This window comes from Cibotium barometz, chromosome 17 (assembly GCF_041138505.1).
Source record: "Cibotium barometz isolate CiBa-2024 chromosome 17, ASM4113850v1, whole genome shotgun sequence".
NCBI lineage: Eukaryota > Viridiplantae > Streptophyta > Polypodiopsida > Cyatheales > Cibotiaceae > Cibotium > Cibotium barometz.
The window spans coordinates 5,898,552-5,970,640 of NC_141062.1; the positions used below are offsets into that span (position 1 = coordinate 5,898,552).

At 42.6% G+C, this 72,089-nt stretch overlaps 1 protein-coding gene across 3 annotated transcripts; it reads right to left on the bottom strand.

Annotated features, from left to right (window-relative positions):
- Window positions 1–14,585: 14,585 nt before the first annotated feature.
- LOC147629616 (protein HEADING DATE 3B-like) lies at window positions 14,586–48,657 on the bottom strand. Of its 3 annotated transcripts, none has more exons than XM_086811105.1 (5): window positions 47,994–48,657; window positions 47,404–47,716; window positions 45,887–47,094; window positions 16,115–16,166; window positions 14,586–16,038 (listed from the first exon to the last, which is right to left on the bottom strand). In XM_086811105.1, exons 2-5 carry the CDS (start codon window positions 47,632–47,634, stop codon window positions 14,701–14,703), a joined length of 2,829 nt encoding a protein of 942 aa, XP_086667231.1. In that variant the 5' UTR covers window positions 47,635–47,716; window positions 47,994–48,657; the 3' UTR covers window positions 14,586–14,700. The 3 variants fall into 3 exon arrangements, with proteins under 3 accessions (XP_086667231.1, XP_086667233.1, XP_086667232.1); XM_086811107.1 differs by having other exon boundaries at window positions 47,404–47,679; window positions 47,994–48,606; XM_086811106.1 differs by having other exon boundaries at window positions 47,404–47,711; window positions 47,994–48,606.
- Window positions 48,658–72,089: the final 23,432 nt, after the last annotated feature.

Sequence of the window (72,089 nt, forward strand, 5' to 3'; positions counted from 1 at the left end):
AGATACTGGACTTCTTGAGAGGTTGGGGAGAAATCTTACATTTACTCCTACTTGAAAAACGCGAGATATCCTCATCTCGCAAACTGGGGGTAATCAAATTAAAGTTCGGCTTCTTTCTCCCAAGTGGCATCTTCATGGATAGAACTTCCATGTAACCAATAATTCTCTCATAATTCTATTCCTAAGAACCTTCTCTCGAATATCAAGGATTTCCTCAGATTGGAGTTCCATCTGCCCTTGTTGAAGAAGTTAAGATTTCATATATACTTTTTAAGAAGGTTGACATGAAATACATTATGTACTTTGAGATGAGGAGGCAGAAGAAGCTCGTAGGCTAAGTCACCTACTTTCTTTGTAATCAGATATAGCCCAGAATATCTGGGAAATTTCTTGTACTTCCCAAGAGATAGAGAACTTCTTTTGGGGCGTACTCGAATGAAGACCATATCTACTTCTTCGAATTTTCTGTCTGACCTCTTCTTATCTGCATACTGCTTCTGTCTATCCTAGGTAGCTTTTATATCTTTGCAAATTGACTGCATCTGCTGCTCCATGTCGTCAAGCATCTGTCTAGACATCTCGACCCTAATCAATGGGTCGGACCAAGTTAATGGAGTTAAACAATCTTGTCCATACAGAGCTTTGAAAGGGCTCATCCCAATACTTCGGGCGGGTGATAAGAAGCATTGTAGGCGAACTCGACTAGGTGCAGATAACTTAGCCACTTCTTGGGTTCCCTGCCCCACAGCATGACCGAAGTGTATCTTCAATTACTTGGTTTATCCTTTTTCATCAACCATCGGTCTCGGGGTGGTAAGCTGTGCTGAGATCCAAGAAAGTTCCTACTGCTTCAAAAAATGCAATCCAGAATCTTGACGTGAACTTGGGATCTTGATCACTTACTATTCTCCTGGGTAGGCCATGCAATCTGAAGATTTCCTTGAAGAACACTCTGGCCACATCCACTGGAGTGTAGGTTTCTTTTACTGGAATCAAATGGGCAACTTTGGTTAGACTATCAACTACCATGAAGATAGAGTTGTAACCTGATTGCACTGAAGGTAATCGAGTAATAAAATTCATATACTGATACATTCCCACTTCATCTGGGGGATGTCTAATGGATGTAACTTCCCAGGCATTTTTACTCTCTCGGCCTTGACTTTTTGACAGGTCAGACATTGACGTACATGATTAAGTACATCCTTTTTTAGTCCAGGCCAAAAGAAGCTTTTCTTCACAGACATGTAGGTTTTGATGAAACCTGGATGTCCTGCAAATAAGGCTGTCATGGGCTTCATTCAGAATTTACCCTTAGTTCCCTCATCATTGGGAATGCATAGCCTACGATTAATATACATATTCCATCAACTCCTGTGGAGTTTTGCTTTCCTGCATAAGTAGGATAGCAATAGGGCCAAAGAATCTATCCTGCATGATCTTCTCTCTTGCTTCAATAACCAAAGGATTTGACACTACAGTGATTGCAAGCAAGGAGGCTTTTCTCCTGAGGGCATCTGCTACCACATTTTCTTTACCTGGGCGGTACTTAATTTCAAAATCAAATTCCTACAGGGTCTGCATCCACCTTCTTTGGCGCATCCTTCTGAGTGAAGATCCACTTGAAGCTCTGATGATCTATCATCAAAGTGAATCTATACTATTGAAAGTAGTTCCAGATCGTGGGACAGCATAATTCCTCTCATGTGTTCTGAGTTTTTGGGATTCATAGACCACTGCATGAGTGCACCTCCCAGGGTTGTGTTTCTTAACCCGTCTAGCACCAAAAATTGTGTATTTTTTTCGAGTCAATGAAGCGCTACAGCACTGGCTCTCCCATAGTTAGGGAAGCTCCTTAACTATGTAAAATTGTAAATTTTTCAGATGTCACACAAGTTGCGTTAATATAATCGCAACATCCTAAAATATATAATAGATAAGCTTGTGCGAGCACTTTCTGAAGAATTTCTATACTTCATTTTTTCGGCCTTTTTCTTTTTCACTTTTCAATTTTTCTTTTTTCTTTTTTACTTTTTTATTTTTTACGTGTTCTATTTACTGTTTATGGTTTCAATTTTTGGCTTTACTGAAAAAGGATTTTCCTAGAATCTTTAACTTGGGACCTACACGCATTAAATGCGTCCAACCACTCAAAATAACTTGAAACTCTACACGCATTAAATGCGTCCAACCAATCAAGATGTCCCCGATTTAGAGAGAGGATTAAGTGTAATTAATAGTATTAATTACACTAATGCAAAAATATTAAAAACATAAAAATTTATGTATTTGTCAAAATCATTCCCTAATTTTTGTTATTATCTCGATTTTGATACGTAAAGAGCCGAAATTGGAATAAACACTATGCTAGAAAATCGATTTTGTGGTCTATTTCACCCAATTCTTTCAATTTAATGCTCAATTGACTATTTTATGATTTCGAATTTGAAAAAATATAAAAAATACAAAAATGCAAAAATCACAAATAGGACTTGCAATTGATATGTGGAGAAGAATTAACCTAAATGCACTAATTATAGCACTCATAGAAAATGAAAAACAAGCAGAAATTGAGACATATAGAAATTACAGATTTCAACAACAATGCCAACAATGCCACAAAGTGGAAACATTTTCAGCAATTCATTTCTACCCTTCTTGAAAAAATAGAATTATAACAGAATTATTTTTAACACACGCATCTAAAATGCTTTGTGGCTATGTGGTAAGATTATTCCCCGACAATGGTGCCATTTATGGGGAGCCCTTGCACCATAGAAAGAGTATAGAAACTAGCCAAGATCGTGGTACTCTACCTAACTGCGCTCGGAAGCATAAAACAACTCAAACCAAGAAGTTTTTTTTGAATTCGAAATCATAAAATAATCAATTGAGCATTAAATTGAAATAATTGGGTGAAATAGACCACAAAATCAAAAAATGCAAAAATCACAAATCGGACTTGCAATTGATATGTGGAGAAAAATTAACCTAAATGCACTAATTATAGCACTCATAGAAAATGAAAAACAACCAAAAATTGAGAGACATATAGAAATTACAGAAATTGAACAATATTTAGAAATTGCAGATTTCAACAACAATGCCAACAATGCCACAAAATGGAAACATTTTCAGCAATTCATTTCTACCCTTCTTGAAAAAATAAAAAACAGACTTATAACATAATTATTTTTAACACGCATCTAAAATGCATTGTGGCTATGTGGTAGGGTTATTCCCCGACAACGGAGCCATTTATGGAGAGCTCTTGCACCATACAGGAACTAGCCAAGATCGTGGTACTCTACCTAACTACACTCAGAAGCATAAAAAAACTCAAACCAAGAAGCTAATCTACCATAACCTATCCCACAATTACATAAGTAAGATGTGTCACTCACCTCGCTTGTGCTCGGATTCTTTTAGGAGACGATGTTGTCGTACAACCACACTCCAAGCTCCACTCCAACGTCGCCACTGCACTCCAAAGGAAGATTCATCCTCCTCTCACTCAATCTCCCTCTCTCACATGCACTAACACAAACACAATGAGAATATAGTAGCTCTAATTGAATTAGGCAAGCAAGCAAAACACACAAGAGAGCAAGAGAGTAGAGAAGTAGGCAACCAAGTAAAACACACAAGAGAGCAAGAGAGTAGAGAAAAAGAGCACTCTATTAGTTGCATAAGAGAATGAATGCTGAGAATATAAAATGGTCCCCATCCTTCACACCTTGGACGGCCATACTTAAAAAATAGATCCATGGCTATCCAAGGCCGCCTAGGCTTGTGCAAACACTTTAGTCTAAGAATGCAATCTCCATAATTAATCCCGTGGTACGCCTTTCATAGACAAGCGGCGATCGCACACATAAAATATACAATGTTAGTATTTTTAACGGCCAAATGAAGTGACGGTTACCAATGGATAGCGTCGACACTGGAGAGTGTCCAATGAGAGTTAACAGAGCAAGATTTTCACCAAGATTGATTTAAGATCAAAATACTATCAAATAAGGATGAAGGAGGGTGATGAAGAGAAGACAGCATTTAGAACCGAAAGAGGGTTATTTCACTTTATGGTCATACCCTTTGGTCTTACAAATACATCGGCCACTTTCCAAGCATTGATGAATAGGGTATTGGGTCCTTTTCTATTCAAGTTTTTGTTAGTGTTCTTCGATGATATATTGATATATAGCAAGAGCAAAGAAGAACACCTATCTCATGTGAAGCAACAAGTGTTTAAAGTAATGAGGGAGCACAAGCTATTTGCAAAAGAGAGCAAATGCTCATTCATGATCAATGAAGTGGAATACCTTGGGCATTTGGTAGGAGAGAATGGCATAAGAGTGGATCCAAAGAAGGTGGTATATGTGCCAAAGATTGGCAACACCAAGCAATTCAACTCAATCGAGAGGATTTTTGGGATTATCCTCTTTCTACAGAAGATTCATGTAGCATTATGCATCAATAGTGGCACCTCTTACCGATCTTCTCAAGAGGGAAGCTTTCTTTTGGGATTCTATTGCCGATAAAAGTTTCATTGAGCTCAAAGCTTTGCTTATATCGGCCCCCATTCTTATTTGTCCCGACTTCTCGAAGACTTTCTATGTGAGAGCGGATGCAAGTGGAAGAGGACTTGGAACTATTTTGTATCAAGAGCATGGAGTCATTGCCTTTGAGAGAGTAGAAAACTTACCGCAAAGGAGATGGCATTACATTTTATGAGCAAGAGATGCTTGCTATCCTTCATTGTATCAAGATGTGGAATCATTACTTGTATGGTCCCACTTCAAGGTGAGAAGTGATCATAGGATACTGAAATTTTTCTTATCCCAACCAACTCTCTCTCCCAAGCAAAAGAGGTGGCTAGCCACTCTTCAAAGTTATGATTTCAAGATATCATACACACCAGGAAAGGACAATATAGTGTTGAGATATGTGGTCCAAAGAGCACAAGGAAGAGGTAGGGAGTAAGTCATATGAACAAGAGAAGAAGCATGCACATTAGAAAAAGGAATAGACTAAGGGTCTAATATCAAAGGTTGATTTGTATGGTCACTTGTAAAAGGTAAAGTCAATGGTCAAAAGGTGACACAAGGAAAGCACAAGGTTGCACATGTAGTGTGAGCATTAATGAACACATGGTAAGCACTAGGTTGCACAAAAAGCATGGATTGGAGTCATTCCCAAGACTGTAAATATGGGTGTATAAAACTTGATTTTTGCAATGAGATTATGGAGTGGTTTTTCTTTGAGTCTTGATTAGTGAGCCATTCCTTAAGCTCTCATAAACCCAAATTTGATTAGTATATTCTCTCTATCATAATATTAATCATGTGCTTTGATCCTCCATAACTTGGCTTAGAACCATGTTTTGTAACAACATGGTATCAAAGCCATGGATGGCTTAGTTATGGTCGGATTAGCTTTTCCCTTAAATCTCTATTTATGTGTCTCGTTTAGTATGAGATTAGGGTTTCTTTTTATTTCAATCTAGAGGAACACTTGCATCTTAATGCTCTTCTCTGATCAAACACTCAAAGTAGTCCAAAGATTCGGCACCAAGGGGGGTGTTGAGATATGTGGTGCCAAAAAGCATATTAGGAAGAGGTGGGGAGTAAGTCACATGAACAAGAGAAGAAGCATGCACATTAGAAAAAGAAATAGACTAAGGGTCTAATATCAAAGGTTGATTTGTAATGGTCACTTGTTGAAAGGTGAAGTCAATGGTCAAAAGGTGACACATGGAAAGCACAAGGTTGCACATATAGTGTGAGCATTAATGAACACATGGTTGACACTAGGATGCACAAAAAGCATGGATTGGAGTCCTTCCCAAGACTATAAATATGGGTGTATGAAACTGATTATTGCAATGAGATTATGGAGTGGTTTTTCTTTGAGTCTTGATTAGTGTGCCAGTTTTTAAGCTCTCACAAACTCAAATTTGATTAGTATATTCTCTCTATCATGATATTAATCATGTGCTTTGATCCTTCTCCATAACTTGGCCTAGATCCATGTTTTGTAACATATAGTAGTGGATGCATTGTCAAGAATGTGGGCTTGCACTATGGCATCAATTATGGAGGTTTATAGTAATTGGATTAAGGGAATTCCAGAGGAAATGAGGTTTTTGTCCACACTTATAGGAAATTACAGCAAGGTAATCATGAAGATATTCCCCATTACAAGCTTCACAACAACCTCTTATGATACAAGGATCGAGTGTATCATGTTTCTACCTCATCCTACATACCAAAGGTGCTTCATAAGATGCATTCTTCTCCACTTGCGGATCATCTTGGTGTATTGAAGACATATGACAAAGTGAGCAAAAGTTTATTTTGGAAACGCACATAGAGGGATGTCAAGAATTTTGTGATGGAATGTCCTTCATGTCAAAGAAACAAGAATATCCATCAACTACTCAATGGTTTACTTCATCCTTTACCCATTCCAAATGAGAAGTGGACTCACATATCAATGGATTTCATTGCGGGTCTTCCCAAGACTAAGCATGGGTGGGATCAAATATTTGTGCTGGTTTATCGCCTTACCAAATCAGCCCATTTCATTGCTTCCAAGGTCACATATGGAGCATCTCAAATTGCTAAACAATTCATGGAGCATGTATTCAAGTTACATGGATTGCCACTTAACATAATGTGTGATAGAGACACCAAGTTCATGGAAAATTTTTGGAGATTTTTGTATGAGAACATGGGCACACAAATCACTCCATCTACAACCTATCATCCTTAAACAAATGGGCAAACGGAGTGTACCAACAAGTGTACTTAAGGCATTATTATCATGTTGAAATTCCCAAAATTCTTAAGGGTGTGCATGATAATATATGTGGTTGTCATTTTTCTCATGATCTCAATGAAGAAAATTCCATAGATTGGGTAGATTTGGCCTAGTATGCATATTGATGTGTAGCATTAGTGTAGATCATGCCATGCTTGTCAAGTCTGCAAGAGATAAAAGACTTACTTATGGGCGGCCAAGACAGCCTATTACTGCTATGGGGCCTTTTGAAAAATGGGGCATAGTTGCTATTAGACCATTGCCTAGGACCCAGAACAAGAAAGTGTATATTTTACTTAGCGTGGATTACATGACTAGGTGGGTTGAAGCTATGTCCACTACTAAGATCACATGCAAGGTTGTCCACAAGTTTATCTACACTCATATTTGCTGCAGGTTTGGTGCTCCTTTGGAAATTATATCTGATAATGGTCCAGATTTGTTGGGTAAGGACTAGATGAGGCATTTAAAAGCCTTAATATCAGGCATAGGCATGTGACTCCTTATTACCCTCAGAGCAATGGGCTTGTAGAGAAAGTCAATAGTATCATTTGTAAACTTATCACTAAGCTTGTTGAGGGTAATCCCAAGCATTGGGATAAAGCTTTAGATGGAGCACTTTGGACCTATAGGTGTACTTGCAAGCAGATTACAAGGTTTACTCCATTTCGATTAGTATATGGGCAAGAGGCTTTACACCCTGTGGAATTGATGGTATCTCAAGAAGATTAGTGTTGTACCTGAAGAAGAGATAGTAGACAGGACAGGTTGCTTAGCTTGGTTGACTTGCAGATGAAAACACAAGATGCCATGAGTCAGACAGAGGCTTTGCAGCACCAGAGGAAAGAGAAATTTGATGAACAATTCTCAAGAGATAAGGGTATTAAAGAAGGGACATTGGTGCTCAAGTACAATAACAAGTTGGATAATAGACATGATGTGAAGTTTCAACAGAAGTGGGAAGGTCCATTCACGGTTCACACTATGTTCCCTTCAGGTTATTATCACTTGGAAGACTTAGATGGTACTTTGCACCAAAGGAAAGTCAATGACTGGAGGCTTAAATCCTACTTCTGGGAGATAGTGGCCAATCAACTGGAATGTTGTGGTTCAGAAAGCACTGATCCAATCAACATTGTTTCCTATCACTTTCCCTCTTAGTCAACCTTGATTGACTGAAGAAAGCACAGGAACCAAGCCGACTAGACGAGAGCTGATTAAAAGAGGAAGCGTGTGAAACAATGCTGACTGGATCAATGCTGACTAAGAGAGAAAGTGATAGGAAACAGTGCTAACTGGATCAGTGTGACTAAAGGAAGCAAAGGAACCAAGCTGACAAGATGAGAGCTAATTGAAAGAGGAAGCATCTGAAACAATGTTAACTGGATCACTGTTGAGTGAACCATAGCTAACTGAAGAAAGCAAAGGAACCAAGCTGACAAGATAAGAGCCAATTGAAAGAGGAAGCATTTGAAACAATGCTGATTGGATTAGTGTTGACAAAAACACGGTGCTGACGGAAGGAGGAAGTGATAGGTCCATAACTGGCTGAATCAATACTGTCAAAATCAAAGTAGACTGAAGGAAGAAGTATCAAGAAGAAAGCTAAAACTGAATACAACCTGACAAAAACATAGCTGACTGAAGAAGGAAGAGAGAGTTCCAAAGCTGATTGAAGCAAATTTGTTTAAAGCAAAGGGTGTTAAGATTTGAAAACATCAAAAGCAGGATCAATCTAAATCAAGGAAGGGTTCTGAAAGGCTTTAGGAATAGTCTGAATTAGGAAGATGTTCGGATCAAGAGCTCTTAAAAACAGGAAAAGAGTATGAAGTGGTTTAGGAGCTTACTGAATCAGAAAGGTGTCCGAATCAAGAGGTGCTAGGAGGTGTCCAGAGTTGCATTTAAGCAAAGTCCACTGAGCTAAAGAGAGGCAAGCCAAGACCTTCAGTTTGTGTGTTTGTTTTGTTTGGTGTTTGGGGGCGGTGCCTTGTATACCCCGATCTCATATGGCCTTCCTACAATACTAGCTAGTTATAGCTAGTGTGGGAGTTAAAAAAGCTCTCAACGCGATCCATGAGGTGGGATTGTGAGGTGGGATCGTCTAGTGGAGCGTTCTATAAGGTGGGATCGTCTGGTGGAGCGTTATGTAAGGTGGGACCGTTTGGTGGAGCGTTCTGTGAGGTGGAATCGTCATGAGAGGCACAACCTATGAAGCAAAATCGTGAGACAATCTACTTGGTGGAGATAAGGCTCCACGTGTCAACAGTAGGCCTAGTGGAGATAAGACTCCACATGTCAACAGTAGTGGAGATAAGACTCCACATGTCAATAGCAGAGCTAGTGATCTGTAGCACAGCTAGCCATGTCAAAGAAGAACCACTTCGCATTAAAGGTATCTCACAATCATTCGTAGGTGGTGGTAGAGAAGCATGACTAGCTACACAAGTGGTGTACATACAAGCACACAAGTCACATTTGATCACATTGCTTATAGCAAGAATCAATTAGCACACTAATTAGGCCACGTTAAACTAAATTTTTCTCTAACTCAACATCCGCATCCATTTGAGAGAGAGAGTGCGCCAACGAGAGAACTGCAAAGAGTTACTTTAACAACGCACAAATATGTGATCCTTGCAACCACAACCATTCTCGCAACTAAAACAGGCACAAGATACACCACAACAGTAGATGGAAAGGAAATTGCCATGACGAAGCCTAATCTCTAAGCATCAGATGTGAGACCTAGCATAATACCCTATATGCCAAGACATCCCGGACCTCCATCTACCCATGCCAATCATCCCCCCAAGGTGCTAGCCCTCATTCTGTCAATCCAAGGGTGCGGACCGCTTCAACCCACCTCATAATGAAAAGTCCACACCACTTCCACAACCAACGAGGGCTTCTCATATAGAATCTCTACATTCCCTATCGCTTCCCCCCCCCCCCCCCCCCACTTGCTCTATATCTTGCTCAAGGTCGGTCTCGAACTATACCACAAAACCTCGACCACCTACTTCATGGCATATCTTGAACCATCCACGCCTTCAACTTGGGTTAGGAAGAGGGGTATGTTAACCACTCCACCTGTTAACATGGTTTCCGCCATCTGAACTATCGTAAAGTGCTTTGCCATCTAACCCACACGAACAGGCACTTAACTTTTATAAGACGGTGTTGAAACATATAAGCGACCTACTTGATTTCAAACAGGGAAGTCTACAAACTCAGTGTACATAGTTGGCTAAGACTAGTAAAATAGAGGCTAATAATATTTTTAAGTTTGACCGACCTAGTGTGAAAACTAACTGGATCACTGTTGTGTGAACCTTAGCTAACTGAAGAAAGAAAAGGAACCAAGCTGACAAGATGAGAGCCAACTGAAAGAGGAAGCATTTGAAACAATGCTAATTGGATTAGTGTTGACAAAAACATGGTGCTGACGGAAGGAGGAAGTGATAGGTCCATAACTGGCTGAATCAATACTGTCAAAATCAAAGTAGACTGAAGGAAGAAGTATCAAGAAGAAAGCTAACTGAATACAACCTGACAGAAACATTGCTGACTGAAGAAGGAAGAGAGAGTTCCAAAGCTGACTGAAGCAAAATTGTTTAAAGCAAAGGGTGTTAAGATTTGAAAACATCAAAAGCAAGATCAATCTAAATCAAGGAAGGGTTCTGAAAGGCTTTAGGAATAGTCTGAATCAGGAAGATGTTCAGATCAAGAGCTCTCGAAATCAGGAAAAGAGTATTTAGGAGCTTACTGAATCAGAAAGGTGTCCAAATCAAGAGGTGCTAGGAGGTGTCCAGAGTTGCATTTAAGCAAAGTCCACTAAGCTAAAGAGAGGCAAGCCAAGACCTTCAGTTTGTGTGTTTGTTTTGTTTGGTGTTTGGGGGTGATGCCTTGTATACCCGATCTCATCTTGCCTTCCTGCAATACTAGCTAGTTATAGCTAGTGTGGGAGTTAAAAAAGCTCTCAATGCGATCCATGAGGTGGGATTGTGAGGTGGGATCGTCTGGTGGAGCGTTCTGTAAGGTGGGACTGTCTGGTGGAGTGTTATGTAAGGTAGGATCGTTTGGTGGAGCGTTCTGTGAGGTGGAATCGTCGTGAGTGGCACAACCTATGAGGCAAAATCGTGAGACAATCTACTTGGTGGAGATAAGGCTCCACATGTCAACAGTAGGCCTAGTGGAGATAAGACTCCACATGTCAATAGCAGAGCTAGTGATCTGTAGCAAGGCTAGCCATGTCAAAGAAGAATCACTTCGCATTAAAGGTATCTCACAATCGTTCGTAGGTGGTGATAGAGAAGCATGACTAGCTACGCAAGTGGTATACATACAAGCACACAAGTCGCATCTGATCACATCGCTTATAGCAAGAATCAATTAGCACACTAATTAGGCCACGTTAAACTAAATTTTTCTCTAACTCAACATCTGCATCCATTTGAGAGAGAGTGCGCTAACGAGAGAACTGCAAAGAGTTAATTTAACAACGCACAAATATGTAATCCTTGCAACCACAACCATTCTTGCAACTAAAACAGGCACAAGATACACCACAACAGTAGATGGAAAGGAAATTGCCATGACGAAGCCTAATCTCTAAGCATTAGATGTGAGACCTAGCATAATACCCTATATGCCAAGACATCCCGGACCTCCATCTACCCATGCCAATCATCCCCCCAAGGTGCTAGCCCTCATTCTGTCAATCCAAGGGTGCGGACCGCTTCAACCCACCTCATAATGAAAAGTCCACACCACTTCCACAACCAACGAGGGCTTCTCATATAGAATCTCTACATTCCCTATCGCTCCCCCACCCCCCCCCCCACTTGCTCTATATCTTGCTCAAGATCAGTCTCGAACTATACCACAAAACCTCGACCACCTACTTCATGGCATATCTTGAACCATCCACGCCTTCAACTTGGGTTAGGAAGAGGGGTATGTTAACCACTCCACCTGTTAACATGGTTTCCGCCATCTGAACTATCATAAAGTGCTTTGCCATCTAACCCACACGAACAAGCAGTTAACTTTTATAAGACAGTGTTGAAACATATAAGCGACCTACTTAATTTCAAACAGGAAAGTCTACAAACTCAGTGTACATAGTTGGCTAAGACTAGTAAAATAGAGGCTTATAGCATTTGTAAGTTTGACCGGCCTAGTTTGAAAACTAACTGGATCACTGTTGTGTGAACCATAGCTAACTAAAGAAAGCAAAGGAACCAAGCTGACAAGATGAGAGCCAATTGAAAGAGGAAGCATTTGAAACAATGCTGATTGGATTAGTGTTGACAAAAACACGGTGCTGACGGAAGGAGGAAGTGATAGGTCCATAACTGGCTGAATCAATACTGTCAAAATCAAAGTAGATTGAAGGAAGAAGTATCAAGAAGAAAGCTAACTGAATACAACCTGACAAAAACATAGCTGACTGAAGAAGGAAGAGAGAGTTCCAAAGCTGACTGAAGCAAATTTGTTTAAAGCAAAGGGTGTTAAGATTTGAAAACATCAAAAGCAGGATCAATCTAAATCAAGGAAGGGTTCTGAAAGGCTTTAGGAATAGTCTGAATAAGGAAGATGTTCAGATCAAGAGCGCTCGAAATCAGGAAAAGAGTATGAAGTGGTTTAGGAGCTTACTGAATCAGAAAGGTATCCGAATCAAGAGGTGCTAGAAGGTGTCCAGAGTTGCATTTAAGCAAAGTCCACTAAGCTAAAGAGAGGCAAGCCAAGACCTTCAGTTTGTGTGTTTGTTTTGTTTGGTGTTTGGGGGTGGTGCCTTGTATACCCGATCTCATCTTGCCTTCCTGCAATACTAGCTAGTTTTAGCTAGTGTGGGAGTTGAAAAAGCTCTCAATGCGATCCATGAGGTGGGATTGCGTCTGGTGGAGCGTTCTGTAAGGTGGGATCGTCTGGTGGAGCATTATGTAACATGGGATCGTTTGGTGGAGCGTTCTGTAAGGTGGGTTCGTCGTGAGAGGCACAACCTATGTGGCAAAATCGTGAGACAATCTACTTGGTGGAGATAAGGCTCCACATGTCAACAGTAGGCCTAGTGGAGATAAGACTCCACATGTCAATAGCAGAGCTAGTGATCTGTAGCACAGCTAGCCATGTCAAAGAAGAACCACTTCGCATTAAAGGTATCTCACAATCATTCGTAGGTGGTGGTGGAGAAGCATGACTAGCTACACAAGTGGTGTCTCAAAGAAGAACCACTTCGCATTAAAGGTATCTCACAATCATTCGTAGGTGGTGATAGAGAAGCATGACTAGCTACACAAGTGGTGTACATACAAGCACACAAGTCGCATCTGATCACATCGCTTATAGCAAGAATCAATTAGCACACTAATTAGGCCACGTTAAACTAAATTTTTCTCTAACTCAACATCCGCATCCATTTGAGAGAGAGTGCGCCAACCAAAGAACTACAAAGAGTTAATTTAACAACGCACAAATATGTGATCCTTGCAACCACAACCATTCTCGCAACTAAAACATGCACAAGATACACCACAACAGTAGATGGAAAGTAAATTGCCACAACGAAGCCTAATCTCTAAGCATCAGATGTGAGACCTAGCATAATACCCTATATGCCAAGACATCTCGGACCTCCATCTACCCATGCCAATCATCCCCCCAAGGTGCTAGCCCTCGTTCTGTCAATCCAAGGGTGCGGACCGCTGCAACCCACCTCATAATGAAAAGTCCACACCACTTCCACAACCAACGAGGGCTTCTCATATAGAATCTCTACATTCCCTATCGCTCCCCCCCCCCCCCCCCCCCACTTGCTCTATATCTTGCTCAAAATCAGTCTCGAACTATACCACAAAACCTCGACCACCTACTTCATGGCATATCTTTAACCATCCACGCCTTCAACTTCCCTCCAACAAGCTACCTGTCATCATGACTACCCAAAACTTTCCCCCACTTTGCCTTGCATCTATCTGCAAATCGATCTCTAGCTATACCACTTAAACCTCGGCCACTAACTTCATGGCATATCCTCGACCATCCACACCTTCCGCCCTTGCAGTAGCTTCATCATCGACTTGGGTGACGCGAGGACAAGATCACCATTAGGAAGGGAGTTTGTTAACCACTCTGTTGGTTAACATGGTTTTGACCGTCCAACCTACCGTAAGGCACTTTGCCATCTTACCCATGCAAAAATGGGCACTTTTTTATAAGACGGCATTGAAGATATAAAGCAACTTACTTAATGTCAAATAGGAAAAGTCTATGAACTTAGTGTACATAGTTGCTTAAGACTCTAGGCCCACCAAGGTTCTACGCCCATGACGCCACTTTTAAGGCACTCCTTGAGATTGAGCTTCACAATTGCCATAGCAAAAGGGAAGAGTGTTGAGTCTTTCAAACCTTAGTACAACATTATTGGCCATCTGCTGCCAAAAGCAGAAATAAGCATGATAGCGTGCTCCTCTATCAGCAGGGAACTGCAACTATTTGAAAGAGGACTAACATGTACAAAAGAAAAAACATTGATTTGAACATGCCTATCATGAACAATGCCAAAAAAAAGGCTTGAGAAGAGCAAGTAAAGGTCCTTTCCGAACCTCAAAATCAATCACCAGACCAGCATTCAACAAACAGTTTAGTCACTTTATGGTGAGACTAGTGAGATAATTAGGGGATATTGTAGCCAATCTAGGGAGCTCACACGTTTTCCTCTTGGTTCTCTATATAAACAAAGTCACTAAACAAGAGGAGAAAGAATAAACTGGACAAGGTCCTGTGAGCATGTATAACTACAAGATGAGCTCTTTACAATGGTTAGGCAAATAGGATACACAAGCACCAAACGCACCTTCACAGACACAAACAAGCCTACTGCTGTCTCTCTCGTTGAAGTGATAGCAAAATTCCAGCTGCCGACTGAGACGCAGCTACTGCTGGACGAGGGACAGCCTTGATGACCCGTCCTTGCCATTTCTCAGTTTTTCGTGCTGGTCTTGCCCCACTCCAACCACCTGGACTCAAAGATGGCACTAGCGGGAAAAGATCCAAGGCATTCCCAGTATAATCTGCTGAATGCTCAATATGCATTTCTTCTTCCAATAATCCACTGGTAACAGACTCTTGACAATCTTCCTTCTGACCTTTGGACCACCTCAATGCTCTCACATCTGCCTTCTCTCCACCAACTGACCTTCTACCATTTTCACCGTGATTAACGTTCCGAGATCGATAAGCACCCACCAAGTCTAGATGCTGGGCTAAACCTTCTTCGTACTGATGACTATAGCTAGATTTTTTTGAAGCAGAAGTAGATAGCGTAGAAGCAGATGCATTACAGTTTAGTCTGGTAGCAATAGATGGTGATGAATTTTCACTTTGATGCACAGAACTATCAAGACCATTGGTACTCGACAGGCCTGTATGACTGTTCAAGCCCCATTGATATTGTATCCCAGGAACACACCATGTTTTCATGTTGTGTATTGTAGCTGCACACTTGTTGACTGATGTTCCTGAGCCTGTTGGAACATCTTTGCCAGGTGCAGCAGCATGCACTCTTTGGTTGTAGTTCAGATGATCATACTGCATAAAATACCATGATCCTGATAGATCATTGGGCATGTGACTAGGATTGTGACCCACAGTAGGTTCCCCTTGGTGATTGGAAACAGCTGCAGGCCCGCAGTTTGAGCGCATTTCTGCTAGGAGTTCATGCCTCTGATCGCAATATGGAATCCCAAAAGGAACCATTGGTGATATTGACCCTAGCATTGCTGATCCATACAGTCCACCAAATGTTGATCCTAATTGAAAATTTCCAGTAAAAGGTTGATAGACGAAAGGCCTGCCTTGTGCAGCCATTGGGCCCATCCATTGGCCCACACCTAAACTTGGGTAACCCCATGCACTCACCCCACCAGGACTAGAAGCTGGTGTGGATGGGTTTGATCCTACACCATTGTTGCCAAAAGCATGGGGCCATCCAGGATTACAAGAAGTAATCCCTGCCTGCACCCCTGCCACAAGTGGCTGACCTGTACTTACCTCTTTGAAACTTGAACCTGTGTCGTGTGCTTTCTCACCAGGATAGTTCGCTTGCTCTGTAAGATTGCAATGAGGAGCGACAGCATCACACTCCTCTGTTGCCCCAAAATGCATGTCTTCATCAATCAGTGTACCTGGAGTTTCTGCCAGTAGCTGCTGAGCCTGTTGGAGCATAAAGCAGTATTACAAGAAAGCTTACACGACTCTTAAGTGTACAAAAGGAAAGGAATTTCCTAACCTTGATAAGTTTGTGCAGCTGAAATACTTGATCTGAGAAGATCCGTTGTTGCCTGCAATACATACAGAAGCAGCCATGAAATGTGTCAAACAGCATATTCTGAACCTTGAGATCTTATTGTGCTACAGTTCTTCCTAGATAGAATAGGTGTCCTCCTTTAAAATATGCAACATAAAGACCTTGTCCACACTCTCATTGCACTCTAACTGCCCACCACTCCTTGGTCAATCCTTTCTCCCCCCCAAGAGACACCTGGTGGCACTAGAGACCTTTTGTGGGCAGCAGAATCTTACGGTGAACCTTGGCAAGACCAAGTTGATGATCTTCAATACCTCAGATCAGGTGGGATCTACGAAGCACTTCACATATGCAGAGGATAGCAAGAGATTGTCCTCTAGTCTGACTAGAGAGGCAATGTTTCCAGGCACACTTCCAGCAGCCCAGCACCAAGAGCTGGCTGTTTTGATACACGAGTGACACCTGCAGTGATGTATGTGGCCTCCTTTTGGGGACCAGACCCGTGGAAAAATGACTGGAGGAGGATAAAGAGAACACCGGTGACGATGTTTTCCCGCACGATTCGGAGTAAGCCAACAAATCCTCACCCATCATCCTTGCAGAGTTTGCAACAGCACCCCTAGTTGTTGATGCCCTCTTCCAAACGGTTACATACATAAACCGCATCTACACTATGGTAAGACACCAACTCGCCAATGCTTGCATTAGAGTCATCAAAGCGACTAGCAGAGCAAGACAAGGATAGAGCGCGGTATGCCAGATTGCACAATGGTTCAGCTCACATGGGCTCCACACAGCCCATCTACCTCCATTCCATTATAATAGCCTGGATGCACCACTACTACCACAAGGCAGGACATTAACCGACTCATTTGCTCAAACCTCCTCCGACTATATATCAGTAGCACGTGGTGTCACATGCATAGCATGTGGGCATGCTTAATGCCCAGTTTTAGGCTGTGATTAGGAAGCTTTTGGAGCAGTAAACAGCCCAGTTTCAAGCTAGGTATTTTACTCAAGGCAATCAGAAGGAGCTGGAGGACATCCTATATGGTTCCAATATCCTCTTGTAGAGATTGATGTTGGTGGACCATGTTTTCTCCCAAGAAACCAAAGAGCTCTCTTGACATCTGCTAAAACTCCATGCTCTACACACATGTACCTGCCACAGATGTAGGTGAAGAAAAACAAGCACACCTTTGTGGTCAAGGACTAGGCGAAGGTTTTATCCTTGCGTGGAGGAAGGGTGGGCCCACACGTGTGAAAGATAGCATTTAATGCTACAGATAAAGCAGGCCAACAGCCATATAATACCACCGACCAGCAGCAAAATCTCATATATAAGCAGCCCATAGGTCATTGCATAAATCACATTCATTCAACGAGTATTCAACAAGCAAATAAAGAGAACATGTGTGCTTAAGTTCCCTCAGGTTCTTGGAGCATATATTCAGCCTCAAGCACTATGTGCTTCAATCCAAGGCAGCATAGAAGATCCTCTCATGTGACATGTGAGAGCTTATGACCGTAGTAATCACAACCTTAGTCTAACTGAACTGCACTTAATGATGTTCAAGAGATAGACAGATATGTGTCAATGCAATGCAGCTATATTATATGAAGAATGCGGTTACAATGAGATCCAAATGGATCTATACTGCTGAATATGCTGCCTATATGCTGAATATGCGGGATGAACTGCTGTCCACTCTTTCCCTTGTCTCCTGGGAAGGAAACGCTGAAGGGAGGCTTTGGAACAGATGCGGAATGCTGACCTGATATGAAACGCAGATGCGTTTGCAGATCTGAGGGCTGATGATGATGCGTTTGCTGTAGATGGTGCTGATGATGATGTGTTAGCTGTAACTGCTGCTGATGGTGATGCGTTGGCTGTAAATGCTGCTCCCAATGCTTCCTCGAGGAGATGCGTTGGAGCACACTGGGCTGAATGCTGCTATGATGAGGTGCTGAATGCTGAATGGAGAGGCGCCTATAAATATATGGGTGAGAGGGCTGGTCGGCCAGATGGGCTGCAGTCGGCCAGTACATATCTCCCATAAAATCCAATAATGCTAGTCGGCTGCCCCAAAAATGCCTGAAAAATGCCTTAAATGCTTGTAAAAATACCTGATAAACCTGATGATGCTAATGATGCCATAGAATGATGCCATGTCACTGTACACCTGACTGATATGGGTGAGAGGGCTGGTCGGCCAGATGGGCTGCAGTCGGCCAGTACATATCTCCCATAAAATCCAATAATGCTAGTCGGCTGGCCCAAAAATGCCTGAAAAATGCCTTAAATGCTTGTAAAAATACCTGATAAACCTGATGATGCTAATGATGCCATAGAATGATGCCATGTCACTGTACACCTGACTGGTGTGCACGTGACATTCCCCGCTGCTAAACTGTTGCTGGGTGGATACCTGGCAACCTTCGGCTCCTCTGTGATCCTTCTCCTCCGAACCACTGCCCCCTTCTGTCTTCTGCTTCCTGGAGGAGATGCTGCTGATGGTGATGCGTTGGCTGTAAATGCTGCTCCCAATGCTTCCTGGAGGAGATGCGTTGGAGCACACTGGGCTGAATGCTGCTATGATGAGGTGCTGAATGCTGAATGGAGAGGCGCCTATAAATATATGGGTGAGAGGGCTGGTCGGCCAGATGGGCTGCAGTCGGCCAATACATATCTCCCATAAAATCCAATAATGCTAGTCGGCTGCCCCAAAAATGCCTGAAAAATGCCTTAAATGCTTGTAAAAATACCTGATAAACCTGATGATGCTAATGATGCCATAGAATGATGCCATGTCACTGTACACCTGACTGGTGTGCACGTGACATCTCAGCTTCAGCCAACATATGTGCATATCCTCAACAGTTCTGGATTTGCATAAGTGACTTAATAGAGTGTGCTTTCATCGAGTCTTCTACAGTGCTATTGGTTTAGCATATGGTTCAGCCTGCATTCGACCTTCCTCGTCCTTGCGGTTGGTAGTCCACAGTCATCATTCTCATCATTGTACAAAGTTCTCCAAAGTAATACAAGCGAATAGTCCTTGCAGGACGGGGGAGGGGGGGGTGTGCCTTTAGTGGGTGATTGGGACCCAATCTGGTCTCAACTATCATCTTCTCTCTCTCTACTCTTCTCTCTTAAAGTAAAGTGGATTGCATAAACTCACAAGTTTAAAGCAAGCTTTGTTGCACGTTACGACGGTCAACCTATTGCATGCTACATCGGTATCAAAGCTACAGTTTGTGACCCTACTTAGCTACCAAAAAGTGAGAGCATCTCGTGGATGGTAATCTTTCCCTACTTCAGCAAATGTGTTTTCCTCATTGCCACACGTCCCTATTCTTGGGATTCAAATTTTCCTACTCACGGATTACAAAGGGGTTATCTTTCGTCACTTTATAGGGCTCACAAAGGATCTCTGACTAGTATAGCCCGCCAGGCAGCTTGGACAGTTATGGGGCTGTCCTAGCAATTCTTTCCGGTAGCATGCCCACAAAGTCTTGTCTAAAACACAGAGAAAAGACAGATAGTGTCAATGCAATGCAATGCAACTATATTAGATGAATGGGTTACAATGAGATATGAATAGATCTATGATGCTATCCTAGATGGATATCCTTCTCGGGATGAGAGGGATAGGCTGAATGCTGATGCTGAGGACTGTCCCTTGCTCCAATGCTGAGGTCCACCCTTCGATGCCGGCTTCCCTCTATGTAGGAGATAGGAATGATGAACTATATGCTGCCTATATGCTGAATATGCTGAATAGACTGCTGTCCCAGTGTCTTGCCCTTGTCTCCTGGGAAGGAAACGCTGAAGGGATGGCTGGGAACTGATGCTGAACTGCTGAACTGAAACGCAGATGCTCTCCGGACAGAGATGATGCTCTCTGCGTTTACTGATCTGATGGACCGATGCACTGAGATGCGATGATGGACTCAATGCTGAAAACGCTGATGATATGAGATGCGATGATGCGCTTCTATTTATATGCGGGTACTGGTGCAGGTCGGCCAGTGTTGCTGCAGTTGGCCAGTGTTGCTGAATGCTCACGACTGGCCATGAATGCCATAAATACCAGTCGGCTGACTTTAAAAGGCTGTCGGCTGAGTAACATTGCTGTCGGCTGCCCATAATGAATACCTTACATGGTTATGAAGACTAACGTGCTGATGTTGGTGATGAAACACCCCCATGCTTATGCTGATAAATGCCTGACTAATACTTAGATGTCTGATTAATGCTTGATGATGCCATGCCACTTGTACACCTGATGGGTGTGCACGTGACTTCACCTCTCCGGCAAAGCAGTTACCTGGTGGCAACATTGGTCCAATCTAAGGTAAACCCAACCACACGGGCTCCTCAATATGCATGGGACACCTTCGTGTCCGACCTCAAAAAATTGTTTCTTCCGCCCCAACACAAGACCAACCTTGAGGATGAGTTCTACAGACTCTCCCAAAATGGGTCTCCAATACTAAAATACTATAACAGAGTTATTGTTGGGTAGGAGGGAAGTAGCATGCACACACACACACACACACACACACAACCTCAAGCACGAGAAACGTGAGTGCTGGAAAAGATGTACTCAAAAATGATATGAAATGAAAGTACAAGTGCATACTAAAAGGCCTAGCGCAAAGTGCCCAACACACATAAGTGTGTTCACACGGGAAAAAAAACTTGTATCCAGTCATAGGAAAAAAGTGCCCGTGAGTAAGCTGTGTTCACACATGAACTAGCCGAGAGTGGACATGACCAACCAACCCCCCTCAAGTGAATGGTGTGAACGGGTAGCAACAGGGTGATAAAGCTGTGAATGCTGCCCTGCACTATGCTCCACAGTAAGAGTGAACAGCAGTGCCAATGGAAAAAGCAAGCACTATATGACGGGGAAAAGGAGAATCCCTAATGTCATAGTGCTAATGCTAGAGCACAGTAGTACATAAAGGCATCACCAGAAATGCATGGCAAAGATCATGTGGACATCAACTGCATCAAATCAAGAGGCATCGCATAATACCCCCCTGAAGGCAAGTACCAAATGCCAAGCTCAACTGCATGTAATCCACATCAATGCTCTGTAACTGCACCAGTGATAAGCATAAGAAGAGGTAGCAAATATACGCATGTGTAAAGGCAACAGGATCCAGAAGTCATGCCTGTGAGACATGCAGTGTAAGCTGCAGAAGTGATACTCCTCAATGGAGGATCTGATGAGGAAAAAACCAGCAATGGTAGGGCTAATAAAAGTAAAAATTCAGCAATGGGAAAAGCTGAAAATGGGGAGAAAAAGTGGGGGCTCGAGGCGGGCATCAGCCAATGCTATGAGAGGATAGGTACACTCTCCGCAATGCCATGATCAATGGCATGTATAGCAAGTGTAATGATGCATAATCCCACAATGAATAATATACATGTGACATGTCAAAACCATGAGAGCAAGCCAACACTCGCCAAGTTGTAAAAGGTACTCCTAGTAAACATCACATGTGAGAAAGTGACAATGTCAACACTGTAGAAATAATCCCGCTGCAAGGGAAAACAGCATAAAAGGCATCTCCAGTAGAGATCACATGAGAGAAAGCGTTTAGCATAGACCAGCATAAGGGTCAACAAGCATAAGTGACCATGAGGCATCACCAACAGCATGTGGGCAAGTAGAATCCCCCCTGAAATGCATCTGCCAAACAAAAGCAATGGCATCAGAAGACATCTCTGCAGGCAATGAAGATGTAAGTGTCAAGGCTAACACATGTTTAGCCAAATTGGCCTGATCTGCACCTGTGGAAGAAGATGCCAGCTTCTTCTTTTTTTCACTCTCAATACGCTTCCTACATTCCTCTATGGTGTGCCCTGTTATCCTGCAATAGTTACAGCGGCTTTTCTTTTCAGGCTTGTGCTCTGTCTTGGGAGGATTCGATGGGCTAGGTTTAGGCCCAGATCTATTTCCACGAAAAGGAGCAGCCATTGCTGACTCAGCAAACATCATGTTGTTCCTATTGGAACGAGATTGCTCTTCACTGAGCAAGAGAGTCACAAGGTTGTCAAAAGTGATCACATTAGGTGCATTGCCAGCCAGCAACCGCAAAGTGGTGCCAGATGTCTGATAAGAGTCAAGCAAGTTGCCCAAAACTGTCTGAACAAGATAGCTATCTCTTAAGACCTCATCAATGTTAATGAGCTGCTCTCGTAGGTCCTTCACATGCGTAAGGTACTGATCGATAGGAGTCGCCTTCAAGCATGCGGTCAGTCTCAAGCTTGCCCTGAAGGTAAGCTACACGAGCCTCATTGCAACCTGAATACAACACCGCCAAGGTATCCCAAGCACCCTTTGCAATGGTGCAAGAACGAATGTGCGGAATGATATGCCTGCGGCACAAGAGAGCAATCAATGCATGGGCCTGAGCATCCCTAGCATCCCAAGTACGCTGCTGCTGAGTAGGAGGTGGACCTGCAGGAGGATGAGTGGGAATCACTTCACCTTCCGCTGGAGCAGGTGCAAGAGGACGCTCCTCAATGCCATCCACATACAACCATACATTTTGGCAACCAAAACATGACGCATCATATAAGCCCACATAGGGTAGTTGTCCCCATTGAGCTTGTCCTCTTGAGATAGCATTCCAAAGAGGTCATTATTACTGTTGGCCATGATAGGACAGCAAATCTGTCCCAAGTCACCACAAGTATGCAATGTCCAACAAAACCGTAAGAATGCAGGAGATAAATAGCAGGATAACCAATGGACTGAAAGGGAACTCCTTCACCAGGAGACATACATATGCATGTCCCAAATCTGCAAGTGTACTGCACGATGATGCAAATCTGTCAAAGTGTCCACAATGGCATACATATACTGCAGCAAACCACAAATGTATACATGTGCCATGAAAAACACAATCAGCTGACACCTGTAAGAGCTGCAAGTGCTCAAAACCTAGCAGATCAAATGTAAATTGGTCGAATGCTCCAAAAATGGGCTCAATGTTGAAAAGCCCTAATTTTTAGGCAACCAATTAGACCAAATCTGAACCGGATCTGCACCCATAAATCTGCTAATGCGATTGTCATCTATACCAAGTGCTGCAATGCCCAAAAATTGGAGGAAATGTCCCAATGCCAACCAAATGTGCCTATAATACCCAAAATTTGGGGGAAATGCCCCAATGCCAACCAAATGTGCCTGTAATACCCAAAATTTTGGGGGAAATGCCCCAATGCCAACCAAATGTACCTGCAATACCCAAAATTGCTTGCAAATAGTGCCAATTTCTGCAAAACCCCCAAACTTCTAGTGCAATTATGCACCAAATCTACTGAAATCAATGCCAATGTGTGCCAATGTTGCAATTGCAGGCTCAATGGTGAAAAGCCCCAATTTTTAACAGGCAAAATGTGCAATTTCAGGTCAGAAAATTGAAAATCCCTCAAACCTTGCCAATTTTGGGTAGATTTGAAGGTGAATCTAAAGTTGCTTTGGGCAGTGCAAAGCAGGTACACAGGTGTAGTCGTACGGTACAGGTGCAGGTACGATCGTACGAGGATACAAGAAGGCTACACGGGGCACGGTACAGGGCGGCGACGGCGGCACAAGCGGCAACTACCCGTGAGGGCAACGGCAGAGGCGGCGGCACTCAAGGCGGTAGACGCACGCGGCGGCATGGTGTAGCTGAGAGTGGCGATGGCAGAGATCTGGTGAGTGGAGGCGGCGGCGCACAGATCTGGCAGGTTACAATCAACGGCGGCGCCCGCAGGGGTGACGGGCGTAGGCGACGGCGTAGGTATAGGTCGGCATCGTAGATCTACGACAGCGCACACAGATATGCTAGGCGGCGACAGCGGCGGCGCACACAAATCTGCCAGGCAACGGTGGCTGTGGTACAGGGCAGTGCTGCGCACAGGTACGGTCGGCGCACAGGGGCAGCGACGACGACGACAGAGGCGGCTGAGGGCGGCTGAAGGCAAAACCCTAACCCTAACCCTAATTCAGCAAAACCCTGATGCCCTGATGTGTGCAATAGGCTCAAGCTCTGACAGGCAGCAGGGGGCAAACCCTAATGCTAACCCTAACCAAGCTCTGATACCAATGTTGGGTGGGAGGGAAGCTAGCCTGCACACACACACACACACACACACACAACCTCAAGCACAGAGAAACGTGAGTGCTGGAAAAGATGTACTCAATAATGATATGAAATGAAAGTACAAGTGAGTACTAAAAGGCCTAGGGCAAAGAGCCCAACACACATAAGTGAGTACTAAAAGGCCTAGGGCAAAGTGCCCAACACACATAAGTGTGTTCACACGGGAAAAAAAACCTATGTCCAATCACAGGGAAAAAGTGCCCGTGAGTAAGCTAGGTTCACACTTGAACTAGTCGGGGAGTGGACATGACCAACAGTTATCACATCAGTGCAATAGTTGAGGATATCCAAGAAGGATAAAATCAAACAATTCACAATTGTTGATGATGTTCTTGACTGTCCTGATTTGCGAGGATAGGAGCATTCCCAACATTCTACTCGTCTCCCATATCCAAGCCCAAAGAACCATCAAAAAAGCAGCCTAATGTGCTTTGATTTATGTCCGTAGTGGCTAGCCAGCAGTATGCTGATCAACCAACAACCCCTTTGAAACAAAGGATGGATGGTCTCCTCACAGAGTATCAAGATATTATGCTGAAGGATAATCTCTCACCTCAACTCCCACCCAATCATCATGAGGACCATCGCATTGAGTTGGTCCCTGAGACAGAACCACCCAATAAGTTCCCGATCGCCTTTCCAAGGCATTGGAGGGCAAACTAAAGCAGCAGCTTTCCCACTTACTCTGAGCTAGATTTATCTGGCCCTCATCCTCGCCCTTTTTTGCATCTATTTTATTTGTGCAAAAGAAAGACAAGTCCACATGATTATGTGTGGACTAGAAGGCACTTAATAAGCTCATAGTTAGACACAGGTTTCCAATGCCCAAGATTGAGTATATTCTAAAGTGATTCACTGGTGCTAAGTTCTTTTCGAAGATATATCTATCGGTTTCGGATATTTACGGCGCTGACATTCCAAAATCAGCTTTTAGAACTAAATGCGGCCACTATGAGTTTGTGATGATGCCACTCAGACTCACCAGTGCACCGGCGATGTTTAACAACCAAGAGGTGCTGAATTTTTTTTTCTCAATGGTTTTTGTGGTTGGTTTTGCCTGGTGTAGGCTTCTTGTCCTTTGGGTAGGCACTACTTCATGGACTCAATAATCTGTGAAAATGTTTATGTAGTTTTGTTGGCCTCCAATGATGGCGATACCATTCTCTAAGAAGACATGAGAAACAACACCCAAATGATGCCTCGTATGGAGCTCGGCCAATACTTGATGAATGAGTATCGTTCACGATAGTGTGCACCAATGGAAGATATTGTTCCCAAATCGACTTCTGGTCATGGCAATATGATTTGACAACATCAAAGGCCAGCTGATTATAAATTTCTGTCGGACCATCTGCTGTGATGAAATGCACTAGACAATTGTAACTTAATCCCAAAGTTATCAAACAATGCTCTCCAAAAATGTGAAGTGAACTTGGGATCTCTACCTAACGTGATTGTCCGTGGTGAACCACGAACTGTTAGAATTTTATGTGCATCTCTTTGTGTGGGAACTGGCATTATATTGGAGCATATGTATTTTTGCTTTATGCTAGTCGTGGGTCAGTCAGCCAGCTTCTTGATGGCTATCGGCCTGCGCCCCCATTTGCAGCAGTGAGCACAACTCTACCAACTCCTTTGACAGGATATGAGGAACCATTTGCACATGTGACGGTTCCTGCACTTGGGACAGATTCCAGAGATGAGAACAAATTTTTTTGTCAAATAATGTGCTTGCTAGCACCACTGTTAAAGTACCAAGCATCCGATTCTGCGAGACTGACATGCATACATCATGAACAGAAGGGTCATAACTCCAATGTACAGTCCATGCCCAATCATCTTGAGCAAAACTTACAGATTCCTTCTTCTCTCCACTTGGTGCAGATGCATCAACCACAACCATGCCCGATTCTTTCTTTTTCTCCTTCTCTAGCCTTTTCTTGCACTCATTTATGTAGTGCCCTGGTTTCCTGCAATAGTGACACTTGTCCTTCTTATTAGGCTTATCACCTTCTTTCTTTGCATCCTTACCTGAGGATTCTGATTTTAGCTTATAGCCACCATGCGAAGAAGCTTTACCTTTGCCTTTCTGATTGGCAACAAAAGCTTGGTCACCAACTCGCATAACAGATCTGTTTTGCCTAGACTGCTCTTCTTGCAAGAGTACTGAAACCAGCTCATCAAATGTAAGGGCATTTGGATTTCCCTTCATCATGAGTCTAAGGATAGAGGCAAAACTCCGATAAGAATCCGGCAATGCATTGAGAACTGTGGGCACCAATGTACTATTGGGATATATCTCATCCACACTAGCAAGCTCCTCCTTAAAATCTTTGATCTTGGTCAAGAAGCTATCCATTGAGTCTCCCTCATTCACGTGCTCAGACTCCAAAAGTTTGCACAGATATGCAACACGTGCTTCATTGCGCACCTAGTATATAATGCAGCAAGTGCATCCCATGCCTGTTTTGAAGTCTTACATGACCGAATATGACGGATAATGCTTCGCTTCACAGAAAGTGCAAGCAATGCATGTGCTTGTGCATCCCTTCCATCCAATCTTGTTTGAGCAATAGTGGGAGGTACTGGTAGTGCATGTGGAGGAGCCACATCTGTATCAGATTCTACTTCAGATGTACCTGTTACACTAGTAGTTGTAAAACAAGCCTAGTTTCACTACTCACTGATCACATTCCAAAGACCTTTAGCAACCAATACATGTCTCGTCATATAGGACCACAATGGGTAGTTAGTCCCATCAAGTTTGTCCTCAACAGACAACATATTGAATACATCACTACTGCCAGCCATGAGTTTCTACCAAATGCAAAATCTTTCAACACACTGCAAGTACTCAATATTCACTGAAAGTACTCAAAATCTTTCAACACACTGCAAGTACTCAAAATAGTCACTGAAAGTACTCAAAATCTTTCAACACACTGCAAGTACTCAAAATCTTTCAACACACTGCAAGTACTCAATATTCACTGAATGCAACCCTGGATGGCTCCCAACTGATTGAATCACTTGCAAAGTGTATGAAAATAACACAAAGTAGAGAATAGAGTGTTACTGGCGAAAGTATGATCATCGATGTTATTGAAGATACTGTAGATGCTGCTGCACACCAAATCTTTGCCGCTACACAGCCCAAACACCCAAAATCAGGCAGAACCAATCCAAAATGACCCACAACATTTGCAGAAACCTTGCGGTGCCCGAAACGTGCCAAAATCGCGCTGCGGACCTCGAAAACTCCGTATACTTCATACACAACACACTACAGTATCTCAATCAGAGACAGAAAAATAGGGTCGTGAGGAGGGAGGCAAACTACTAATCAAGTGTCAAGGAAGCTAGCTCTGATATACCAATTGTTGGAATTAGGGTTAGGGTTGCAACAATGCACACACACAAGATAGAGAAGCTTGAGAGTACAGAATGAACAAATGTGTGCCACATACAAGATAAGTACACACCCCAAAATGAGTAGATAAGAGGGTGTACATACGCATGGGAAATAAAACCTCCTAGTGAGGAAAAAAGTGCCCTGTAACTCGCAGCGGCGGGAGTGCCCGGGGGACTAGGGCCTTTGACACACTTGTTGATACCATCAATGCATATTAAAACATTTAAACATGGCCATAGCCTTAACACATATCCATCATCACTTTGCATAAAACATAAAGCTGGACAAAACATCCACAAATGCTAAAAATGGAACTTGCATGTGTGACACCGCATAGAGGCCGGAATGGGCCGACCCCCCCCTTGGAGTATTTTATTATCCAAGGAGAATAATATCATGTACAAGCTTTGAGGGCCTTACTCTCCCCACGGGAGATGCCGGATTATCCATATACAAATGCCATAACACAGCCCAACACGAGGCAACCAAGCCGGAACATAGGCTGTAGAAATGCCGAGCCAACAATATAATCCATATACCTCCGTGTGGGTACTAATTCTTCCCCAAAAACCACGGGTCTTCATGCAATAGAGCTAGTACAGCGAGTACAACTCTCCATTCAGCCAGTACAGCAGGTACAATGGCTGGTACAGCCGGTACAATGGGGTACAGTAGGTATAGAGGCTGGTACAGCAGGTACATCAAGTACAGAAGCTGGTACAGCCAGTACAAGGGCTGGTACAGCAGGTACAGTGGCTGGTACAGTCGGTACGATGGCTGGTACAGCAGGTATATCAAGTACAGAAGCTGGTACATGTGGTATAGCAAGTACAGAAGCTGGTACAGCCAATACAAGGGCTGGTACAGCTTGTACAACAAGTACAAATGCTGGTACAACAAGTACAATGGCTAGAAATCATAATAAATGATTAAATACCCTTGCCTTCAGTATTTCTTCGCCATGGAAGCCTCCAAAACAGTCCCCAACAGCCGGTATTCTTCATGGGCAGCCTTCAAGTGAGAGAGAAAGAGAGTAGCCATCATTAGGGCAACCTGTAAAACGGTGGTAGAGGCTAGTGTGGAGCAAGAGAGAGCCTCCATTAATGAAGAGAGAGGGCTCCAATTTATAGATTTGGGCCTCCCATGAGCTAAAATGGCAAGAGAAGGTTACGATGACAAGTGGAGAGCCACACAATAGCTGAAATGACAAGTGTGAGGCCACTTGTCTCACTTTGATCCTTTTTCTAACAAGTGTCAGGCCACTTGTCTCACTTTGGTCCACTTTCTTGCCACATGTCCCAATCTAAGAGATGGGTCCTTCCATAATCTTTACCTCTAAAAATATCCCAACTAGTAGACATTCTGTCATAGGCACTTTGCCAACTCTTAGTATCTGCTCAATTCCAGATGTAATGACGCGAACAGAATTTCCATCGGAGTCGGGCCAAAAATAGCAACTCTCCTAAATTTTAGGAGTGTGGTCCTTTGTAGTCTAGGATAATCCCCCATTCCCAAAGCTTGTACTTTCCAAATATTTAAACATCTTGGAGTCTACCAGACCCCTTTCAGACTGGGAAATGTCCAGGCTGGTGACATCCTCCCCAACTTCTTAAAAGTTGTCCGCAACTTTAAGCTTCAAGCCATATATTCAAGATATAATTATGTCCCATCGATTGGGCGAGGCGAGACAGTCTCAAAAATCCAATATACCTGAAGAATCCATGTCCCAAAGAAATGGGCGAGACTAAATAAGCCTCCATAATACCAATATCAAAATCATGTCCCAAGATAAATGGGTGAGACAAAAAGAAATCCCATAAGTCCAGATATCATAATCATGTCCCAGTAAATGGGCGAGACAAATCAGTCCCATAAGTCCAGATATCATAATCCATGTCCCAAGTAAATGGGCGAGACAAAACAGTCCCATAAGTCCAGATATCATAATCCATGTCCCAAGTAAATGGGCGAGACAAAATAAGTCTCCTGCCAACAAGACATCGGTCCACATGACCCTTGGCATAGACATAAGTCCCGTCATGTCCACTTTACCACTTGCACTCCGTGTTGGTACTCTGACCACACACCTTGGATGAGAGGTGGGCTTACAAGAGACACACAATGAGCCGGAACGGCCGACCTCTCCCTTGAGTAAATTGTATTACTATTGGAGAAATTCAATACATAGCTTCACGGGCATCCATTGCCAAATCCTCCATGCCAATGCATATGAAATTCAGCATTTAGAAAACAATGGTATGTCGATGTATATCACCAAGGAGCTGCCTTGACGCCCGGCCCGACTTCAGTGCCCATATTCTCTACCATTGGCTCTATGTTCTACCAAGCAAGGTAGCAACATCTTGAAGAGCACTTAGGTCAAGAGAAATACTACACAGGGCGGCTAAACAAGGAGTCCTGAAAACAATCACTCGTCGCAGGCATAGATAACCTGGTGTTCCATACGCATTTCTGCTACACATAGTTTATAGGCATTTCGGCCACCAACTCACACTACCCTCTCAAGTGCCCATGTTCCCTTCCATCTGCTCTCTATTGTTCCACCCACACATGGTAGAAACAATCTTCAAGAGAGCACGTAGGACAAGAGAACGCTACACAGGGTATGTGAATCATGAGTTTCATAAGTCCAATGCATCCCAAATAAAGAGAGCCAAAAAGAATAATCCATAAACCTGAGGATGGATCCAAACCCCTAGAAAAGAAGTCCAAGAATCCATAGAGCTGTATACCATAGTCCTTGTATACCATAACTCTTACCACATACTCCGTGCTAACCACACACCTTGGAGTAGAGGTGGACTTTATCCATAAAAGCATCATATCCATGAGATAACCAAAGATTTCTTCTCTATAAACTCGGACAGATTCGTCCATAGAAATTGCTTGTTAAGCCCAATATCTATATAAATCTCATCCAAGAAAGAAATCTCCATAGATATATTCCATCCCAATAAAGAGAGCCATGAAAAGAATTCATCCCATTAAAGGGAGCCATGAAAAGAATTCATCCCATTAAAGGGAGCCATAAACAATGTTTCCCTGAAACCATCTCAAGGCAAACAACAACACCTTTCTCCTTGCATAGCTATACAAGGGTTAGTGAACATCAAAAACACTTCATAGTAAATAGCAAAAGCACCAACTTTGCAAACTCAAAGTATACTTAGCTATTCTTTGCCAGGTTGGTCATGAAGCCAACAGAAATATCTCGTCACCGTATCCTTAAGATATCTTGAGATATATCTCCATATAGCTTGCCTGTAAGCTTGATAATATAATCCACAATATCCATATGGAAAGAGTGCTAAACGTGTGCACATAAAGCCCACTCCATACTTCCAAGATAAATTTTGTGAATTCATAAATCCTTAGATCAAGCTGTCTATTGCTCATGCTCTTGCTTCATAGGCTCTGAAGTGGCTGGCCATGCTTAATAGCAATGATGGTAAGTGTGGTCCCCACTCCAGATCTTTTCTCTTCCTTATTGATAGAAGGAAGCCTCCGCTTCCAAGAAAGCCTATGCTCTGATACCAATGAAACTCGCAGCGGGTGCCCGGGGGACTAGGGCCTTTGACACACTTGTTGATACCATCAATGCATATTAAAACATTTAAACATGGCCATAGCCTTAACACATATCCATCATCACTTTGCATAAAACATAAAGCTGGACAAAACATCCACAAATGCTAAAAATGGAACTTGCATGTGTGACACCGCATAGAGGCCGGAATGGGCCGACCCCCCCCTTGGAGTATTTTATTATCCAAGGAGAATAATATCATGTACAAGCTTTGAGGGCCTTACTCTCCCCACGGGAGATGCCGGATTATCCATATACAAATGCCATAACACAGCCCAACACGAGGCAACCAAGCCGGAACATAGGCTGTAGAAATGCCGAGCCAACAATAAAATCCATATAGCTCCGTGTGGGTACTGATTCTTCCCCAAAAACCACGGGTCTTCAAGCAATAGAGCTAGTACAGCAAGTACAACTCTCCATTCAGCCAGTACAGCAGGTACAATGGCTGGTACAGCCGGTACAATGGGGTACAGTAGGTATAGAGGTTGGTACAGCAGGTACAGCAAGTACAGAAGCTGGTACAGCCAGTACAAGGGCTGGTACAGCAGGTACAGTGGCTGGTACAGTCGGTACGGTGGCTGGTACAGTAGGTATAGCAAGTACAAAAGCTGGTACAGGTGGTATAGCAAGTACAGAAGCTGGTACAGCCAGTACAAGGGCTGGTACAGCTTGTACAACAAGTACAAATGCTGGTACAACAAGTACAATGGCTAGAAATCATAATAAATGATTAAATACCCTTGCCTTCAGTATTTCTTCGCCATGGAAGCCTCCAAAACAGTCCCCAACAGCCGGTATTCTTCATGGGCAGCCTTCAAGTGAGAGAGAAAGAGAGTAGCCATCATTAGGGCAACCTGTAAAACGGTGGTAGAGGCTAGTGTGGAGCAAGAGAGAGCCTCCATTAATGAAGAGAGAGGGCTCCAATTTATAGATTTGGGCCTCCCATGAGCTAAAATGGCAAGAGAAGGTTACGATGACAAGTGGAGAGCCACACAATAGCTGAAATGACAAGTGTGAGGCCACTTGTCTCACTTTGATCCTTTTTCTAACAAGTGTCAGGCCACTTGTCTCACTTTGGTCCACTTTCTTGCCACATGTCCCAATCTAAGAGATGGGTCCTTCCATAATCTTTACCTCTAAAAATATCCCAACTAGTAGACATTCTGTCATAGTCACTTTGCCAACTCTTGGTATCTGCTCAATTCCAGATGTAATGACGCGAACAGAATTTCCATCGGAGTCGGGCCAAAAATAGCAACTCTCCTAAATTTTAGGAGTGTGGTCCTTTGTAGTCTAGGATAATCCCCCATTCCCAAAGCTTGTACTTTCCAAATATTTAAACATCTTGGAGTCTACCAGACCCCTTTCAGACTGGGAAATGTCCAGGCTGGTGACATGCCCCAACAGTCCTAAGTGTGTTCACACACATCACTACCATATAATGCTACATTCCCACCTAAATGTTTGTACCGCCTTGTGTTATAAAAGGCTATGTAATTTCCTCATTAACCCTATTTTGAGTCGGGGAGGTAGTCCTAGAGGCTAAAGAATCTTATGTGGGTCTGCCAGATCTCCAATCCCAAAAAGAAGTGGAGTAAGCCTAAGTCGGTCATCTCAAACTCCTTTGACAAGGCAGCCTTCGTCTCTAATGTGCTCCACATGACAGCCAGTGAGAATGAGATCATCCACATAAAGGATGATAAGCATGACCATGCCGCGTTCCCGAAAGAGATACAGGTTTGGATCTGCAACCGATCTTTGAAATCCAGTCCGAATAAAGAAGGAATCAATCTTCTAAATCCAAGCCCTGGGAGCTTGCTTAAGACCATACAAGGCCTTACGTAACCTGTAAACCATCCCTTCAGATCCTGGAGCAGTAAAGCACAGAGGCTGCTCAACGTACACCTCCTCCTGCAGGTCACCATTAAGGAACGCAGATTTTACATCCATTTGATACACGGGCCACCTCTGAGAAGAAGCAAGGGCAAGAACGGTCCAAATCGTGGACATCCGTGCTGTCGGTGCAAAGGTATCCTCGTAGTCGATGCCTGGCCGCTGAGCATAACCTTTAGCCACAAGTCTGGCTTTGTGTTTGTCCACCGACCCATCAAACGCATATTTGGTCTTAAAGACCCATTTGACACCAATGACTGACCGCTTCGACGGCCTCGGTACCAACTCCCAAGTGTTTTTCTTCTCGATGGCATCAAGTTCCACCTGCATGGCTTTCCTCCAAGTATCCTGTGAAAGGGCTTCCTTTACGGAAGTGGGCTCTTTGTCCCGCATAATACGAGACATCAAAGCATAGTTCACCTGAAGAAGCTCTGCTGTGTTGCTTTTATCTCGGACTCTATGTGATCTTCGAGGGCCGTCCTTTGTGGTCCACTCGGAGGGTAGCTCCGTGACACCTGACTCCCGAAGGGTGTCTAACAACCACCTAGGTACTCAAACAGATCGTGGAGCCTCCTGTGGTCGCGAGGGCTCTACTCCAGCTGCGGGCTCAACCTCCTGTACTGACTGAGGTTGATCAACTGGAATGATGGTCTGGGAATCATCAGCAGACTCCTCTGGATCTCCAAGAAGTGGCGGCTCCTCGACAGTGGATACTGGAACATGCTTGTCAAAGACCACATCCCGGCTGACAACAATCTCGTTCCTGTCTGGATCATACAACTTGTATCCCTTGGAAAGAGAGTTATACCCCACAAATACAAGCTTGTGGGACTTGGAGTCAAGCTTTCCCCTCTGCTTCTTCGGAATATGTACATACGCGTCACTCCCAAAGACACGGAAGTGCGAGACATCACTGTCTCAAATGGAGTCATATGGGGTACTGAAGTTGTCGGAGATCGGTTGAGGGTATGGACAGCCGTTGCCACAGCCTCTCCCCAAAGTGGACGCGATGCTCCAGCATGGTCCTCGCCATCTCCACCACAGTCCTGTTCTTGTGTTTGACAACTCCATTCTCCGAAGGCGATCCAGTATTGGCCAGATCCCTTTTGATGCCATGATTTGCACAAAATCTGAGAAATACAGTCGAGGAGAATTCACCTCCTTTATCAGCTCTGAGAGTCTTGACCTGAAATCCAGACACTTTCTCCACCATCACGTGCCAATCCTTGAACCGAGCAAAAGCTTGGTTTTTCTGGGAAAGAAAGTAGACCCGCGTGAATCTGGTACAATCATCAACAAGCAGCATAAAGTAGAGAGATCCTCCCAAAGATGGTGTCTGCTGAGGTCCATACAAGTCAATGTGAGTCAACTCCAATGGTTTCGAAGCCCGCCTGGAAGCCTGCTTCGGAAAGGATTCCCTGTGCTGCTTACCACGTATGCAAGAACTGCAGCGCCCTTGCCTTCTACCAACATCTGGCAAGCCAACCACCATCTGGTCTCGGAAAGCTCGCCTCAATGCATCCACATTTAAGTGGCCAAAACGAAAGTGCCACAAATCTCCGACCTGAGAACCTGTCAACGAGGAGAGTGCAGAGAGCTTGTAGATACCATTCTCCACACCGCCTTCCCAAACAACCTGGCCAGTCTCACGGTCCCATAGAGCAACTGAATGCTCCTCAAATTCCACCCGAAAGCCAGTCTTGCATACTTCATGCACTGACAGAAGATGAAAACCCAGAGCAGGGACATAAAGAACACGGGAAACATGCTTGCCTCCCTTGCCGTCGGGAATAATCTCCATCCGGCCCTCACTATGTATCGGAATAGTGGAGTTGTCGCCAATAAATATGCGACCTGACTGCCGTTTCAGATCCAGAAAGAAGTCACAGGATGGAGTCATGTGCCTGGAAGCACCACTGTCAAGAATCCATTCCCGGGTATCCTTCGCGGTGAAGCCAATTGCCTCCTCACTCGAAGATGATGAAGCGTCGGAATCCACCATCTCTAAGTGCACAAATGCCGGAGTCTTTGCAGCTGAGGCTGAGGAATCAGCACTCTTCCCTATCCGCTTAGGACACTTCCTCCGGTAGTGGCCTTTCTCGCCACAATCATTGCAAAATCTTTCGGCCTTCAGCTTCTCTCATTCTGAGTCAGGCTTCTTCTCAAAAGACTTCTCCAGTGAAGCCTTCCCTTTGCCCTTGTTGTTATTCCGGCCTTTCGACCGTTGGCCAGTTAAGGCCTCCAAACCAGCGCTGTGAGGAGGGTTCGTGAAACGTTCCTCCTGGTCCAAGACCATTGGCACAAGCTCCTCCCAGGTAATGGTGCTAAGCCTGCCACTCGTAATCAACAAGGAATAGAAAGAAGAATACTGAGAAGGCAAGTGGGACAGCATAGTGATGGCCATGTCTTCAGATGATATCTCTTTCCCAGCTTGTAGGACTTCCTGCTGAAGGGCCTACAGCTTGTTGATGTGTTCCCGCATCGTCGAGGACTTTGCAGGGTTCATAACCTGCATCTGCACTTCCAAGGAGATCCGTTTCATGGGTGATACCCTGTTGTAAAGAGAAGCCAAGTGCTCCCATATGCCTCTCGCCAGCATCATGTGCTTTACATGATTGATCACTTGTGGTGTGTAGTTGAGGAAAATAAATGACCGGACCTTGGCATTGACACGATCCCACATGTGTGCCTGTGCCTCTCGGTCCTTCCTCATCGACAGTAACTCCCCTTCCTCTGCTTCTGGCCGTGGAACCCCGATGATGATGAAATCAGCAAGGTCATATAACTCTAGCACAGACTCCATCATGACCTTCTAGATGCCGTAATTGGACCCGTCCAACTGACGATCCACTGGGAATGTGGGGAGAGTCGGAATCTTCACGTGCTTCTCAGCCATCTCTAGTAAATCTGCCATCGCAGGGAGTGAAAGGGTGGGTGGGTGGGGAAAAAAAATCTGTAAAACCTGCAAGTGGCTGTCCAGCACCTTAGCCCGCCTTCCTCTTGCAACTTCTCTTCCCGTACAGTCCAAAACAGTCCACCAATCAGCAACCTAACGCTCCCCCTCTTGCTCAGAAAAACTCCCAAGATCTATCACGAGCCTAGGGCTCTGATACCATGTCAGAATATGCAGCGGAAATGATAACCAAACTTGGGTAGACAAGAGCAAGTAGAATGCAGAAAATAGACAGCACAAGAAACACAGAGAGATAGGTGTGTAAACTCTTTTCTATACACAAGATCCCGCAAATGACTGAATGAGAAAGTGGTGGGGGCATGGGGCCTATTTATATGCCCCATGCATGCAGTCAGCCTGCTGTAAAAGCACTCCACGACTGCAGCAACAGTCGGCCAGCAGTACAAAAGTCCACGACTGCATACAGCAAGTCAACCAGCAGTAAAATACTCCACGAATGCTGTTTGGGCAGTCGGCCAGCCACACGACTGATGAATGGGCAGTCGGCCAGCCACCAGAGTCTTCTGCCAACATCTGGCATCCCTCCACACCACTAAAAAATGGGGAAAAATAGGGAAAAAATACGGGGAGTGAGGAAAAATGATAAAACACCTCATAAGGGCGGGCACACCCACAACAAAGGCCCTGGTGTATAAAAGTAGACAGGAGATGACGTCTAACATGACCTACGTAACTCGTGCTTGACATGTCCTTGAACTCTATGAGTCTTCGATTGGAACCATGCTTCGACTTGAGGAGAATTTGCTCGAGCTCGATTACTTCTCTCTCGTCAAGTTGCTACTCATCCGGAACCTCATGCAAAGATGGTCCAACATAAGGCTGCGACCATGAGACGTGGAAGACATCATGCATAGTCCAACCGTCTTCAACTTCGTGGAGACATCACTGAGCTTCTGCACAACGGGAAATGGGCCACAGCTTTGGAAAGAGAGCTTGGGGCATCGCTTGCCCATTTGCTTCAACCATTGCTTCATGATGCGGAGAAACACCGAATCTCCCTCCTTGTTGGTGTGGACAACTATAACTTAGTCCCAAAGTTATCAAGTAAAGCTCTCCCGAAATGTGAAGCGAGGTGGCAAACCACAAATTGGGTATTGAAGTCGTATAAAGAGGCGAGCAATGTCTTCTACTGTGGTTGTCTGCTTGTTGCATGCAGAAGCCTTGACTGACTTGATCCAGATCTAAGTCTATTGTGATTAGGAACATTGATGATGCTTAACACAATGAATAGATAGAGAGAGAAGAGCTGTGTATTCGGTATATTACTATGAGACAAAAAGATGTCTTACCTGGCCTTTGGCCTTTCCAAAAGGATTGATTTCTAACCTCCTAAGTATTGCCTATGGATTGACTATGACTTGCCCCATGGTGGGGATCGAATGGTCTAATGACCATGACCCACTATGACTTGTTATTTATAGGCTCGTAGGAACAACCCTACAACAAGTATTGCCTATGGATTGACTATGACTTGCCCCATGGTGGGGATCGAATGGTCTAATGACCATGACCGACTATGACTTGTTATTTATAGGCTCGTAGGAACAGACGGTTCTCAGTCAGCAGAAACAAGCACAAAAAACATATAATAGCATTTAAATGCTGTTGACTTTGTTTATTTGATGCTCATGACCTGGTCGACTGATGGGTTTCCTTTGGGATTTCTTCTTTACTTGGCCAGAGCCTCTATTTATCCTAAAATTGTTGCCTAATCAAGGATAAGCTATGAGATTGTTATGTCCACTTGCACGTGACATTCCCTCCTGTTAAACTTGATGGTGGGTGCCCTCTCCTACCCGTGTTTCTCCACCAGTCTCACCCCTGTCCCAGTGAGTGTGCCCTCCTATTTCCAGCCCACTCATTACCGCATACAGATAGCCACACCGACTTCTCACCTCCGAGAAATCGACGTGTGGGTTATCCGTGTTCGTACTTCTGCACAGGATCTGGATCATTATTGTTTTATACTCAGGCGTCATCCTTATCTGGGCGCTACCTCCCCGAGTGTAGCATCATTCTTCATGAATATTGCACTTATTCTAAGGACATTCATCCATCTTCATTCACGGTGCGCCCCTCTACACCGGAGTATACACCCTTGACACCAGTAGCTGCCCCTACCCCTGTACCTTCTTCTCCAGTAGCAGACTCTCGTGCGAGCCCAGTCCCAGAGGATCGCCCTTACTATATTGGATGGTCGCACAAAACAGGGGCACCATAGTCAAAGAAAACACCCAACAAACACATACACTTCCACTGTGTGCATGACGAGGTAATCGAAGGCTGGCACAAAGTGCGCTGTGAGAGTGTAAACCCGTGGACTACACCACCAAACACGTCAATCACGCCTTCTCTTGCAAATCAACACACACAGGATACCAACACACAACCATAGCCAGATACATCACCAGTATCATTCATCTTTGAATTCTCAGTCAACACTTCCATACAAGCTTCAATCAACACATAGAAGCTTTTGCTTCACACCGGCTCACATGCATGACATCTTCAAATCAACACACAAGATGTATACTCACAAGGCTGTCCCCCATTCATCTTAGCAACATAGATGCATAGATCACAATACTACATCACATGAGTAAAAGGAATCATGGAGTGTGCGACGGGGTATGAGGAAGACCCCAAATACCACAAGCTGCAGCAAGACCCACAAGAATAGCTTCACGTTTTGAGCTCATGCCCAAAGTCATAGTGCCTTTTCAAAGAAAACCTGAGCTTGATAGGAGATGCTCCCATAGCATCACCACCTCAGCCCTCCAGCTATGAGCTCTGCAGTTGGGGCAGTAATACGAGCAAACGAGATGCCAGATGCACTACCAGCTCTGCGGCAACCTCAACCATGGTACACACACATAAAAACTCTCTCTGGCATCACTCCGTCAACCTTCAGCAGCTCCAGCGACAAGGCCTTACAAGAAACACCTAGAAAACTCTCACGAAAAAACCAGCTGAGGTCTCCGTTGTGCTTGGCGAAGCTGCTGTCAGAATAGCGGGCGGTCAGGACCTGGAAGTTGACTTCTCCTGCCACGATGGCGTCTCCGAAGGCTGGAGGATGGCCACGGCAGCATCCCGACTGGTGGCCTTAATGCATTACGCCCACGATGCCAAGAGAGTCTTCGCAATCCCTCGTGCTTCACCTTTATGTGCGGCGCCCACGACTTTCCAAAACGAATGCAAGAGCTGCCACTGGTTCTCGATCAGCTATATCATAATTTACCAAATATGGCCACTGTCCATGCACTGCCAACCTCCTTCACATGTTTACTAAATATGGCCAACACCTACACACTATAGGCGCCCAAGAACTACATCCAAAATCAGCCCACGATCGACCAGCCATCATCACATTTGGGGTTCCCATGTATTTTCACGTGGAGGCATTACCAAAAGCTCATAAAAAAGCATAAAACCACCCTGTTGTTCCAACATACATACATCAAAGCCCAAAGGCTGCCAACATCAAAGACCTTCCGCAAGCCTTCCACACATTGGAGACCAACCTTCCTCAAGGCCATACGCACAGCTACAATGAAAAAAACTTCAACCCTCAAGCACCTGCTCCCAGAAAAAAACCATGCATGTACTAGCCTACTACAAAACCATCCACTCTGTACACCTGACAAGGCATTCAGGGCAAAGCTTTTTTACATGCCATGCATCCCATATGTACACAAGCCCAAAACACCTTTACAAAATTTTGTCTAACATACTTTGCCCAACCCCTAGCCTGCTGAATCATTTATGATCAGCAGCAAAAAGCATACGACCACGTTTCCCTCTGTCAATCCTTTGAGCATCATACAAGGTAACTAAAACATCTCTATTCCATGTGTTCGAAGAAACATTATCATCTTCCCAAGACGTAATTTGCCTTCCCACATCCCACAACATAACATAAGAACTTTTGGAAACAAAGCTCTTGATATACATAGCATCCTGCCTCATCTCAATTCCATAATCACTGATGTGGTCAACGCTATTATTAGAAACCAGTGAAGCAACTCCTGCCGAGGGTAATAACTGATAAAAGCTTCATCAAGAAAGACCTGCTGTGCTATAGCACTTTCTTGTCCATCAACATAAGAAACATCACCATCAAAGCTATCCACTACAGGCAAAACAAACTCCCCTTTAAAAGGCACAATTGCCAAAGCATCCACCTCAGTTTTTGTATGCTTATCTTTATCAAGGCCAATAAGAAATTCATCTATCACAGCATCCATAGTCTGATCCATAGCATCAACATCATTCATAGACTTCTTGTGTCACTCCTCCTTCATAGCATCAATTCTGTTCGTGGCTTTCTTAACATTAATGCATATCTAATCATCCAACTCCAACTCGGGTTCATCATCCTGTAGACTTTCTATATCCCACTCATCCCACAAAGGTTCATCATCCAAAAACTCAAAAGCATACTCTTTCACATCACATGCATACATCTGCTTATGATTCACTTGTACCTTAACCATAGCATCCAAAGGAAGTACATCAGGATCTTGAGGGAAATCTGCCTCAAAAAACATATACTCTTCAAGAGCATCCTCTGTCATAAAATCAGTCGTCGCTACTTCCTCGCATTCCTATATGGCCTCTTCTTGTTGGGCAACCTCATCACTAAGCACTTCCTCATCAATAACCAGGGCAGCCATCTTTGCATCCTCCTCATTGGATAAAGTGTCCTCTGTTCCCTCACTAGTAGTGGTGCTACTAGTCGTATCATCAACACTCGAATCAGCTTCATTTTCCCCTTCATCATCAACAGGCTTCTGATTATCCATATTAAACTGCTTTTTATCCCCTCGTCTGTCATACAGAGTAATGACCCCTTTTCTCCAATCTTGAACAGCCTTCACCGCTCTCAGCCATGGTCTTCCCAAAATGATGGGGAATGCACCCATTCCTACCGGCATAACATGACAGTCCACAAGCACCTTTACATCAAAAGCCTACAGTTCTAACCCCTTGATCACACCTAAGCATTTGACCTTCTGGTGATTGGCCAACCGAATACGAAAACCAGACGCTTCAGTAATGTGAAGACCAACCCTCTCCACAGTTGCTAGTGTGATTACACAAATTTGTGCACCACCATCTATATATGCTTCTCCCAAATTCTTCCCTTTGTGCCATACATCCACCGCAGTACATATATCAGACAACTCCTCAACAGACAAAATAGTCACTATCCCTCTGGCAGGTTCCTTCTCTCTCGGGTTCACAAGTCTTTTCCACTGACGTTTCAATTTGGAAGCTAACTCTATCAATTGCCCAGAAGTAATATTAGCTTTCCTTCCAGCCATGTCCTCCTGCAAATTGTAGCTATTCTGCACAACCCCTAGTGGAAAATCAGTCACTTGAAACTTCCTACGAGACTTTCGCTTCCGCTTGACCTTTACATCCCCTCCTTCCTTCACTTTACCTTTCTTCTTGCTAGGCCCTGCAGCATCCCTGCCTTCCCTTTCCTGTGGCGTCCATTTTCCCAAAGGCATTACATCAGCTTCCGTCTCCTTTGTCTTCTCAAGGGTGACCACATTCACCACCTTAGTTTTACCCTTCTCCTCATTTGTCAACCCATTGGTCCCTGCTTCACCTTTAATTTCAATTCCATAATCATTTGCCCTATTGGGAATCTGAGAGGGTAAGGGATACATATCACCCCCCATTCGCGGCGGCTTGTCACAGTCAGGACTTATATGTCCCAATTCACCACAATTCCAACATGTAGGAATAAACCGTCTACCCCTGCCAAAACCACGGCCACTTCCATAGCTTGTCTGACCTTCAACCCCTTCCTGATTATAACCTCTGCCTCCGCCACGTCCACCACCTATGTTCCCTATCATTTTCAGACTCAGATTCTTCATACAATCCACTATTTGCCTCATGTCCTATTGAAGCCCTTCATCAGAAGCTGTAACAGCTGTGGGTGTTACCTCTGTCCCCTGTGGTGTGGCATTATTCATTTGAACTTCTGTCGGTTGCACTCTTTCCAGCACGGTTCTCATCGGTACCGCTTCTACCCTTCTAATTTCAGGCCTCACTACCATTGGAACCATCCCCAGCTGGTTCATCCGTTGCAACTTCCAATCCTTTGATTTGGCTATCTCCTTGCCAAAAAAATTTAAATCCTGGGATACAAACAACTAAAAATGATGACGCTGGCCTACAATTAATTTTTTTTTACCTACTAACATGATGTAGCTTGGCTAAATACTCATCTAAGGTGTGTTCACACCTAACTAGGTGTTCAGTGAAGGATGAGCCTAGGGTTTGTTGCAATTGCACTCCAGGCTAAGGGGGTGAAACTCCATGGTGGAGAGAGAGAGCGGGAGAGGCGAACTTTGGAGAGAGAGAAGATGTAACAATGCTCAAAGAGGGACAAATTACACGACTCAATGATTGAGTTTGATTAAGATGATCACCAAGTACAATGCCTTTTTGTAGGTCTGAAACCTTATCTTTTGACTCAACACAAACACACATAGACTAGATAAGGCACACTTATCTTATCTCTCTATAAGAGTGTTCACACACATTAACACACTTAAGTCTTTTAGGAGCCTTTCATACATGCTCACAAACAGGTACACAAATAGGTCTTCACACACATGATGGTTACACACGAGGCTCCGAAATACCCAACATTCACACCCACACAAACACACATAGATGGCTACACACACTGTCACGTGTACGCTCGTGTCATGGCTAATCCTCTACATGAACAGTCTTAATTCGTGACTAATCTAGCAGTTAGGACAGCATGTAGGTCACCGTCAGTAGCATCATCTTTATCTTCATGAGAATCACTATCATCAATAGCATATCATTATCATTAAGCAGAACATCATCGTCATCATGGAGGCTAGAGCTCCTGTCAGTTGGTTGTAGATAGTCTGTTGGTTGTAGACAATCTGTTGGCAGCCAACAGAGGAGCTCTAGCCTCCATGATGATAGTGATGTGCTGCTTGATGATAATGATATTCTATTGATGATGGTGATTCTCATGAAGATGATACTATTGATGGTGACCTACATGCTCTCTTAACTGTTGGATCAGTCAGGGATTAAGACTGATCATGCAGAGGATTAGCCATGGCACAGGCGTGCACGTGACACATACTGATAGGTATATGTGGTGGACATACAGGACACAAGAGACTTCGAAATACCCAACAAACCTCCCTTCAGAGTGAGGGTGGAGTTATGAGGAATAGCCTTTATACTTATGGTGATTTGGGTTCACTGGCTAGTGGCACCACGTGATGCAAAAGATCACAATGGCCATACTTGGCGTGATACGACAAATCACAACCAAGCCTGCAAATGGAGCTTGAGCTTCTCCGTGGGGCTGTTGAGCTCTTTTATGCAAACGCCATTGAAGACTCATTGGGACGCAGGATTGCGGATCTTGCGGTATCGGCAGAGTACGAAGGATCTGGGACTCTTTTACACAGGAGGGGATGGAGTCAGGCTCCAAGGTTGGAGTGACTCAGATTGGGGAGGAGATCCAGACACGAGGAGATCTACTTCAGGATACAGTTTCACCCTCGGCTCACGAGCAGTTTCTTGGAGTAGCAAGAGGCAGCCAACTATTGCCCTTTCTTCGACAGAGGCAGAGTACCGGGCTGCTTGTGGTGCTGCTTGTGAGGTTGTGTGGCTGCGGAGGTTGCTAGGCGAGATTGGGTTTCCACAGAAGGAGCCCACAATCATCCAGTGTGATAACCAGAGTTGTATAGCTATTGCTCGGAACCCGGTCTTCCATGCCCGGACCAAGCATATAGAGATACAATATCACTTTGTACGTGAGAAGATCTTGGCTGGTGACATCTTGCTACTTTATTGTTCGACGGAGGACAATGCGGCGGACCTCTTCACGAAGTCTCTACCTCAGGCTACGCTCAGGTGGCACTCCAATTCCCTTGAGTTGGTTTCACAGCCACGAGCTGAGAGGGGGTGTTAGAAGTCATCTCCTGTCTACTTTTTTATACACTAGGGCCTTTGTTGTGGGTGTGCCCGCCCTTATGAGGTGTTTTATCATTTTTCCTCACTCCCCGTATTTTTTCCCCATTTTTCAGTGGTGTGGAGGGATGCCAGATGTTGGTAGAAGACTCTGGTGGCTGGCCGACTGCCCATTCAGCAGTCGTGTGGCTGGCCGACTGCCCAAACAGCATTCGTGGAGTATTTTACTGCTGGCCGACTTGCTGTATGCAGTCGTGGACTTCTGTACTGCTGGCCGACTGCTGATGCAGTCGTGGAGTGCTTTTACAGCAGGCCGACTGCATGCATGGGACATATAAATAGGCCCCATGGCCCCACCACTCTCTCATTCAGTCATTTGCCGGATCTTGTGTATAGAGAAGAGTTTACACACCTATCTCTCTGTGTTTCTTGTGCTTTCTATTTTCTGCATTCTACTTGCTCTTGTCTACCCAAGTTTGGTTATCATTTCCGCTGCATATTCTAACAGGTCACACCTGAAGCCTTAGGTGTCGGTATGTGTTACTTAACCCACTTGGAGGAAAGAGCATTTAGGTCATTTTAGGATAGATGCATGTAGCAAGCATGAAGGAGCAAAGGGCTTTAGGCTTGGTTTTAGGGCCAACCCTAGGTAGCCTCCCTCAATGTGCTAAAGTCCAAGGCAGCCAGAAGTCATCTTCAGCATTTAGCCACCATCAGTCCTGCATCCCCTTGGCAGATTTGGGTGAGCATATCGGCTGCCAAAGTGACTTCTAAGTTGTCAACAGACCATACGATGGTTCAGCCGTCGTCTAGTCTACCTCGTCCTTGCATTTGCCATTCCACAGTCAACCATCAAGTAAGTTTCTTGGTAAAGTCTATATTGTAAAGAAGTTCTCCAAAGTAATAAAGGCAAATACTCCTAGTTGACCCAATCTGGTGTCGACTCTCCATCTTCTCTCTCTACAACTCTACCTCCTTGTTCAAGAATTAAAGTGGATTGCTTAAACTCACTCAAACATAAAGTTATAAAGAAGGCCTTGATGTGTGTTATACAGTCATACTGGCTGCATGTTACACGTACACACCTCCCACCAATGTGACATGGACATTACCATTTAGCCACTTTAGAGGGTGTGTTCATGGTGGAGTCTTGGTCTTTCCAGCCATTTCATTGTATTCGGTCTAGGCACCCAATGAGCAACTAGTGTGGACATTTATCATTTTGGACATTCGCATTATTATATTTAGGGTTTGCAGCCAACCAGCCCTAAAAGCTGGCCAACTAGCCCATAACAAACTATAAATTCATGTAGAGTTTAGGCATGTGCTCGGAGACAATGGGCAAGCCAACAAACTTAAGGGCTCCCCCTGACATACCCTAAGTACAGACATCATCCGCTTCATCGCCAAGAAAGTGCCCCATTCTAGGGTTTTGCTTTTCCATTAACTGTAATTTACATTCGTATCAATGTATAGTAGATTAGGTCAAATCTCTGAGAGTTTGTAAAGCATCTTTAAGTTAATTTGTGATTAATTGCAATGATTTCATCTTAAACCTTATGTTGTTAGTTAGCATGTTACAAAAAAAACTAGAGTCACAGCTTAAAAGAGATGGGGAGATTTTGAAAGCAAATTGAATTGCTTCAGGGTACACAAGTGTGGTTGAAATATAGCACAAAGTAAGGTTTAGGGTATTGTTGAAAGTCTTACCGAACTAATGCTTTGCGAGCTATCCAAAACTGCTGCTGTCCAACTGCTCGTATAACATCCTTCGGCCTAATTGCAGGCATAGAGACTGAAACTAGCACGGATAATACTGAATCATCAGAGCCACCTCCCTTTCCAGTTCCATGTTGAGATGGTTCCAAAACTTCACAGTTGCCGTTCTGATTATTTTTAGACTCCCCGGAGCTTTCACCCCTACTTTTAACCAGATTATCAGCTGAAAACCCGCCTGCATTGACATCTTCTTTTTCCCCATCTGTAGGAGAACAACTTTTCAGTATATTGTGTAAATAAGTTCCTGGATTTTCTTCACTTGTGAAAGTACTCTGTGAATCATTGACAGGCAGATTTCCAGAGGGGGAAGAGCTTTGCTCTTCTCCTGTCAAGATCGTGCATTCTACAGAAGCTCTGTACTCACTGGATGTTTCAATTTCTGCAGTGCCACTAGCATGCGATGGCAAGGCTTTACACACAACCCTAGACTCAGGCTGGCATCCTGCAACGGTGTATACTGATTGCTGACAGGATTGCCCTGGCAACATACCAGCCACCTCATTTTGTTCATCAAGGGATTCACCAGCACTTTGCTGTGCAGCTCTCTTTGGCTGGCCTTCATGAGTCACATAAGTGCTCCCATTGACTTCTGCACTTTTCTCAACCCTTGGAGGTCCACAACTTTGGCTCTCAGACACTGGACATTCCAAGCCCACCTCCACAGTACTCAAAGCTTCTTGCAAGCTATCCGTGATGTGTATGATGCTTGGCCTTTCCATGTCAACAACTGACTTGGCCAAATCAAATTTTCCACGAAGCTTCTGAGGGCCCCCTGGCATCATATAGAACACTTTTAGAGATTCTTTATTATGAACCCTGTGGGAAGACAGTGTTGGAACGTGGAGATCAGTAGCCTCCTTTGCTTTCTGTTCTGGTATGCTTCTCAAACTCCTGCCTCCACCACCATTTGTCGCTGCTCTTGAAACTCCAGATGCAGCTGATTTCTCCACTGTTTGTAACCTGGGAACTCTCTGTGACTCCTCATCAGTCACCACAGCACTACCATTGCTGATGCCACCACTGCTTATGCCATAAGATGGCTGAGCATACATGTGAATTCCATGGTTGGTGTTAGCATATGGCACCGAAGAAGGCATGTAGTAGGAAAGGTATGGATACCGGTACTCATTTGACCCATACTGTAGCAAACAGCCAACAAGCCACAACAAAGTCAATTACAATTTTGCTCTGAGAATATCCATTGAAGATGTAAGAAAGGTAAGACCCTTCCCACATACTGGTGGGTATGGGCTTGGACGGGCAATGTTGCCCATCAGATCAATGAGGTCCGATGCCCAACGGTTTTGTTTGTGTAGAGACTCTAAGATAAAACACAACGCCCAATGCTATTTATTGTCCATTACAGAATCATAAGCTGCTCGCCAAAAGGCATACTTTGTTTGCAGATTTTGAGATTTGTAAACATAAATTCTAGGACTCGAGCTAACCTGCTGTTGTTGGTGCAGAGTTGCGGCAGATGTTCGACCTGGTTGCACAAATCCATGAGAGGGAACAGTGAATTGTTCATATAGGGCCATTTTGTTTCGAGGCGGTGCCCTTGGTCCTGCTTTCTCGGTTTCATTGACATGTAGCCTGGGAAAAAGAGGTCCCGGTTCACCAGCTGTTGAAGCCCCCTTCATTTGACTGTGCTTTGCACCATCTTCTTTAAAGCCTTTCATGCCTTGAAAGCTCTAAGCATCGGACTTTTAGTTCGCTATGTAATCCTGAATAGACACGAATTCTGGATGATATTATGCTGCCCTGTCATGGCATGTTGTTCAAAAACTCTCTCTCTCTCTCTCCCTCTCTCTCTCTCTCTCTCTCTCTCTCTCTCTCTCTCTCTCGCCTGCAACAAGCCCACATATGAGACCCGTCACACACAACTACATACACACCTTCCTCGTTTTTCTTGTCTGTAACGAGCACACACACGAGCAAACAGAAACAACCCTTCTTCTTCTTTTTCTAGCCTTTACAAGCAACACAGGTCAGGTACAGAAAAGGCAAGAAAAAATACAAGATCTAGAAAGGTAACTACCTTTGACAGATCAAGCTCCTTGCTACACAAACGGAGGTTCTTTGTGAGCTTAACCGAAACTCTACAATCCTCCCCTTCTGATGTTCTTGCTCAGGAAATCTCCCCTTTCTAAGCTTCTTTGCCAAAAACCCTAGAACTCTGTCCTTTTCCAGCTCCTCTGTCACACAATGAAATCTCCACTGACCTTCTGTCGGATAGCCTCCCTTCTGTGTCCGAGAATCCCCTGTCAAGTTTCCTGGAAATCGCTGAGCTTCTGTTAGAGCTTCTCTGTCAGGTACCCAAGAGATTTCCGCTAAATGAACCTCTCCGTCCGTAATCTCACAGAAATTCCTGCTGGTCCTCTGTTCACCGCCGTTTCATCGCTCTTTCTTTCGCAATTCTCGTTTTCCATAAGGAAAGAATGAAGGCGAGATCCTATAAAAGCAGAAAACAAAGCTTAAACCTGTGCAGAGTCCCTCATGCGATCATCAGCGCGTCATCGTCTTGAAGGCAGAATTATAATATACATGAGCTTCCATCGCATGTTTTCACTCTTTTTTCTTTTCTCAAGCCCAGGGATGTTTATCCTCCTCCCCATTGGCCTGTGGTTGTGTACAATAGATTAGACTTTGTCCCTAGCATACCAATCACCTCCTTGCTTGTGATCTTTGATCTACATAAATATAAATATTAGTGGCCAAGCCTACCCAAAGGTACCTTTTGCTAAGCAAAATCCCATTTTATCTTTTTCTCCATTCTTTTTTTTTTATGCAAAAGAAAAAATTTCTATTAGTATCATAGAGAAGATGCAGCACCCACCACAGGTTACAACTTAGATCTTGCTAAAGATCTAATCAGCATATTGGCTACAGAGACTCTAATTCTTCCACCCTTTGACCTAGGAAGCTTGCAAGCTTGAACCAACATATCTCCCACTCTCTCTAAACTGAAAGTTATATCCTTTCCATGCCTTTTATGAACTAGAGCATTCCTGGACTCCCATACCTCATTCAAAACAAAGGCCCTCAGAGTGTTCCATACTTTGTAACAAGCTGGATTCATCCTACCTTTAAAGCCAAGTAAAGCTTGCTTCCAATACAACTTATTTATTATCACTCCACAATTTGATAGAATCTTCTCAACCTTCTTCCATATGGGGTGAACTGCCTTGCACTCCCAAAGAGCATGCCTTATAGTTTCCTTTTGGCTCTAACACCAAGGACACAAAGGATTACCATCTCCCCATTTTGAAGTTCTCTCTCTCACAGGCAGTTTGTAATGCATGATCCTCCAAAGTAGCATGTCCAATCTACCTGAACCTAAAGATTTCCATACTTTCTTTGACAACCTCTTGCAATATCCAAAAGATAGCCTGCAATCCATGTTAGCCCACTTGTCTATCATCATCTGAATCCACTTAGAGTTGTGCCTTTTGAGTCTCAATTTGTTGCCTAGTCTTCTCCCATTGACTTCCCACTCTTTCAATGACTGCTCACTTGAGATAAAGGGTGCTGATGGCCATGTGGGCTTGATCCTAGAAATTACTTGAGATAAAAATTCTCTTTCCTTCTTCCTACTGCAACTTTGCTAGATTTCCCAAGGGACCATCCATTGCTAAGCCTCACTCTTCCACATGTCCTTAAAAAGCCTTAAACCCTTATCATGGCACTGCTTAGCCAACCTCCAATTGTCCAGTCCTATAGGCTTCCCATCAATATAGGCAGCTTTACTGAGCCAAATGCACTGTTCTAGAGAGGAGTCTACTCTTGGATTGCCCTTCCAATTGGCATGTTCTAACATTTGCTTCCAGTTGTTGTGTGTAGTTAGATCCTTTGATCTTGATCCTTCCAGGCACAAGCAACTTGTCTATCCAATCAACACCAGGCCACTGCCTTCCTTCTACCTTAGTATAAGCAATCCTCCACCTCATAATTTTAGCCCATGGTTGGGCAGACTCAAGTGATCTTAACCACTTTGATAACAACTGCTCTGCTTTGTCTATTAACTTGGGGATGCCCCACCCTCCTTCATGTTTTGGAGAGCATATCTGGTCCCAAGAAACACAGGCCCAAGCCCTATCTTCAGCAAATGACCAAAGAAACCTCCTGTGTTTCCACCTTTTTCCATTCTGAGCTTGAAAATTTAAATAATGTAACAATGTATACAGGCAGAGCCATGAGCATATGCTGCCACAAGCAATAAGTCTACCTATAAGACTTAGCTTGAGATGGGACCTACTTTGGACCTTCTACATGATTTTCTGATACATCCACTCAAAGCACTGATGCCTAGTGATACCAACACCAAGGTATCTGACCACTTTACCAATCCCAATGTTTTTAAGGCCCAACTAATCTAGCACACTCTTCTGCTGGTTATAGTTTAAAAGAAGACATTCAGTTTCATGATGTGCTATCTTTGAGCCACTCACTTCATAGAAGTCCTCATATACTTGTACCAATGCCTGTATACATTCTTTCTCACACTAGACTATATTGCTGTTGTCATCATCAACAAAAAGTTGGCAAGTGAATGTACCTCCATTTGGGAGTGGGAGCTCTTTAATGGTTCCTCTCTACACCAACTTATCAACATTCCTCAATAATGGGTCTATAAACAAGGGCAAACAAGAGGGGGGCCAATGGACACCCTTGTTTGATTGACCTCCTAAATTGAAACATTTCTGAGACATAGCCATTGACTTGTACAGCTGAGAATGCATTAGTGAAGAGGGTTTTAACCATGTGGCAGAGCATAGTCCCAAACCCCATCCTTTTAATGACAGCTAAGATAAAATCCCAACAAACCTTGTCATAAGCCTTCTCTAAATCCAAGTTTATCATGACAATTTGATCCTCTTACTCTGCAACCCACTCCATGCCAGTGATTGTGTTCAAGAGGGCCTCATGGATACTCCTTCCATGAACAAATCCATATTGTATGGCATGGACCCTTTGGCTAACCAATGACCTGATTTTCAAGGCAATAGCCTTGGCCATCACTTTATAGGTTGTATTTAACATTGTGAGTGGTCTGTAGCTTTTAACATCTAGCTTATCCCCCCCCCTTAGGAATCAGCTTGATCAGTCCAGAATTCATCTGCTTTGGTAATTGGCCATCTCTCCTACATGCATTAAGTAGTTGGCATAAGTCTTCACCTGCATATCCTATTATTTCTTGGAACACCTCTGCTTGTAGCCCATCTGGACTAGGTGATTTGTCCTTTTTGAGTGAAGCAACCACAAATTCTAGCTCATGTGTGGAGAAAGGCCTACTTGGCAAAAGTCTAGTTTCTTCCCCCACCATACATTGCACTGGTTCCAAAAACTCTCTTACCCTTTCACTATAATTATCCAATCAGTTCCCCATAGGTGACCCCACAACACCTGATAAAGCTTTCACAAAGGTGTTCCTTATATTGTCTTCATCTGAAAACGATCATTCCATGTTCATCTCTGATAGATGAGATGAACTCCATATCCTTCTTGGCTCTCAAGGATTTGAAAAAGACTTTGGTAGGGGCATCCCCACCAGTACAAACCTGTTTGTACCCTTGTAGCCTCAGCTTTGGCCTGTTCCATTCTTCTAGCATGATCCTCAAGCTCCTTGAGGACCTGAAGCATAACTAAATCCCCTTCCCCATTACCCTTGTAGCCTCAGCTTTGGCCTGTTCCATTCTTCTAGCATGATCCTCAAGCTCCTTGAGGACCTGAAGCATAACTAAATCCCCTTCCCCATTACCACATATGGTCCTCACACCAACAAAAGCTATTGTGGTAGTGATTTTCCTCTTGCTTCCTCTCTTTAGCTCTTTTTTTCCCCTCACTTTTTTCCAGATTAGTGATTGCATTACACCCCATTTCCCACCTCTTGTACGGATTGGTCTCTTTGTCCCTAACCTGGATCCAAGTCTCCTTCATTTTCCTGCAAAAACTTTTATCCTGAAGAAAAGACACATTAAATTTGAATGCAAGAGGTCCTCTATTTGTCCTTCTCAACACCTTACATCTGAAGAGTAATCTCAAAGGTATATGATCAGACATGGGGTATTCATGCAAAAGACTGCCATTGCAATCACTACTCAGCCAGATGGCCATCTCTGAAGCATAAAGTCTATCCAATCTTCTTACTACATAAGCCTCATTAAATTGACTATTACTCCGTGTGGCACTATTTAAAGCCCTGCATCCAGCCATGCATGCTAGATCTTGTAGATCTAGATGGTTTTTTAGAGCCTTCCATTGTTCAGAATCTCTTTGCTCCTCACAAAAGTTCATGTCCCCTGCAAGAATCATTGGGACATCCCAATCTATTGCCTTGATTACATGCCACAAATCCCTTCTCTCTACTTCATTATTTGGGGCATAAATACATGTAAGACCCATTTGGGTACCATATACCTCGAGTTTACAAGCCAGGAATCTACCTGCATCATCTTTCATTATATCCAAAATCTTCCATCTTTTTCTAACCAAAAACATACAGCCACAAGTAATGCATTCCATTTCTCTAAAACTAAGCAACATTGAGCCACATTTTGTCTCTTACAAACACACAAAGTCAGGTCTTTCAGTTGTGCCACCATTTTTCTTACACAATCCTGTCTCCCTTTTGAGCATAACCCTCTTACATTCCAAGAGAGCAGCTTCATCTGTCATGAGTAGGCTCTATCCATTCCCTCCATCATTAAGGTTTTCCACATCTTCTCCTTCAAGGAGAATGGCAAAGGCCCTTGCTTTACTTCTAGCTTCTTTCTTAAGATTTATGCCAGCACTCTTGTTGGTGATGTCTTGCAAGACTGTTTTTTGCCCCATTTTGGTTCTTGTTGCCAGCCTTTTTTTGAGCAACAACTTGCCAATCCTCATCCTTCTGAACCTGGTCATTGCCTCCCCCCTCATTCTTGTTGGAGTTGGCCTTGTCACTATGCTTAGTCTTCTCCTGCATGTCTCCTTGTTGCTCCTTACCATGATTAGCTTGGGTAGTCTTTGCTGCAACCTCATTATCCTTCTTAGCCTAAGCCTCCTTTGGGGAGTTACCTTGCATTCCTTCAAAGGTTTGCTTGTAATCTGCACTCTCAGCTGGGCACTCTTTTGCAAAATTCCCATGGCCCTTGCACTTGTAACAACTGTCAGGAAATGGGTGGAAGTAAACTTCAATGTCAACTTTGAAGCCTACCATGTCAAATTGGGGATGAAGTCTGGAACCTCCATCCTTCTATCCCATAGCACACATGCTCTCCTTGGTGCTCTGCCTTTAGCCACAACAACTTTGGGAACATGTAGCACTCTACCCAAGACATTGGCCAACTCCTTGACTTGATCCCATAAAAAATAGGGAAGCCCTAGGAAATCCACCAAAATATAGATATAAGTGTATGCAAATATAAAAAAAGTCACACTGTCACGTAGGCTGTAATGCTTGTGAAACCGACGGCGGCAGACCGGATGGCCATGTCCAGGGTTCAGTGGGAGAGGACGCCCATGCAGAGTCATGGGCGGCCAGGCTAGTGTGGACGGCAGGCCACACACTATATAGCCTGGGGGATGAGGGGCAATCCTCATTATTCCTTTATGGCTGGGTGGTGAACCAGAGGCCGTCCCCTCCTGTGGTGGTAACGCCCGTAGCGGCGTTACGGATATCTAACACTGGTATCAGAGCGTGGTTCGATGGGATCGTCAGAGTCCGCGAGTGACCGGGGGACCGGATGGTTTTCAACCATTCATCTTCTCACCCTTATCTCCACAATGGAGTGTGTGGAGGGAGGCGGCCAAGATTTGGAAGGGAAGAACTCTCTCTCTCTCTCTCTCTCTCTCTCTCTCTCTCTCTCTCTCTCTCTCTCTCTCTCTCTCTCTCTCTCTCTCTCTCTCTCTCTCTCTCCCTCCCCGTCACACACAGCAACCAAAAACGCAAGTAAGCAAAGCAATTTTCGCTTTGTTTTTTTTTTCTTTGCATTGAAATTGTCTGCGAAAGAAAACGTTGAAGCCTGTGTGTAAGGGTGGGGGGGGCGAAGACCAGCCCCATGGAAATGGCAGCCCCACGAGCCCCACGGCAATGGCAGCCCCACGGTAATGGCAGCCCCACGAGCTGCGTTAAAGCTCCGTGTGGGAGCTATTGTGTGTGGGGGGGCGAACAGCAGCCCCCCTACCTTACGTAGCGCTGTTGTGCAAGGGGGGGCTTGCCTTGGAAAGGCGAAGAGTCTTAGCGTTGATGCCCAGCTTGAGATGCTGGAAGAATACGTTGGCTAGCCCAAGCCCGTGCTGAAATGCGACGTTTGAGTGGGGGGAGGCGTGAACAAAAGCTGAAATGCGTGAACAAAATGGCTTGCGCTGGCTTGCGTTGAAGCCGGCCTGCGTGGCCAGCCAGCGGCGGCCAGCCATCAGTGCGGCCACCAGCGAAAGAAGAAGAAGAAGAAAAAAAAATATTTTTTTAATATATATTTCATTATTCATTTTTAATGAAATTAAAAATGAACTAAATTCAAACAAATCCTCTCTCTCGGATGGGGAGGAGGAATAATCCCCGCAAGGGATAATCCCGGCAAGGCACAGCCTCTCGATCATTTTTATTTTTGTTATGAAGAATCTGGGAGCGTAGCCTCGCCAGATTTCAATTTCCACTTTTGCGAACGTCGTCTTGCTAGAGTTAAAGTTTTTGTTCGGACAAATTTGTGTTTGTTTTGTAGTGACAAACAAATGTGTTCTTCTGTAGACACACCTTCTCTGCAGTGTCACCACTCAGGTCTAGTCCGGAGTGACTTGGTCCTAGTTCGAAGTGAATTGAGGGTAGCACATGTGGTGATCACACATTTGGTTCAGAGAGACTAAATTTAAGCTGAGCATAGACTTAGTACTGACCATCAAAGTCATGTAGTTTGGCTATAGTGTAAAGCTAAAACTGCGGTGTGTTTTACTTGGGCTAAGAGGACCGGCAATGGCGTCAGTTGTGCCCAAATTAGACGAAGTGCTTATCACGAGAAATTAAGGTAAGCCTAATTGAGCCGTAGTGCTCATAACCCTTCACAATCTTTTAACAGTTGCTAGAAGATTGTGATAAACTTTGGCAAACGAGAACCATGTACAAGCGTAGTCTTGATGTGGTTATGCCTTGTGTCCAAACAAGTTGCTTACTGTTTGTAGCAACAAGAGAGCCTTGGCCCGTAGAGGCAAGCTGGCCCTTGTTGGTAGTAACAAAATAGTGTCACTACTTGGGCCTAGAGAGTAGTGACTAGTTTGATTTAGTCACGTAGATTGCCTTGTAAAAGTAATCCCTAAGGTGTGTATTACTCGGGATAAAGGGGCTAGCAGTGCTCCTAGCAGTACTCAATTGAATGGTTTATCTAGGAGTACTAATCTGAGGGATTAGTATACGCCTAGATAATAATAGCAGATTTAGGATTGATTTGTAGAAATCAAAGGTAAATCTGAAGGGGTATAGTCTTGAGATGTAATGCTCAATGCCCTTATAGAAGTTGATCGACGAAGAGAACTGTTCTAAACTTACTAGCATGGTTTTCTCTTCTTTTTATTGCCATGCGTCGACATCCCACTGCTCAAGAGTTTGTGGTGATCTTTCGAGGGGGGAAAGAGCCTTTTTATATGTCACATCAATTGGTTTGGTGGTAATTTGATTGTATGGGATATTAAATTCTCACGGAATCGATTGTAGTCTTGGTGGAATGGGACGCCAAGGCTTGTGCATGTAACTTGACTCTTTGGCAGGTCTGTATGTACACTTGTCTATAGTGATAAAGTGTGCAAGATAAAATTTGAACTTTGAAAATTACCAAATATAGCCATAAGTTGGGATAAAACCCAGTTACAGAGTTCGGAGAAGCTCTAGGTAGCAAGACCATGATGGTGTACTAGTGCTAACAGAGTGATTTAGTTTCGGAGTGATCTAAATCTAGAGGTTAGCAGTAAGACTAGTTTGGTTGGACAGTTTCATGCATGGGGGACGCCCTATAGCATTTTGCAAGCGTAGTCTTGTCTATGTTCAACATAAGTGTGCGATTGTGAGCACATTTTAGTTGCTACCATATGAATTTGGGAAATACATTACTTTCCTACATAAGCAATTGTAATATTGCATGACAGGCTATTTTGCTTACAAGTTCATGTGCGTGTAAACCCTATAAGTCGTATGACCCCTGGGGAATGAGTGGAGCATTTCTAGGATTTAATAAGGTTTTACATGGCAATAGTGAGTAGTATCTCACTCTAGATGAGCCTGGTTGTTATTAGTATCGGATCCGACATATGTAGTGTACATAAACTTGGGCTGAGTTAGGATAGGAGGCTAAGGCGGAGAGCTTAGTGGTAAATCCTACTGTATCTGGTGAGTTTTGACTTAACCGGAGTGTTAAGAAGTAAACTCAAAGTCTGGGGCTGAACTGGAGTGTTCGGAGGCAGACATATATTTTGTTAAATCCGAGAATTTAGCAACAGATGAGCTTGGGGTGAGGAACCATGGTACCCAGGAAAAAAACTCTTCACACTAAAATAGTGCACAATAATTTTAGGGTGATAAAAATCCATCGCATGAATGTTTTACAACTTTCCATAGATGATAGATGAAGACCATGTACTTTACGGAGTTAAAGTACATAGGTGGTGACTTTGGCGCCACATTTTTTGTAGGAAGTCACCAGTGGTGTGGTTAGGTCAGCCGAGACTCCACAAGACCTATGCACTAGTTTTTAAGTTGACCTCTATGATAAGGACGTCCAAAAATTCGTGTTGTAATACCAGAGATTGTACTGCAATGTGCAATGGAGGGGTCAATTTGTGTAATCACTTCTTAGCAGCAAGTGACTTAAGCATCTTGTTATAGATGGTTGTATATGGTACTCCCACTCGGGGGAGATACGCCATTGGGTACGGAGTTACTCACAGACTAGTATGGAGCTACTAATGTGATGATAGTGGGTACGTAGTTACTCACTACTAATACATAGCTGCTAATAAAATTAAGATCCTCGAGTGAAAGATACTCTAGATCAACATTTTAAATTACCGAACCACAATCCATGAGTATCGAGGTACTCATAAATATGTATCGAGGTACTCATAAATATGTTGACGTTGCTCAAATCGAGGGACCGATTTGTTCGATGGTATGGAATAAGCAAGGAGAGTGGAGTAACTTAAAAGTTACACATCACTAGTCCTAGTGAGTTGTCAAGGTCATCCGTAGTTTGATGATCCCCTCTACCTATCAGACAACATTCAATTTTGCAAGCCTTGGCATTTAATCCGTAGTGATTATGAGTTTGGTGTGAGATATGGTTATGAAGTTCTTACAAGAGTACTCATTTATTTGCTTGTCATCGGTTATAGCTTGATAAATTTCTACCTGTGATGGGTAGGTAGCTTTGCCGCTATAATGAGGAGGCAGCAAATAATGTTCTCATAGTTATACTTCATACCAACACCAACAAACAGGGATAGGATGAAATTCCTAAGTTCATCATCACGAAGTACTATGATGTTTACATTTATATTGAATGTATGATGTAATGAGACATTGGGCTTGTGTAATTACCATCAATTATCTAGCAACCTATGGCTTCGCAGCAAGCTCAGTCATTATCTGTGGATTGATAATGTCGTTATTAGTAGTTTGGAATTTTTCTTGATAGATGGTACAACCCACCCAAATGATTTATAAGTGTGTAACCGATGAAGGGTAATAATATGCAACAATGAAGCACTTTGTTACAAGTGTGAAACCACTGATCTGTTTGCAAAGCAGTTTATCAATAGTACCACCATATATGCATAGACACTATACCACATCTTCGTTGCAAGATGTTTAAAAGTTTCTTGGAAGGACTCAAGAATATAACATATGATATTAAACATGGTCTAGATTTGTTCTTGGACCTATGACACTAGCGCGTAGTCCGCTTGAGATATAGTTTTTGAGGACAAAAAACCTTTCTTGAGGGAAAGGAGGGATATCCTCAAATATCACATAAACTCGAATAGTTGTGTGAGTCCAGACAATACTTGAAGGGATGTGTCTGGTAATAGCAACAAAGAGTTGTAAGTGATTGGATATAACTCCAGACACCCGTAGTGGTGCAAGAATCTTTATCAAACATCTCCACATACTATATGGTCTGCCCGCAGATATAGTATGGCATAAGAGATAGGAAGTTTGATTGTTATATTTGAAGGAAAATTTTCAAAACTTACATTTACTCTGAGTTAGAGTGGAGTTTAACCATCCGTAGATTGATGGTAGTTAGAAACTCAACAAGATTCTAGAGCATATGCTTGTGCAAAGATGTTACTCTAAGAGAGAAAGTATCTCTCAGCTTTGGAACTAATCCTTGTGATGCATGATTAGATTGGCTCTAGTTTATTTCTCCTATGGCCGTAGAGCTTTCTAAGGAGAATTTTAACAAGTTGGTGATGCAACATGGTAGCGTAGTCTACAAATATCTAGTATCATAGTCTAAGAACTTGCGCTACTAGAGTGCTCTCCAGTACATTAGCTTCTGTGCTAATGACATGATGCAAAATCAAGGCATGAAATTTACCTTGGGGTTTTGGTTGAAATACCAAATCACGGCTTGCGTGAGTACTACTAGACATTTGCTTACCAATGACTCCCCCAGTTTGTTTTCGAGGACGAAAACTCTTTAGAAGGGGGGGTAATGTCACGTGGCCTGTAATGGCACATCGGAGTATGTGTACCAACTATTGGTGACTTTCGGGCCCAAATTCTTAAAGAAAGTCATGATAGTCCAAGTGCGGGTCATCCTAGGATTCAGAAGACATATGCACTAGTAAAAAGACAGTTTTATTGGCCTAGTTTGTTTAAGGACGTCCAGATTTATGTGCTGAAATACAGTAAGTGCCAGGTCAATAAACATGAACGTCTTAAGGTTGGAGGACTACTCCATCCGCTGGAGATTCCTCAAGGGAAATGGGAAAGCATTTCCATGGATTTCATTACCGGTTTACCCACCAAGACGAGTCGAGGGAATGACTCGGTGTGGGTGGTAGTGGACAGGTTAACTAAAATGGCAAAGTTTATTGCCACGAAGAAAACTGTAAAAACACCAGAGTTAGCAAAACTCTTTATTGAACATCTCTACAAGTTATATGGCCTACCCGCAGATATAGTGTCGGATAGAGATAGAAAGTTCAACAGTCATTTTTGGAGGGAAATCTTCAAAAAGTTGGATACTACTCTGAGTATGAGTACGGCAGATCATCCGGAGTCTGATGGTCAAACTGAAAGAGTTAACCAAATTCTAGAGGATATGTTGCATTCTTATGTTAGTAAGAAGCAATCTAATTGGGAAGAGTACTTGCCCTTATTGGAGTTTGCCTATAACAGCTCCAAACACTCAGCGAGACTGGATTTACACCATTCATGTTAATGTATGGATTCCAGTCGAGATCTCCGATGGCTGTAGGCCTAGAGAGAAGATTCAATCTGTCAAGGATTTCCTTGAAGATATGAATGATCTGCTCAGAGCCGCACGAGAGAGCATTCGTAGCGCTCAGGATCGCGCTAAAACTTATGCGGATAAAGGACGAAGAAAGGTGACCTTTGCAGAAGGTGACTTCGTATTCCTCAAGGTTCCTGCGCAGTCAGAAACCATGAAAACGGGAAAGTGTGATAAACTTTCTCCGAGATATTGTGGTCCTTTTAAAATCCTTAAGAAGATTGGGGACGTAGCATATAAACTTGAGTTACCAGAGAGTTCTCAAGTCCATCCTGTCTTCCATGTCAATAAACTGAAGAAATCAGTTCACGGGCTAGAGAACGTAGTTTCTCCAGAGATTTTGGTGGACTTGATAGAGCCACCAAAGATACCACATGAACCTGAAAAGATTCTACAGTATCGTAACAGACAAACCCGACATAAAGTGTACCAGGATGTACTTGTTAAATGGACAGATAGGGATGAGGAGGTGGCAAGGTGGCAACCTGGGAATGCCGTAGTGCAATTTCCAAAAGGTTTCCCCAGTTTGTTTTCGAGGATGAAAACTCTTCTTAAGGGGGGGTAATGTCACGTAGGCTGTAATGCCTGTGACCGACGGCAGACCGGATGGCCATGTCCGGGGTTCAGTGGGAGAGGACGCCCATGCGGAGTCATGGGCAGCTAGGCTAGTGTGGACGGCAGGCCACACACTATATAGCGTGGGGGATGAGGGGCAATCCTCATTCTTCCTCTATGACTGGGTGGTGAACCAGAGGCTGTCCCCTCCTGTGGTAACGCCCGTAGCGGTGTTACGGATATCTAACACACTCCTTGGTAAGCTTGTAGGTACAAATCCCCCCAATAGCCCTCGTTGACTATGAGACACACCATGTTTTTGGAGGGATCTATGGTTGCAAAGAGGCATGACGATCGGTATTGAATCTGCACTGTCGGATTCTAAAGTGAACTACGGGTGAGCTAGGGTAAGTGAACTAAGGTGAAAATTATCCGACAAAAAAATGAACTAAGAGTGAACTAGAGGAATAAACTTGAACTAAGGGGGTGAACTATGAGTGAACTAGGGGTGAAGTAGGGGATTGGAAGATTAGTTTCTGAGTAGAATAAAGTTTTTTTGGCAATCCTAAGTTCTTGCTAGAAAGTATAGCACAGTGGTTAGACATTTCACTTCCAAAATGCAAGTCCTAAGATCAAATCCTCTTTTGAACTTTCTCATTCTAAGTCCCAAACTCATCCCCCCTCTCCCCTAGTTCACCCACAAACTCATCCCCCCTCTCCCCTAGTTCACCCCTAGTTTACCCACAAGATCACTTCCCCTAGTTCACTTTCGACAACAAATCAATAGTCCAAAATTGTCGTGATCACGATGCCTCTTTTCAACCATAGATCCATCCTGAAACATGGTGTGTCACATAGTCACGAGGCCCAACCCAACAACCCCCACCCTCTAGGGTCTAAATTAAGTTCACTTGCAAGGGAGAAAGCTGGAAGTTTTGAACTAATTTGTTAATGTGGCAAATATATATTGGCTCGATGGCATGCCTTTCACTGCCCTTACACTCCCCTCGTTAATATTACTTGCTCCTTCTACACATGGAGTTGCACCTAATTAGATTTCACCTCGAGTTAAAAAATAATACTCAACTTTGCATTGCGAAGGCAAAAGCATTCTCTACTGGGAAAATGAATTGTGAAAGTTTCCGAAGAGGCTTCTTAGTGTTTTTTTGTTTGGCATAGTATTGGCACCTTTACCCTAGATTTTGCCATGGGTTTCATTGAGAAAATAAAGTCTAGGGTGACTTCAAAAGAAATCTTGCGTTCTAACTCACCAAAACCTAGGGTAGAGGAGGAGCTCCCCCTCCTCCAAGACACGATGACTAACACACGATGATGTCAAAAATTAGAAAATAGTATCTTAAGGCCTTTGAAGCCACCCTAACTTGCATATTAATAACCCCCCACATCATAAGCAAAACAAAGTATCAGATTAATCAAACACATTTACCCCATCAAGTAAACGCTTCTAGAAATTTCCACAACCAAAGTATTGGAATTTATAGAGCGTGGCATAGGTTACCTTCAAGTGTGTGCATATGCACCCACTCTCTCCGTTGGGTACATATAACATTGCCTACAGAGTAGTGAGGCCCATCCATGCCACCCACGAGGGATGGACATACAATCTTGCACATCTAATTCCAAGCATGTCCCATGGGTAGGGAGTGTTCTATATCCAACCTCTATGTTGCCTCACCTAACTAATGATGGGCCAGGATGAGAAAGCAAAGTCTTTTGATTAGCTTTTGGGTCTAAGCTATTTATTTTTTATTTTAACTCTTTAATATGGTGCTTTTGATTATAATCGAAACATCTCTTTCACTTTCTATTTGTGCTGCTTACTCATCTATGTTCCTACTTCAAAAATCACATGTGTCTATCTCACAAATTAAGGTCATTTTGGTTTGAAAAATTAATGTGTGTCGCTCCATCTTCAAGGGCCCTCATGTTTATTTTGTTCCATTAATGCACTATCTTTCTTTATGCTTGTCATCACAGTTCACTTAGAGAATGAATGAAGTGGTGGATGATTTTTAATTCAAAATGCACAAGATTTCCCTCTTCAAGACACACACTATACTAACAATTTCTTCTTTGAGAATATAAAGGTAGCTTTATAATGATAGGTATGTGACCTATTTTTAAGTTCCTTGTTGAGTGATCTAACACAAGTGTGTATTAAGTTAATACGCAACAAGACTTGTAGCTTTAACCATCTTAAAGAAAAAAATGCTTCATTAGGTGTTTTAGAATGCTTTCTTACTTCAAAATTTTTACAAACATCCACTTGGTTAATTATTTATGTGGGACCCCTTATGCCATCATTAGGTCTCACTCACAACATATACAAGTGTAGCATCTTAAGAGTAGAATAGTTAGCCTTGCACAATGTTTAGCATTGCTTTAGCATTTTCGCAAACATCCACACTTGGTCCATTATTATGTGGTTTCTTTAAGGTAAGTACCACGTAAGCCATTATTATCACTCACATATATATATATATATATATAAGGTGTGATTTTTTTGCGAGCTTTTGACAAGAAATGGCGAGCATTTAGATTTCTAGTTTTTCTTAATAATTTAGAGAGTTTCTTATTCTCTCTCCTTTCTTGTTTGTCTTCTATCTCCTCTCTCTCTCTCTCTCTCTCTCTCTCTCTCTCTCTCTTTACACACACACACACAATACAACACACATATATACACAAGTAATCATTATATTACAAAAATTTGTCTATTCCAAAATTTCATGATTCAAACTTAAAAAATAGGCTTAGAAGACCTAAATATGGTAAAATTGACTATAAACATGAGTCTCAAGAGAGCAATTAGAAGCCAACACTAGTGGCTGCTCTTTTGAGGGCTTCTCATACCTTTTTTAACACATAAGTCATCAATACATATATTACAAGCACTTAGAAGCCAGCACTCGCAGGTTGCTTTCGAGGGCTTCCATACCTTTTCCTACGGTGATTTTCTAAAGCACGTAAATGAGGTAAAGTGCCAATGCTACACATGATAATAACCTTAAACCTCATGACCCTTACATACATAGGTGACTAGGGATACTTAGTGAACACTATGTCAATGGCTATGCTCGAGAGTCCCTTTTTCATCAATACGAACTTCACCTTGGTTTGCCAAGTGTGAAAGCCTTTTCATCAAAATTTTCAGTATGGCCCTTGGCATCCATCGAAGATAGGTCTTACCTCTTGGCTTATAGCTCAAGGGCATTGTCTAATGCTTTACAAAAAATGCTTTAATTACCTTCACCATATAGATACATATAAGTACTTAAAATTTTTGAAAATCCTACTGCTTTGGCATACCCATAGTAATCAGGCTTAGGTTTAGCTTTTGTAATCTATTCAGGCTTGGATTTGGGCTTTGTGTTAAGGCATTAGATGAGCCTTAGAATGCAAAATATTGAGCAAGGTCTAATTAACCCCAAATTAGTGAGTAAACTCACTATTTTGGCTTGATTAGAGTATAGATTTGATGTAACAAATCAAGGGGCCTTTATGATATGACGTGATGTAGGCCTATATAGCAAGTACCCAATGGTAGGGTTGAATCCTCAATGGCCTAAAAAATAAGTTAATTAGAAAATAATCATCATTGATTAAGAGGGGTAAGCTACTGTTAACAGTGTAGAGAAATGATCCCACTTAGAGGATGCAAATGATGATCTTGTGCTTGGCCAACGTCAGAATGCTTCAAGAATGATGTAGAGCCTTACACAGGGATTTCACTGACGTAAATAAAAACATGTGAACATGTTAATAACATATGTTAATAACACAAAAAATCTTGTGATCACATGTTATATTCACAAAGCTTTCACAAGGGCCTAAAAAACTTATCTTGTGATCACATGTTATATTCACAAAGCTTTCACAAGGGCCTAAAAAACTTATCTTTGTCGGGCATAAAAAATCTTCTTAGGTGGCCACCACTGACCTGCTATTATGTGAAGATGGTAACATGAGAACATGTGAATAGCTTATTCCCATGTGTGGCCAAGCTTTTAAGGGGTTCCCAAATGGCAAGTGACCTGTTATTTTGTGAATAGTAACACGAGAACATGTGAATAACTTGTTCACATGTGTTATTATCACAAAAAATCTTATGATCACGTGAATATTAAATCCCTGGCCTTACATCTAATTGAGTTTGAAGCCCATAAGGATTGTGTTAAGCAAAGTAATTAAGGTCAAATCACTGATTTATCAAAACAGCTTACAGAATGTATTTCAAGCTGAGATCTCATTGGTAGAGCCATTTTCTTTAAGAAATGATAATGTAGGCTTGTTCGTCATGTGGAAAAACCCTGCAGGCCAACTCTAATTAGAGTATGATGCTCTATGCCTCTTGCTTTTAGGGTTTTCCCCAAAATAGGAGCTCCTCTGATATTTTGCTAGCGTCAGCGATGCACTACAAATCAGTTAATTCCTCTGACTTGCACATGCACTGATGAGTTAGGAAGGGCCTCCAATTGTTGCCTGGACCAATGATGGTATGTGGAATAAGAAATCAACACTCCATTGTGAGCTAGGTCTAATAGAGGGCTTAAAAGAGAGTTAATGCTAATTATGATACAAAGTCCTAATGATAATGATTAATTGGATAATGGTGAGGCTAAGGATAACAACAAGGCTCTGCCACCATTTATTGGGAATCATGGTGGTTCATATGTATCAAGGAATGCCATGGTGAAGCATAATGTTGAGAGATTAGAATTAAACCAAATAGATTAAGTTAAGCACATAAGATGAGCATTAAGGTTAACATAATCATAGCATAAATGTGGGATAATGAAGCGTGTTTCTTCAATGAGGATGTGCCTCTTAAATAGGCAGAGTATAAGGCATGAGTTACATAATGGATTATATCAAACCTCTCCTCAAACATCTCTTACAATATCTCCCCTAAATCTAGGCCCAAAAGTCAACATATTCTTAACATTTATTAATGCTCATGTTTCTCCTAGTACAACTAGTGGTTCTTGGTGATTTCTAGAACCAATAAATGAAGTAAACTGCTAATGTTACACATAATACTAACCTTAGACCTCATGACCCTTACATACATAGGTGACTAGGGGTATTTTAGGAACACTATGTCTACCAACAACAGCCACAATTAATGGAATGAAAGATAGAGGCCTTTCTAGAGTGGTTACAACTAACAATGGATATAAGTCACAATCTAACAACCACTAGTACTCCATCCATGGTGCTTATAGTGAGGTAGCCAAAACAGAGCATATCTTGTTGATAGAGATTGTTACTCTAGATTGAGGTAGAATCACTTTGGAAGACTCTATGTCCCTAAACCCACCAAAGTCCGTTAGTGCACACCATAAAATCCCATGTGATGACATACATGGTCATTTTATACATTGATGCAATCCTAATGAATCTATGTATAAACCTTTACCATACTACATGCAATGAAAGATAGAGGCCTTTCTAGAGTGGTTACAACTAACAATGGATATAAGTCACAATCTAACAACCACTGGTACTCCATCCATGCTACTTATAGTGAGGTAGCCAACAGAGCATATCTTGTTGATAGAGATTGTTACTCTAGATTAAGGTAGAATCACTTTGGAAGAATCTATGCCCCTAAACCCAAAGTCCATTAGTGCACATCATAAAATCCCATGTGATGGCATACATGGTCATTTTCTACATTGATGCAATCCTAATGAATCTATGTACAAACCTTTACCATACTATATGTCCTTAAAAATCAATCCAAAGAATAATTTTCCTCCACATGAAGATACAAAGCAAGAACCTTGTAATGAGAAAACTTTAGAGCTTTACATCATGAGATCATAGTTAATATATTATTTATCATACTTTGAGAAACTTATAGTCTCTCTACACCACGCAGTGGTGTAGTGGTCTACCATCTACTTATTTAGCAAGAACTAGAGCTCTATTTCCAATGAAGATGGCTTTAAATAATAGGTCAATTTATGGGTTAAATCCCTCAATTATAGCTACATCATGGTCATTTTCCCATAAATTCAAAGTTGCTTAGGTCTTTGAGATTCAAGTCTTTTTTAGTTTTCCAGGTCTCCTTTATTATAGCTACATCATGGTAATTTTCCATTAAATACAAATGTGCTTGGGTCTGTAAGGTTCAAGTCTTCTTTAATTTTCTAGGTCTTTGTCTTGGTGGTCTTTCCTTCTTGTTAAGATTTTACTTGTAGGTCTGCTAACTTTGTTGTCTCTTGCTTTATGCTTCCTTATATGCCTTGGCTTACTTCTAGTTCTTAGCCATTACTTTCTCTAGCAAGAACCAGAGCTATGTTTCTAACGGAGATGGCTTCAAATAATAGGTCAATTTGTGGGTTAAGTCCCTCCATTATAGCTACATTTGCCTTAAATAGAAAGGTGCTTGGATCTTTGAGGTTCAAGTCTTCTTTATTTTTTTAGGTCTACTTCTTGGTGGTCTTTGCTTCTTGATAACATTTTGCTTGTACATCTGTAAAATCAGCTGACTCCCACTTTATTCTCTTCAAGTGTTGTTCTTGGAGTGCTTCCTTATATGCCTTAGCCTACTTCTAACTCCTTTTATGTTGCCCTTGTAGTAAGCTTATTCCTCTAGATCATGACATCCATGGCATCCAACATCTGATTTTCCAAATTGATCCAATAGGATTCATTGAAATCCATGTTGGTGGATTCCATAGCTTACAACTCTTTAAAGGCTTCTTGAGATACATAGGTCTCTTTCATCTCTTGTACATAAGCATATGCTTCTTTCATGAGTTCACTCATGTCAATTTTTGCTAAGCTTTTCTTTACATGTCCTTGACTTGCCACCTCATGTCATTTAATAGAAGAGATTTTGGGTAAATTTACAAGGTTAGCTAAATTAAACAAATCAACATTTTTTGCTTGTGGTTATGGTTGTGGGGGGTATTGTTGATGTTGTTGTGGTTATTGTTGTAGTGGGAACACTTCTAACATATCTGTATTATGATGGATTTCCTCTTTAGGGCACCAACACATAGTTTTCTACTATTACAACCACTATTGTCTCATGAGGTGCTTTCTACTAACTTGAGGTGCTTGTGATGTGAAAATTGACCTTACCATATGGCTTGTTAATCATTTTTGTTATAGCTTTACCTGACTCCAAGGTTTTCATTAACCAACTACATGGTTCATCTTGGTTCATGACTCACTCCATAGGAGGCATCTCCTTCTTCAAGGCATGGTAGATTACCTTGGTGAGTTGAGGGTTTTGAAGCTTTGATTTGTGAGAGAATCTTGCAAGAAACCTAGATTTCCCCATAGAAATAAGAGGCCAAGTTAATTGGTTATCCTTGGGCTAGTTCTATTAACCATGTTTAAATTGCAACAATTGTATCAATGAGTAGGCTTCAGTGTTGTGATAAGCTACAATGCTCTTGTAGGCACTTGGCTTTAAATATTTGTATTCATACCCATTCTGCTTCTTCAACTCCTTGGCTACACATAGAGCCGTCTTACCTTTGTTAGTGAGGTTTAGGTTCTTTAACTTCTCACTTATTATTGGGTGGTTGTACAATAAGGGTCCTCACTTTGGTACACCTTCCAAGCTTTTTTGTAGCAAAAATGTTTTTTTCACTAAAAATGGGAAATCTCACCCATTTGGCCAAGGAATTTAACATTGATGTCTTCTAGCGAAACATCAAACCCTTAGTTGTACCACTTAAATATATAGTCCGATTGAATAATAAAAATTTCAAACATTAAATTTCATAAATATAGTATATACCGCATGTTCTAAATTTGACAAGTAGACACTACAACCTTAAAATGTTAATAAGTTTCTTGTTTTAACTCCAATGACATCCCAAATTGCAACGCCAAAAAAATATATAATGGTGATCTTAACTTAGTTTTTTTGAGTTTTTTCATTTAATTTATATTTTAAACTAATTATTATATGTTTTAAACGGATGTAGAAAGAGTAGTTTTTTTATCCATCACGTCTTTATCACAAACATTATTTATTTTTTACTTGAGTAAGTGATACAAGGATAGGTAATTATGAGCATATGGGATTTTTTTTAAAAATTGGTTATTACATTTTCAAGATCTCTACTAGATATTCACTTTCAAATCTTAGAGTGGTTGAATATAATTAGTAACTAATTATAAAAATCTATTTTATGTGTTTATGTAATAATTTTATGTAAGATAGTAGTGCTAATCATGTGGTGAATCCATGAAAAAGGAAAATTTGGTATAATTTGAGTAAGAAAATGTCTATTTTCATCCATTTTTTACATGTGAAAATGGCTCTACTTGAGTAGTTTCTTTCCTTCTAAGACTAAACCCAAGCCTAAATAGGCTTGGTAACCTAGGTTAAGTAATGTACCAAGCCTAGGTGGAGATCCCTAAAGTGGCCATGCATGTGCCCATGTGTCTAATGCATCACCTACACATGGCATGCATTCCATGGTAATGTGCCACTTCATTATGCCTTCTCATCATTGATGACATAGCATGGCACCTCGGTATGCCACGTCATGATTGGTGATATGGCATGCCACCTCATTTGATGCCACATTAAGGAGGGAGAGCTGCCACCTTACTCTAATTGCCACATCATTAGTTCATGTCATCAAACATCCACCATGTGGTCATACTGCCTCATCTTGGAGTCGGTGCCACATATCACAAATGTGTATGCCACATCAGCAATCTGCCTTGCCTCATCATCATCAACTCAAGTTTCCATGTCATCATTACCCATGCATTGGTGCATCCATTCATAATTTCACATGCATATAAAACATATATATAGTGTATAGCTAATCCATGCATATATATGTAAGTACTCTTATAATATCATTTTCATATATATGAATTAAATAATATATTATTATATATGTATAATTTTTTAAATATTATTTTAAAAATAATGATTTATTATTTTATATAATATATACATATATAATTTAAAGGTATGATTTTTTTCTTTTAACTAATTCTTATTTTTTAAATAAAAATATTTTTTGATTAAAAATAAATAATATATATAAATTAAATAAAATACTTTTATAATTAAAAGATGTATTTTTAAAAATATTAGATTTAAAAAATATTTTAAATCTAATATTTTAAAAAAATTTCCCATTTTCAAAATATAACCAAAGATATCATGTTTTTTTTAAAATAAAAACTTATGTATCAATCCATAATCATCTAATAAGGAAAATCTTACCTTATGAATCATAATATCTAATCTGATAAGAGAGTTGTAATCAAGCTTTGGCTTGATTGCGTTAAAAGCTGCTCTCTCTCGTGGCTTCATGTAGATGAGCATACTATCATCATAGGTTGTACTTTGGCTTTTTATTGTATTATTGATGTCTCAATTTTTACATTAGAATTTGTATTCTCTATTTTCATGTTACATCATTTGGTTCCTATTTGATTGATGTCATCTGTTTCTCTATTTGCAAAGTGAGGTAGAGTTTAGAGGCATAAACTTTTTACCTTATCTCTCTATTTGTAAAGTGAGGTGGAGTTTAGAGCCGCAAACATTTTACCTTTTTAATTTATTACATATTTGAATAAGGTAAAATTATTACATATTTGAATAAGCAAAATTAGGTTTGGGGTGGCAAATGACATGAATGTTCTTTTTGGTCACCTCCAAACATTTATTGGTTAGAATGTGCAAGCCAAGGGCCTACTTCTTAATGTATCTTGGCCAAGGCTCCTTAAAATTGGTGGGTCTTTGGCCTACATATTCCAACAAAGTGTGCTCAAATGGTGACTAAACTTTGCAAGAGTAGGATGGGGTCCACATGTACACACAAACTTTTTTCACCATTTGAGCATGTTTGGGTGGAATGTGTAAATTAGAAGCCTACTTTTTGATGTGTCTTGGCCCTAGAGAGCCAACAGAGAGCCAACTTAAAATTGGGCCTATGGCTCACACAATCTAATCAAATGTGCTTGGATGGTGGGGTTAAACTTTACAAGAGTGAGGGTGGGGTCTACATGTATACAATTGCAAAGTTTGATCATCATCTAAGAACATTTGGTTGGAATTTGCGGGCCAGAGGCCTATTTTTAAATGTATTGTGGTCTTAGAGAGCCCCCTCGAAATTGGGCCTCTAGTTGGCACAAAAATTTGTATAATGTGTCTTGGCCCTAGAGAGCCCCCTTGATTTTGGGCCTCTGGCTCACATAATCCAACTAAATGTGCTCGGATGGTGAGGGTGGGATCCACATGTGTACAATTGAAGTATATTTGGTTGGAATGTGTACAATTGAAGTATATTTGGTTGGAATGTGTTGTTCAGAGGCCTATTTTTTAATGTGTCTTGGCCTTAGAGAGCCTCTTGAAATTGGGTCTCTAGCCCACATAATCCAACCAAATGTGCTTGGATGGTGGCTAAACTTTATAAGAGTGAGGGTGGGATCCACATATATACACTTGTAAAGTTTGAGCACATTTGGTTGGAATGTGAGGGCTAGGGGTGTACTTTCCAATGTTTCTTGGCCTTAGAGAACCCCCTCAAATTTTGGCCTCTAGCTTGCATAATCTAGCCAAATGTTCTCAGATTGTGACCAAACTTTGTGTGAGTGAGGGTGGGGTGTCCACATGTAAGCACTGGCAAAGTTTGGTCACACTATCCGAGCACATTCAAATTGCTAAGGGATAAGTTTTAAAGTTAAGAAAAGTTTGGTCACACCGTCCGAGCATGTTTACATCGTTAAGGGACAAATTCACATCGTTAAACGACAAGTATGATATAAAAAAAGAAGACTTTTAAGAGACAAGACATGTTAAAAAAAGAAGACATGTTTTGATAAGTTTGTCAATGTATATGTATGTGTGTTGTGAATGTTTATGTCCATGTGTGTTTTGGAGAGAGAGGGAGAGGGAGATAAAAACTATACCCTTCTATGGAACTAAAGTGGGATCATGTATAATTACAAGAGAATAATATATAGGACAAATCATGAAACTACAACAAAGTGTGCTAGCCTAACTACTCTATGCTTAGCCACCAAATAATAGTCAAAAACATCATAAAATGACTACAACAAGTAAGTGCTAACCTAGGTGCTATGGGTTTAGTCACTATCATTGTCCAAATCTAACCAATCACAATCATTGTCTCTAAAATGACCTCGTTGGCCAAGCAGCCCATATGACTTGCATCCTGGAGACCCCACCATGGTGCAGTGGCAGCACTCCTATTTGCACCACCTCGAGAGCCCTCTTAGCCTTTGCATCTTGTGTTACTCATGCAGTCTGGCTCGTCTCTCTAGCTAGAGAGTGAAGTTGGCATGAACACATCTCCCAATTAACACAAATGTAATCTCCTCAGGAGTCAAGACTGTTAACCTTTCTGGTTAACATTACCTTTCGCACGGCTACGATGCCCCTTTTGTAACCTATCTTTTTGTAACCGTGCAATGCGTTGATTGTATATGAGACATGGGATGACCGAGCTTACGACTTGTGTAACACCCTCGTAATGCCAATCATGAGAAATAGATGTACATATAGCTAGTGAAACTAGGGAGACTAGTTTTGGGTCCCCACTTGTAAATGGGCAGCCAGACATTGTAAATATGGGCTCATTTATATAAGACACTTTATGAAATATGAAAAGGGAGAATCCGATTTGTCTCACTTGAGTTTGCCTTCTCTCTCTCTCTCTCTCTCTCTCTCATTTGAGCTTATGGTTGCATGCTTGCTTGTGTTCTTGCTTGCTTGTATGCTTGCTTGTGTTCTTGCTTGCTTGTATGCTTAGATTGTTGGTGTATGTGAGTAGGGATGGTAATTCTCTCCTTTCTCTTCTCCTCTACCCTCTCCTTGCTATCTACCATGTCCCATTTGCATACTAGTGGCATGAGGTAGAGGTTGAGCTCTCCATATCTCCTTCCCTCTTGCTCTCTACCTAGCATTGCATCTCTCTACCTTGCTCTCCATATCTCCTTCCCTCTTGCTCTCTACCTAGCATTGCATCTCTTCTTGGGTGACACGAGGAGAGTGTGGAGTGAGCCCCTAGTGGCTTCACATCGACCTCATAGAGTTGGCTAAGTGCTATTCTCTGGATTTGACT

Bases quoted from the DNA above. Each gene is read 5' to 3' on its own strand.
- LOC147629616 (XM_086811105.1), bottom strand. From the start codon at position 47,634: ATGAAAGGCTTTAAAGAAGATGGTGCAAAGCACAGTCAAATGAAGGGG. The intron at 16,167-45,886 runs GTAAGACTTTCA...TATGTATTGCAG, and splicing joins GCTCGCAAAGCATTAGTTCG to GCAACAACGGATCTTCTCAG. The intron at 16,039-16,114 runs GTTAGGAAATTC...ATGCTCCAACAG, and splicing joins AGCTGCACAAACTTATCAAG to GCTCAGCAGCTACTGGCAGA.